This window comes from Lactuca virosa, chromosome 4 (assembly GCF_052849685.1).
Source record: "Lactuca virosa cultivar CGN04683 chromosome 4, Lactuca_virosa_CGN04683_v6, whole genome shotgun sequence".
Classification (NCBI taxonomy): Eukaryota; Viridiplantae; Streptophyta; class Magnoliopsida; order Asterales; family Asteraceae; genus Lactuca; species Lactuca virosa.
Genome location: NC_136429.1, coordinates 6,467,758 through 6,539,846, shown reverse-complemented (window position 1 = coordinate 6,539,846; position 72,089 = coordinate 6,467,758). Strand labels below are relative to the sequence as shown.

At 35.5% G+C, this 72,089-nt stretch overlaps 4 protein-coding genes, 1 long non-coding RNA gene and 2 other non-coding genes across 9 annotated transcripts; 2 read left to right on the top strand and 5 right to left on the bottom strand.

Moving 5' to 3' along the window:
* The first annotated feature begins 8,774 nt into the window (after positions 1 to 8,774).
* On the top strand, positions 8,775 to 8,846 carry TRNAW-CCA (transfer RNA tryptophan (anticodon CCA)). The gene has a single exon. It is a non-coding gene; the product is annotated as a tRNA-Trp (tRNA).
* A 3,272-nt stretch (positions 8,847 to 12,118) lies between these two features.
* Positions 12,119 to 17,379, bottom strand: LOC145109610 (structural maintenance of chromosomes protein 1-like). Its single transcript, XM_079046806.1, has 16 exons — positions 16,940 to 17,379; positions 16,577 to 16,813; positions 16,220 to 16,453; positions 15,901 to 16,145; positions 15,274 to 15,811; positions 15,069 to 15,193; positions 14,867 to 14,976; positions 14,677 to 14,775; positions 14,464 to 14,603; positions 14,294 to 14,383; positions 14,026 to 14,222; positions 13,770 to 13,939; positions 13,205 to 13,688; positions 12,890 to 13,141; positions 12,603 to 12,791; positions 12,119 to 12,479 (listed from the first exon to the last, which is right to left on the bottom strand). Exons 1-16 carry the CDS (start codon positions 17,375 to 17,377, stop codon positions 12,431 to 12,433), a joined length of 3,597 nt encoding a protein of 1,198 aa, XP_078902932.1. The 5' UTR covers positions 17,378 to 17,379; the 3' UTR covers positions 12,119 to 12,430.
* Positions 17,380 to 22,098: 4,719 nt separating this feature from the next.
* On the bottom strand, positions 22,099 to 23,964 carry LOC145109639 (myosin-1-like). Of its 2 annotated transcripts, XM_079046836.1 has the most exons (6): positions 23,497 to 23,964; positions 23,111 to 23,405; positions 22,875 to 22,999; positions 22,657 to 22,803; positions 22,508 to 22,575; positions 22,099 to 22,382 (listed from the first exon to the last, which is right to left on the bottom strand). In XM_079046836.1, exons 2-6 carry the CDS (start codon positions 23,221 to 23,223, stop codon positions 22,233 to 22,235), a joined length of 603 nt encoding a protein of 200 aa, XP_078902962.1. In that variant the 5' UTR covers positions 23,224 to 23,405; positions 23,497 to 23,964; the 3' UTR covers positions 22,099 to 22,232. The 2 variants fall into 2 exon arrangements, with proteins under 2 accessions (XP_078902962.1, XP_078902963.1); XM_079046837.1 differs by lacking the exon at positions 23,111 to 23,405.
* Positions 23,965 to 24,810: 846 nt separating this feature from the next.
* Positions 24,811 to 27,303, top strand: LOC145169244 (uncharacterized). Of its 2 annotated transcripts, XR_013742383.1 has the most exons (4): positions 24,811 to 25,674; positions 26,347 to 26,439; positions 26,642 to 26,736; positions 26,881 to 27,303. It is a non-coding gene; the product is annotated as an uncharacterized LOC145169244 (long non-coding RNA). The 2 variants fall into 2 exon arrangements; XR_013742382.1 differs by lacking the exon at positions 24,811 to 25,674 and having other exon boundaries at positions 25,695 to 26,439; positions 26,881 to 27,302.
* A 24,500-nt stretch (positions 27,304 to 51,803) lies between these two features.
* LOC145110326 (small nucleolar RNA R71) lies at positions 51,804 to 51,910 on the bottom strand. Its single transcript, XR_013709709.1, has one exon. It is a non-coding gene; the product is annotated as a small nucleolar RNA R71 (small nucleolar RNA).
* Positions 51,911 to 65,978: 14,068 nt separating this feature from the next.
* On the bottom strand, positions 65,979 to 67,537 carry LOC145169239 (Lojap-related protein). The gene is made up of 4 exons (XM_079087807.1): positions 67,152 to 67,537; positions 66,628 to 66,715; positions 66,436 to 66,545; positions 65,979 to 66,330 (listed from the first exon to the last, which is right to left on the bottom strand). Exons 1-4 carry the CDS (start codon positions 67,455 to 67,457, stop codon positions 66,259 to 66,261), a joined length of 576 nt encoding a protein of 191 aa, XP_078943933.1. The 5' UTR covers positions 67,458 to 67,537; the 3' UTR covers positions 65,979 to 66,258.
* A 2,019-nt stretch (positions 67,538 to 69,556) lies between these two features.
* LOC145104071 (uncharacterized) lies at positions 69,557 to 70,516 on the bottom strand. Its single transcript, XM_079041348.1, has one exon. The coding sequence runs from the start codon at positions 70,514 to 70,516 to the stop codon at positions 69,557 to 69,559; it is 960 nt and encodes a 319-aa protein (XP_078897474.1).
* Positions 70,517 to 72,089: the final 1,573 nt, after the last annotated feature.

Genomic DNA, 72,089 nt, shown 5'->3' with positions numbered 1-72,089 from the left:
ATGCAACTTGATAGGATGACAAGAGGAGAGAGAGTAGAATTTATTATATGAATAATAAATTCGTACTCAAAATGGTTTTATTAATATATTACAAGATTAATATATTATTTGGAAATTATATTATTTAATTAGTATTGATCAGAAATTAATTTGGAATTAATTTGGTGATCAAAAGAGACTGATTAAATAATTGGGGATTGATATTGCAAATCACTGATAGTTGCAATTCGGCTGATGGATCACTTTGGAATAAGGTTGGACGAATTCTATGGGAATCCCATAAGGAATTCGTCCAAGGGCTATTCTAGAAGGGGTCCATGGGCTGCTTAAGGCTTAAGCAGTCACATTAGGGTTTCCACCTAAAACCCTAGCAGCCACAAGTATAAATAGACCCCATTACAAGGGATTTTTGGTAAAGGCTTTATGAAACCCTAAGGTGGCCGAAAATCTCTTCTCTCCTACTTAATCCTTTGCATTGGGTGTTTGTGACTCCATTAGAGGTGCAACACTTGGGGCACTAAGCTTTAAAAGGTCAAGGAGTTCTTGTTATTACTACATAACAAGTGAGGTAATGTTCCAAACCCTTTTATACATGTAATTTTCGAAATTGGTATGCTAGATTAGGGTTTATGATTTGGATGATTATTTGCATGTATAACTTGAGAAAAACCTAGATCCAAAGCATTAGGGTTGCATGTACACCATAGGAATGTTGTAGTGCTCAAAACCCATCACATACACATCCTCATGTTTTGGCTTATGATTTTGGGAGACTCTGATGTTGAACATATTTTGAAAACAATGTTTGTAAACAATTTGTGAAATTGGTTGGTTTTTAAAAAAAAGTTTAAATTTATCATGATTTTCTATGAGTGTTACATTTTTCTAACAAAAAATCTTTTTCTAACATTGTCACCTTAAGCTTCTTGTCTTCTAGTCTTCCTCTCAAGTGATACAGCTCGTGGGTCGCTATGTTCTTTTCATCTAAGGCTTTGTTGTAGTCTGTAAGGACGGCAACACACGTTTCATTAAGTCTTTCTAAGTGAGATTCACAATCATGCATGCTATAATTATTAGATTGAATCATAAGTTTTACATGTTTAACGATGCTGAGGGTCCCTTCCCTTGCCATGTAGCAGTAGTTCTTCTTTAGGTTGGTTGGTCCATCTTCTTCACTTGCTGCCACCATGCATATCTTTCCTCTCTTCCTTTTGTTGTCAGGCTTCTCATCTTCATCACCCGAAGACCAAACCCGATGATCCATACGAACTTGAGCTACACATGCTTTCGCTTTTTCCTTCTCCTTATCTTCCATCTCCTGATAGAATGCTTTGTCTTTCACCACATTTTCTTTACAGTCTCTTGCAAAGTGATTTTCCTTGTGACATTTGTGACAGACAAGACCCATCTTTGTTGTCTTCGGTAGTAGTATCGGAGTCTGTTGATTTGTTAGTCTGCGGAATTTCCTTGTGATTGGAACTCATCTGAGGAGCATTCTGAGGCTGAGGTTGGTGATGGGGGTTTATGGGATATCGTTGATGATTGTTCTGCGGGTTAAAGTTTCGGTTGAAAGGTGGTTTGGTGAACGGTTGATTTTTCCGAAAAGTGGGTGGTGGGAGTCGATTGAACTGTTGAATGATGAGTGCTATGGCATTTTGGAACTCTTTCTCATCATCTAGTTCTACATCTGCCTCATATAACTGTAGTGAGTTGATATGATGACTCTCTGGGATAGGGATACTGTGGTGCTTTGATGGCATACTGAGGAGCTTGATCCATTAAAGCAAGTGATCCACCCATATATGCACATTCTTTTAACACCGTGGATTCTTGAGCCTGAAGTTCACAATAGAGTTTGAACAGTGAAAGAGTCTGGATCTTCCTGTCTCCTTGAACTATCATTTTTGCAGTCTTCCAATGTCTTCCTAACCCATTCAGAAACTGCTGATTGATTTCATGGTTGCTTCTAACGGTACCAGCATTTGAGAGTTTAGTGATTATGAGGGTGAATCTCTTAAAGGAGTCATCAAGACTTTCACCAGGTAGGGCTTTGAAGTTGGTGAACTCGTTGAGAGCAGTGGTGAGATTTTTGTCTTGTGCTTGTTCAAAACCTTGGTAGATATTTTTTAGTACATCCCATATCTCTTTTGCAGATTTACAGTTGATGATGATGTCAAAGTTGTTTGGAGCAACGCCACACGAAATTTCGTAGAAGGCAATTGCGTCTTTCATGGCCTAGTGAAAGTTGTTTGGAGCAACGCCATTTTATCGAGGTCATCGTTGGTAGGTCTTTTCATGGCCTACGGACCACCTCCAAGTCTTTCCTGAGCACCATCAACTGCAATGGGAGTGAAAATAGGGACATGAGGTCCTTCTTTTACATATCTCCAAACATCTCCTCCGAGTCTCTTTAAATATCTTTCTATTCTTTGGGACCAATGATGATATTCACTTGCAAAAAGTATCGGTGCTCTATTAGAACCTCCAACACTGTTTGAAATGTTTAAAGAATAAGCTTGTGACATTTTTCCTTGTTTTAATGAGCTTTTAGTGGTATAGAAGGCCTTTTAAATCATAGTTTTGTTGAGAAAAAGCTTCGATTTTCTAAAAGGAGTTAAAAGGAAACCACTCTAGCTCTGATACCAATTGTTGAGAGAAAAACTTAATAAAAGTTAATAACAAGATAATATATTTCAGAATTGTAAGTTAATCTCAATGATCTTTGTTAGCTCAAAAATAAAAGTTAGATTGCGGAAAAGTAAGGAATGTAAATAGCAACAAGTTATATCAATAAGCATAAACAAATAGACACTTAGTTGAATCGTAACATGGTTTGCACTCAAACCATGTTAGTAAATGATGAACAACATAAGTGAAGAGGGACTCAAATAAAATATCAATCAGATAACTTTAGATAGAATAGATATGAAGAAATATTATATTGATAAGTTCAGAATTGGTGCATAAACATGAAGTGGAACCCTCTATTTATAGAGGTCCAAAACTTACAGGAAAATGATAAAGAATTACAAAGTGACTGACTTCGGTGTCTCTGAAAGGTAAACCAAACAATACTATGTTTACACGCATAATCAATAAAGATACTTGTCACAGTCTTCATGTTCTCAGATGTCTTCGGGTCTTCTTCTCGTCTTTGGGTTCCAAAAGATGACAAACAGACTTCAGCATCCTCTTCGGTTCACAAGAGCATTGGGTCTTCGGGTCCATTCTTATCTATCGAGGGTCACTTTCTTGTGTCAATATTTTTAGTCCAAGATATTTGGATAATATTGTGGGGTTGTCTGATACCTTTCCGTGGATATAAAGATCGTCGAAAACGGAGTTGGAACGAAGAAGTTATGACCTTTAGAAGTTAGGAAGGTTTTGGGTTTAGTCTAGTACGTTGGGCGTACAGGTTGTACGCTGGGCATACTAAGCATGGCTGATCGCGGAAGTTCAACCTGGTACGTTGGGCATACCAGGAGTACGTTGGGCGTACACGATTAGAACCCAAACCCTAATTTCGGGGTTTTGAGCCCTATTTAAGCTCCTTAACTTCCTCAAACCCTTTCCATTCTCAGCCACTACCTCTCCAACGTCCTCCCTTGAAACCCTAACCCTAGTTTGAGCCTTGTGAAAAAAAGGAGTTTTAAGTGCTTTGGAGTGTTCTTGGTGCATCTTGGAGAAGAAGGAACTCATTGGAGAAGTGTTGGTTGCATTGGAGTTTGTAGATCTCGACCTTGTTCACATTGATCTGTCTTCTGGAGGTATAAAGCTTGAATCTTTATGATGCATTTGTTAGATCTAGTTAGTTTTGAGTATTTTGAGCTTTTGACCACTTTAGTGCATAAAGTTTATATTTGGAAAGTTTGTGACCTTGTTATGGATAAAGTTGGAAACTTTATCCATCTAAACATCATATTTGATTCAGATCTGAAGGTTGGAGACTTGAACTTAATGGATTAAGTTGAGAAAGATGGACTTTTGGTCCCTTTGAGACTTAAAGACTAGATCTTGGTTGTTTGGACCATCCTAATGGATAAATTTGGAAACTTTATTCATTATGGAGCTATTAGGAACCATAAAAATGTGATCTTGGTCCTCCTATCATTTCCATGCAAGAGTTTTGATGTCTTAATGGATTAATAAGTTAGGATTTTAGCTTTTGGACCTTTTCTAGCCATGGAAATTCATAAAGATGGGAACTTTATGACTTAAGTCGATATTTTGAGTCTAGATCTGAATCATGGACAAAAGAACTTACTGGATTAAGTGATTAATTAAGGAGTGGGATCAGGCCGCGTACGTTGGGCGTATATTGAGTACGCTGGGCATACTCAGCAGCCTTAGAATTTAATTTTTGTTGACTTCTGACCAAGTTTGAACTTGGGTCAAACTTAACGATTTTGGGCTATTAATTAAGATTCTACCTAGTTGTGATGATTAGCGGATTCGTGGGTGAAAGCAGTGCAGAGGGGAGCATATCGCAGTGTTTCAAGGTTCTTCGATTCATGTGAGTTTTGCCTCATTGTACCTGTGGGTCAATGGCACCAATGTTGGCCTACTAGTTTTGGTTATCTTTTAGTGGAGGGATGCCATTGTAACGTTCCAAAAATCATAGATAAAAATTTCCTTTTTAATTCAACCCAAATCATAAAATATTCATATCAAACCATCAAAAAGTATCTCATAATAAAATAGTTATCAGAGTACAATTCCCAAAATCATAAAGGTGCAGAAACATGGGTGGTTGCGTTGCGATCAATCCGGGCCCATCCCTGTAACACTCAGTTTCGAATTGCTTCATTATTCGGGATTGTGGCCCGATCATCAGTTATCATAAGGCTTAGGGTCTTGGGGAAGAAAGGTTAAGACCCATTTGGATGTGGGTGATGTTGGCTATGTGATGAAAGGGTTCGGTTTGTACTTTAGAGCCCAATGGTATCGGTGAAGGCGTTGGTTCGGGCCTTTTATGAATTTTTGATTTTAGTTCAGTTGGTTTTCAGACTATATAAAGTTTATAAAAGTGTAGGGCTTCTTGTTACCTTTCCGTGGATGTAAAGAACGTCGAAAACGGATAAGGGATGCAAAAGTTATGACTATTTGAAGTTAGAGGGGTTTGGGGCCAAAACGGGTACGCATGGCGTACTAGGTAGGAACGCCTGGCGTTCAAAAAGGAAATTGGATGCGTGCCAACTTGGGAATGTTGGGCGATCCTAGGGGAACGTTGGGCATTTGTTGGGCTGCTTCAAAACTTTGTTTTTAGGGTTTGGCCCCTTTATAAGCATCATTATGGACCTAAACCTCTTCCATTCTTCAGCCTCCATCTTCTCTAACCCTAAGAACAAAGCCCTAGCCTCCATTTGAGTGATTCTTGAGCTTCATAGTGGTTTAAGTGTGTTTTTGGTGCTTGAGGAGGAAGAAGGAGCTCCTTGAAGAATCATTGATTGGCTTGGAGCTTTTGGATCCAAGCTTTATTCAGATAGATCTAGCCTCTGGAGGTGTAAAGTCTCAACCTTGATGGTTTTCTCATATGGATCTACTTGGGTCATAGGTTGTTATGTTTTGTACCTTGAAGATGAAGAAACTTGGTAATCAAGCCTTGGTTGGAGTTGAACTTCTAGATCTAGATTCTTCATCACAATTGCAAGCAACTAAAGGTATAAAGTTCTCATCTTGATACTTCTACATGATAAGATCTAAGTTAGGGCTTAAATTATGCATGTTATGGTCTTTTGAGGCTCTTTGTGAGTTTGAGTCACTCCAAGAGCCTAGGATTATAGATCTTGCCTTTTCTGATTTGGATTTGACATAAAGTTGGAGTCTTGATGCATTAAGTTCTCCCATGCTTGAGTTATAGGTTACTTTAAATACAATGTTTGACATGCAAAAACACGAACGCTTTCACAACAATCGACAACCAAATTATTTCAAAAAAAATTAAACACAAACGACAGGCAAAATTCATTTCATTCACAAAAATATTCAACAAAATATCTAAAACAACAAACGACAATTTCTTAAATTCATATAATCAACATTTCTAACATGCATTAAACGTCGGTTACAAATACTGAACAAAAGTAGACGTAACGAAAAAGAAAAAACAAAAAAAAAATAGATATTGAATGCATTAGAACTAAACCACGTCAGGGTCCTGAAGAATTAAATATCCTCAAAGGCCCAGCACGAACCAGAAAAAAAGGTACTTATTGTTATTATAAGCTTTTATTTTTTAAACAAAATATATATTAAAAAACACTGGGCTCTGTGCAACTGCCCACTTCCCCCCCCCCCCCCCCCTCCTCAACGCCCCCATGAACCACACTAACTAAACCCAAATATCCTAATAACATCGATCACCGCCATAATAGCCAATGAAAAATAAATAAATAAATAAACAATCATTACATTAAGAGTAAAGAAAATAACACGTTGGTAAAACCACAATTAATAAATGCACAAATCTTAATAACATCAATCACCACGGTCACAACCAATAAAAATAACTAAGTAACAATTACAAGTTAGGGCTAGCCCATTTGGCTAACATGGAGGTTCTAATCTAACTACTAACAAGGAGATTATGGGTTCAATCTCAGGCAGAGAAGATTTATATTTAAAGAAATTAAATAGTCTCCTATTTTTTCTTCCTACTATTCTCATACCCATATGAAATTGAGATAAGTCGATGGAGGATATTTAATTTCTCTTATATTTATTTGTCGTTTAAAAAAAAAAAAACTAAGTAACAATAATCACCTCGAATACCAATCCGACTTAAATTAATGCATGTCGCCTCTTTAACTGCCTTCAACTTGGCATACTTAATAATCTCCTTCCCCCATTTACAGCTACACCATACTACCAACAAAAAGTTTTTAAACCCTACCTCCAATCACGGACAAAGAAATTCAAGATCCATTGAAGAAAACTATGACAACTTTAATTCAAAGTCTGGTCAAGCAACAACAAACTATCAAAAACAACCTCACAATCGACTACCAAAACCTACTTCGACAACTATAAATGAAGGAAGAAACTACACAAAACATAGAATGTGAAACACCATTTACCTATCAATCACTCTCACAACTACTTTTATCATAATCACAAAAACGTAGAGCTCGCTAACCTCAAGTGCTTACGTTTCTCCATCATACTCACCGAAAAACTCATCACAACCTATGAGGAAATGGTACTCATCATTAAAAAGGATCCATGAGAAGACAAATCTATGCGTATCAATGATTTTGGTAAATGTAGAAATGTTGTTCATGTTACAGTTTTAACATCGATGTACAATGTCAACGTAACAATATCATGAAAATTTATTTTGAATTATGATCATCTTAGTAATTTCGTGAATGTTACACTTTTAACATTTTCACTTTCACATCATTCCTTCGACTCAGTCTCGACGCACTTCATCAACCTAATTCAAACTTGTGTCGTAGTGCGAGACTTTTCACTAGTTTTTATAAAATCATGATCAAGATAAAATCACTTGTTCATAAAACCATAATTCAAAAAAAATCCAAGATCAGAGTATAAGTGAAATTATTCTGGAAGTCTCAAGAACATAAAAGTTGTTGATGTGTGTATGTGTACAATCACGTCTTCGCTTTTCCATGATCAAAAGAAGTACGTGAAAAACATTTAATCCACAACTGTAAGCCAAAGCTTAACGAGTTCCCCAAAATACCATATACCACAATACACATACAATGCATACAAATAAAGACTCGAATCTCGTGTCGATCCACACACTGACCAATCTCTCAGCTCTCGTTCTGATCTGACTGACTACAACTAACAACTAACGACTCTAGCACACGTCTAGTCATGGCTAACAGCTCTAGTGCATGTCTAGTCATCCCAACGGTCAACGGATCTCATGTACGTCTAACCCTAAACATGAGTAATTTGGGCTCTTAGCTCTCGTGCCGGTCCACCGTAAACTCCCTACACATAACATACCAACATATCATACATGCAAAGGACTATACCAGCCTACTTTCCTAATCAACATACTACAACATAACAACATCCTAACATACATAGGACACATACTATAATATACAATATAATGAGAAAACTCACCTGAGTTCAAGAGCCGAAAGACCAAACACTAGAAGTCCTGCATAGCCAACTACTCGCACCACCTAATCCAAACAGTGGTCAATCTACAACTCAAAGCCCACAATTTGACCAAAAATCAAACCGATCAAAAGTCAACCGTCAACGGTCACGCCAAGACCAAGGATCAGTCGCGATGTTATCATGGTATATAAAAGTAGTATATAGAATCATTAAAAAGATGACAATGATGAATATTAGAAGAATTAACTTGTATTTATTTTTTTCTTTTATAAATTTGAATTATGTTTTATATCTAATAACTAATACGTTAAACATGTTAAGAATTTATCTAGAATGTATTATTATTCGATACAATTATCGTAATTATTTTATTCAAAAAAATTATTATTATTCTAATACTGTAGTGTTAGGAATTTATCTAAAATGTACTATCACTCGACAAAACAATCGTAACTATTTTATTTAAAAATATTTTTATTCTAATAATATAGTTTTCTAATTATATATAAATGACCAAAAATGTAATTTGGTTGTTATTTTAGATAAATTATGTCACAAATTATAATAATATAGTTTTGTGATTATATATAAATCATAATATTTGATAATAAATACAAAAATTAATAATCGTGAAATGGATATATTAATTGTCGCTAATAAATTAAGCAATAGGATCCGTGGCGCAATGGTAGCGCGTCTGACTCCAGATCAGAAGGTTGCGTGTTCGATTCACGTCGGGTTCAAATCCCTCAAACATCCTAAATCTTTTTCAACTGTTTCTGTCAACCAACAGGTTCTGTGCTAAAATTATTAATCGAATTATGCTTTTGCTTATTAGCCTTAGTTACGAAGATAGATAAGCATTTATAGTAATGGGTATTCATAACAAATATTCTTATATCATATATGGGCTAATTTACAAATACTTTTTGAACTCTAAATATATCAAATTCATTGTCTACAACATTATATGAGCATGTATGGCAATAAGCGTTGGAGAACTTTTAGCTCTACAATAATTTGACTACCACTTGTTAGAAATCAAATGGATCAAATTTAAGCTTTCTTAGGGCTGAAATTAGTGTACAAAGTATGGCGTTTTGCTGTCAAAACAGAGGAAAACAGGGACAGAAAGGAGCTAAACCAAATGGCCTTTTTTTTTTTTTTTTTTTTTGATAAAATGAAAAACAAGGTTACAAAGGTTAGAAGGAAAAATGAAGAGTTGTTGTCTTAATTCTTATGCTTCCATTCTACATATAGAAATACCAGTTACAACTACAACTTAAAGGCAATAGCTAGTCAAACAAGAAAATCTACACACATATCCTTAAAGCAAGGAAAGAATGGGTGTGGTGTGGTGATTGTTAGGAACCGGACCGGGTACACGCAGCGGAAACACACTATCACACACACACAAACTCACGAAAATAAAGCAAGAAAAACACAAGGATTTTACGTGGTTCGGATTCGGTGCAAATCCTACATCCACGGGCTGCAACTAGAGAATTTTATTAAAACTCACAAGATTACAATTGGCTTGACACTCTACACTTGATGTTCTCTCAAGTTTTTGCACACAAAATATGCAAAACATACATGCATATATATAGGTATATTTGTGAGCCGCAATATGCACAACATTGCCGCAAAGATTGAAAAATGCGTAGATTTTTCTTTAGCCGTCCATTGATTATTCCACCGAAAGTTCGCGTCCAATTCAAATGTTCAATTGTTGCGTTCACATTAGAGATAGTGACAATAAATATTAAACAATTGATTCCACCGTCCATTCAACAATTCAATTGTTTTAATTTCCAAGTTTCATTTATGGCCCTTGAACTCTTAGGAACTTGTCAATTTGTTCATGACTCCATAAATCTTAACAATCTCCCACTTGGAGACTTGAACAAATTAGTCTTTCTCCGCCATCCAACTCTCAATTACTCCAGTAATCTTAAAAAACAACCAAGTCCTTCAAGCTTCCAGTTCCAAAGAACAAGCTAAAACTTAGTTTGATTTCTCTAGTTGCAGCCGCCCCTCATCATCAATTACTAGAAAGAGCCAGTTGAAGCTCCCACTAGCTCCAACTCAGCCATGGCTAATCTCGCCACCGACTCATCCTCTGTCTCAACTGATTTGGACACTCCACCGGATCCAGAGATACACCGAGGACCACTAACACTCTCCAAACATAGCAAACATCCAACAGGAGAGAAATTTTCAGTCTTAGTCTTCAAAACCCAACGGCTCTTTGTAACTGTACCCGGAACACACCCCGTGCTCCCACTGTCACAGAATCCCCTGAATGGTTTAGAATTTCCGACTCGTCCAGCTAACATCCCCTTGGCTCCAGAATTCATGTTTGCAAAATGAACTCTCTTAGCAGTAGATTTAGCGAACCAGATTTTGTTTTGCTTAATCGGGATGGTCATACTTCCCTCAGCAGGTACCTCAACCATATACAATGACCCACGCTTCATACCTTGAGCAATCACCGAATTACCATTGACCACCATCCATTTACCACCACCAAACCTTACTTCCAGTCCTTGTTTATCTAGCTGACCAACAGAAATCAATTTTTTCTTCAGCTCCGGAATAACCCTGACATTCTTCAGGCTCCATGTAGTTCCCAATGAAGTAACTAGATCAATATCTTCTATGCCCGTTACTTGAAGCATCTCGTCATTTGCTAACCGTACCTTTCCAAAATCTCCTTTTTTTAGATTCACCATCGTTTCCCCGTTGTCCATGGCGTGAAACGAAGCCCCTGAATCCATGACCCAAGAGTCCACAGAACTTTCCATATTGAGTATCAGTGCATCATCCTCAGACACACTCTCAGCACCAGCAATGTTTAATTCTTTCTTTGGACATTGACTCTTAACATGTCCCACCTCTTGGCAGTTCCAGCATTTCACATTCTTCAAAGTTCTAGAAGAACTTTTTCCCCGACTCCCACTGCTCCTGTTATTCCCTCTACCTCTTCCGACATTTAATAAATCAGAAGAAGAAGATCCACCTTGATTCTTGCGTCTGATATCTTCGCCAAGAACCAAATCTCTAACCCCTTCAAAAGTCATACCACTGGTCCCCACGGAACTCGTAACAGCAGTAACTGTTCCGGACCAGCTATCAGGTAGAGAAGCTAGTAGCAGTGATGCTTGAGTCTCGTTATCAAATTTAATTCCCACAGATGATAATCTGGACAGAATTGAATTTAGATTGTTAATGTGAACCGTAACTGAGCCTTCGTCATTCATCCTTGTAGTGAACAACTCCTTCATCAAGAACACCTTGTTAGCCGCCGATGGTTTCTCATACATATTTGACAGAGCCTCCATCATACCACGCGCCGTGGTTTCATTCATGATGTTGAAAGCAACGCTCTTCGTCAACGACAATGTAATAACCGCCTTGGCTTTCTTGTCCTTTGAGTTCCACGCATCTTCAAAAGCTTTTTCCATTTTCTCCGGTTTGTCTCCGAGTACCATGTCCAAGTCTTTCTGACATAGCAATGCTTCTAATTGCATTTTCCACCAGCTAAAATCAGAACCGTTGAACTTTTCGATTACAACCTTGTCTTCAGCCATTACGACAAACAAGATACAAATCAGGTACACTCGTGCGTGAAAAAAAAATGATTGTACCCTCCAAAACCTCGCTAACCTGGCTCTGATACAAGTTGTTAGGAATTGGACCGGGTACACGCAGCGGAAACACACTTTCACACACACACAAACTCACGAAAATAAAGCAAGAAGAACACAAGGATTTTACGTGGTTCGGATTCGGTGCAAATCCTACATCCACGGGCTGCAACTAGAGAATTTTATTAAAACTCACAAGATTACAATTGGCTTGACACTCTACACTTGATGTTCTCTCAAGTTTTTGCACACAAAATATGCAAAACATACATGCATATATATAAGTATATTTGTGAGCCGCAATATGCACAAGATTGCCGCAAAGATTGAAAAATACGTAGATTTTTCTTTAGCCGTCCATTGATTATTCCACCGAAAGTTCGCGTCCAATTCAAATGTTCAATTGTTGCGTTCACATTAGAGATAGTGACAATAAATATTAAACAATTGATTCCACCGTCCATTCAACAATTCAATTGTTTTAATTTCCAAGTTTCATTTATGGCCCTTGAACTCTTAGGAACTTGTCAATTTGTTCATGACTCCATAAATCTTAACAGTGATGTGGTCTAAAAGGTTGAACCATGTCAACAAAAAAAAAACATGGGCCATCTTTTTTTTTTTTTAAAAAAAAAAAATTGACATTTATGTTCAATATTAACTTCTCTTCCAACTTGTCACGAGTCGGGGAATTTTGTGAGGTTGAATGTCAAAGTTCTTGAACAGCTGCATTGGAAAGAAATAGGAAACATTCATATTAATTCTTTTACATGTTTATGTGGAACCCATTATTGTATAATAAAAAAAATGATATATATAGAGAGAGTATGTATGAAGAGAAAAACTTACCCTGTTTCAAAATCCTTGTAAACCCCAACCATGGCTTCAGCCTTGTGATAAAAGGTATCCTTGAGTGAGATCACAATACTCTGCAAACCATACGATTTTGATCTAATGAATCCAGCAACCTTAGCAACATTCAAATTATCAAGTGCTGCATCCACCTCATCCAGTATAAAGAATGGCGATGGCTTGTAACTGGAACAAATTAACAAAACTAAAATGACATGCATATATACCCTTAAAAGTTCAAACACGCATGAAATGAAATATTTTTTAGAGGGGTAGGTACGTACCTGTGGATGGAGAAAAGTAAAGCAAGGGCTGCAACCGTCTTTTCCCCACCTGATAGTTGCTCCATATCACGGAAACGCTTTGTAGGTGGCATAGCACTGTACTTTATTCCATGCAAAAATGCTTCTTCCTCGTTTTCCAAGTTTAAATATGCACTGCCACCTAACGGATGTGTGCTGCTCTTTGTCAATTGCTTATAGATTTTGTCAATGTTACCAGATATATGCTCGAAAGCTTCCATAAAACGCGTAAGCCTGTAAAAAAACAATTTAAGAAAAAACAAAAGAAATGTTCATTTTGTTAACTTATAAATTTACCTTCTGGTCCTCACAGCTTCAAACTCCTTGCCTATCTTTTTTGCTTCATCTCTGGCCAATTCAAACTCTTTGATGGCTGTTTTCTCTTTCTCCTGCAATGCAGCGTATTGATCTAGGGCTTTCAAGTTAGGGGTAGTTTGGTCAATTTCTGATATTATGCTTCCAATTTTCTGTTTAAACTCTGCTTCCACCTTCTCCCTTTCAGCAGGTGTCGTGTTATGCTGATGTGACCTACCAAGTTGACTGAAATCATACACCGGTGCTGACTCATCAACATCCATTGGATCAGCCACAGTTGGAAGGGTAATTTGGTCTAAATCACACTTGTCCAAAATATCCTGTTTCTTGGAGTTTAATTGTGTGATTAGAGTCTCCTTAGCATCTATCCTGTTTTTAAGTTTTGTTATATTGGTTGTACAAGTAGACATCTTTATTTTCCATTGTTTCATCTCTTTCTCACACACCTCTGATTGTGACTTCCACTCTACAAATCAAAGAAACAAAATCATCACAAATTATTTTTTTTATCAACAATCTACAAGAACATGCATTAATTATTACATACCCTGTATTTCTTCCTTTAATGTAGCAAACTCTTTGGTGACTTTCTCTATACTCGATTTAACTTCTTTCTCTCTCTCATCAACCTCAAGCAAACCTTTTTTTAATTCATTCTTTGATAATGTCAGCTTAGCAATTCGATCTCCCATGTCTCGCTTTTTCTCATACTCCAGCCTGAAAATAAACACAAATATCATAGAGATTAATTTAATTAATAAATCTTTTTAATTTTGAAACAAGCTGCAAATTCATAAACATACTGGTATTTGATTTTGGACTGCTGATTATGCAAACGAAGCCTTTCATCAGCCAATTCATGGTGGCTTTTTTCATACTCGTGGATATTTTCCACCCCAACAGACTCGCTGAATCTTTTGTAAATTTTGTCAACAATCTCATTAATCCTCTTCTCGAGTGATAAAATCTTGTGTTGTCTTGAGGAAATCTTATTTCTTATCTGCAATAAAACCCTCGAATCAGATCCTGTATATAGTCAACCAAATCGCTGACTTATTGTCGTAACACCACCTCAAGAAGACGAGGTTCGATATCACCAATTTTACTTTTTATATTATTGTATTCCGAAATCAACTTTGATAGTTTCTCGTTTGTATATACCTGCAACAGAAAAATGATCAAAAAAAAAACGTGATATCATATCAGAGGATCAGGAAGTTTGATAAGAAAAGTTCAACAACCTTCTCAATCTCTGCATACTGAATTTTCTTTTGAACTCCATTGATCTTCACAGATGCTTCAGACTCCTTTAACTGCATTTCTCTTATAGACCCCACCTCTTGCAACTCAGCTTCAAACCCTTCTTTTTCTTTTTTAAGATCTGAAAAATACTTCCATGTGTAAACAGGAAGATTAAGAGAACTTATAGGTAAGTTAATGCAAAAATAACAAACCTTGTATTTTCTTTTTTTGTGACCTTGCATTCATTTCACCACTTGTGCCAACAGTCATGGTGCCAGCCTTTGTTAATAAAATTCCATCAATGGTTACAACTACAAAGACATCAAAACTTTAAAATTTAAAAGATGATCACCATTCTTCCTGTAGAAGAAAATCAAAATATGTAGTACGTGTTTAATTTACCTCTAAATCTCTCTCCTGTCCAACTCAGATGCTTAGCTTCATCAAGATCATCACAGACTAAAGTATTCCCCACAGCAAACATGATGGCCTTATTCACTACTTGATCATTTGTTTGATTGTTAAGTAAACAAGCTTATAACTGATTGCATGTGGTGTGGGGTCCCAAATTGAATTAAAATCTATATGAGAGTTAAAAGGATATTGGATCACATCAATGATAAGCCTTGCAGTTCCACCTAAGGCACGCAGCTTCTCAATAATTGGCTCAACTCGGATTGAGTTAAGAGGTATAAAAGTCATTCGAGGAAGCCTTTGGTCATTCAAATACTGCACAAAAAGAAAAAGTGAAATACAGAAATGCATCACAGCTTATATGTAATTAACAACCATAGTTTATATAATCATACCTTGATGCATTCTTTTCCTGTATCCTCATTATCAACAACTACAGCATCCATAAATCTGCCCATAGCAGCAGTAACAGCAAGGTTATATTTATCCTGTGTTGACTTGAAAAGGTCAGTCATACGACCATGAACACCAGGAAATAAACGCATGAGAGCCTCAACTGTTTCTGACAACTTTGTATCCCTTTTATTTGAATTTTTGTCAGCCTTCGACTCACGTAACTTATTCTCCAAATCACTTATATCACCCCTCAACTTCTCATATTTTACTTTGGAATCTCCAACCTTCTTGATGATGTCATTTTGTTCCTTTTTGAGTCGTTTGAGGTCTTCATTATGTTCGTCAATGGCTTCTAGAATCTTCTTTAGTCTACTTTGTATTTGTTTCTGTTGTGACTCAAGCTCTTGTTTCCTACTCTCTAACTGTTGAAGATTCTCTTCCAGATTCTTTTCAGCTTCCACGTCAGCATGTTGTTCCCTATCTTGGACATCTTTTTCGTCCCTTAACTTGATAGTCTTCATACCAGCTTCCTCTTTACTACACCAAATTAAACCACCTTTTATAACTAATTTGTAATTTTTTTCAATTATTAATTATACCATAAAAATAAGTACTTAACTACTTACATGCGATTATACGCCTCCAACTGATGATCAGTTAAGTGAAGTTGCTGCTTCCCTTTTTCAGATTGAGCTTTTATTTGTAAGTTATTGAGTTGGTTTGTAAGGTCCTCCAAGTCATCCTGAAGCTTCTGTATTTCAAGCATGTGTTTCTTCTTCTCTTCTTTCCTTTTCTCAAGCTCTTTCTCAGTGTTTTCAAGTTTTGCAATCAACCGAAACTTCTCCTCCTTTGGCTTCAGAAGCTCCTGTTGCTGATGAACCAGAATATCTATCATCTATAGTAAGCAACTGATAAGGATGCAGAGCAAATAGAAAAAGAACTAACATATTTATCAATTTTATTTTTCTTCTCTGCAAGCTTCTTTTCTTGTTTATCAATTTCTTTTCTATATTTAGCTTGTTCCTTTTCTTTTTTGCATGATTCATTCTCATAACCACCCAATTCATTCTCAACTTCTTCAAGTCTACTACTTTCAGCTTGAATCTCCTGATTGGCCTTCTCAACATCGTTTTCTATGTTAAATAACTGCCACAACAAGTGATCCTTCTTTAAAGATCTCTGCAAAAAAACAGGTAATTAAACATATGAGCAATACTCATTTCAAATCTAACATGCAAAACACACACTGCAGATACATGCATGCATGGGGATAGTGAAACCCTAGGATGCATAATGGCATACCAACTCTTGTTGCAGACGCATATGTTTCTGGGCCTCTTTCTTGTGCTCCTTCTTCTGCTTTCTCTCAATGACAATTGTCCTTTTCTTCTGATAAGCAAGTGTAGACTTTTCCTCAGCTGCACCTTTCTTTTCTTCCAGATCTTCATACAATCTCTTATCTTCATCAGACCCACATATTTGCTCAAGAAGCACCGTAAGTTCTTTAGGATTTTTAGATGCGATAGACTCCACATCACCCTGCATTTGAAGTACCTTAACTTAAAGCCTATTAACACAATACATTGTTCACTTTAACCATGAAACAGTCGTGTATCATAATTAATTAACGTATAAGCAAGGAATTTAAACTTAAAACCAAATAACCTGAAAAACCAGAAAATTCCTGGCCTTCACGAGAATTCCAAGAGATTTCAACCTGGCATTATAATCATCCCAATTCACAACCCTATCATCGATCATGTACTCACTTCCCCCGGCACTAGTAATAATACGAGTAAACAAGAGTTCAGTACCGTTTTCAAGTCGATAAACCAACTTAACAGAAGCCCTACGACCTCCTTGCTCCTTTTCCCGGTCGTCAAAAGCGTAAATCAAGTCCTTCAACTGCCCGCCTCTGAGTTGACTGGTTCGAACACCGAGCACGAAGCTTATAGCATCCATGAGGTTAGACTTTCCAGAACCGTTGGGACCAATAATCGCGGTGAAATCAAAGAAAGGACCGATGACTTGGTGACCTTTGTAAGATTTGAAGTTCTCGAGTTCGATCCGATCAATTTTGCCTTGCGAAGCCATTGCTGGCATGATTTTTGAAACCTGGCGTCGACAAATAGGTGGTTTATGGGAATAGGAAATTGGTGCGGTTTTGGCGGTATGATAGGATTTGTGGACGAAGACATGAAGGTTAATACCCGTGTTCGACCGGGCCGGGAAAAGCCGATGAATCGGTTTTTATGTGCACCCATACACTTTAGACCACGGGTTCGAGTTTTTAATTTTTAAATCTATTTGAACACGTCGAATAAAGATTTTTTTTATAAAGGTAAATTACAAGGATGGTACATGTGGTTTATAGTAATCTTCGAGTTTGGTCTCTAATGATTTTTTTTTTAAATTCGGATCATCTTTATTTTATATTTTTGTTGTAAGTTTGGTCCATGTTCGTTTTAAAAAGACTAGTTTACTCTCATCCATTTCTTTTTTTAATTAATTTTTATTTATTTATTAATTTATTATTTTATTAACAAAGAATTGATATAAATAATACATGTGGGTCCCTCCGTCATTGCCCCCTTGAGCCTTGTTCTTCCCTCGACCTTTCTCCTGTCTTCAATTCCTTCATCCCAACTTCGACAAATTCACTAAATCTCCGGCAAACGCAAACCAATCAAACCCCCTCTTCACCGGAGAAACAATTTTCACCTGAAAAAACAAATGGCAACGAAAATCAACAAGATTTTGGTCATCGGAGGAACGGGCAATGTGTGATATCTACATCATATCTCGTCGCCGCCGCTGCTCTGGGTATTTCCGGCGAACAGAAATCATAAACCAAAAACCTTCTCCTCTCCCTCTCTCAACTCCGGTGAACTAACCCTAACCTCTGAAGTCGGAACACCGTCGATGCCGCTAGCATCTCCGCCATCATCGTCAGCATCTTCGATTTACTCTGTCGGAAAAAACCACACGCTATCTCCAACATTTTATATGTACTCTATCATGTTTTTTCTTGTTTAATCCAGTTCGATTTTGATTTACGGATTATGGTTTGATTTTTTTTTTCTCAAGTTCAATTTTGCTTTCATTTGATGTTTGTATGATTCTGCATCAGTTTGATTTAGGCTGGTGGGTGTGAGCAACATGTTAAGACATGTTATCATACCCAAAATTTGTCAACTCATATGCCATGTCATCTTTAACACCATTTGATTTATGTAGGAAATGGTGTGCAAATGTTATAACATGTTATAACATGTTAAGAGATACAAAGAGAGTTAGAGAGAGAGTGAGATAATGACTTTTGATTGGTTGATTCTCACGTTACTTCCCGTGGCCATGGTAACATTTCTTAACATAACACCAAATAACATGAGAGGGGGGCGGTGTTCCGGTGTTATGGCACCGTTATGGGAGCTGCCAAATCAGCATAACGCCTTATGGCGTTGCTCATACCGAGTGGACTTAGTGTTTCTTCTGATTTTGATTTAGTGTTTTTTCTTATTTGGATTGGGGATTTTTGGTTTCAGTTTTTCAGGTTCGATTGTTTCAAGGAAGTTCATAGCAACAAAAAAAAATGCAGATCAGTGGTGGTTGTTTCAGGGACGACGATGGTGGTAGTTTCATGGGCTAAAGTGGTGGTTGTTTTACAGGCGATTGTGGGGATGGATCCGGAGTAGGTCATTAAAGGTCATTCCAGAAAATCGGCAGGGATGGGTTCGCCAGAAATCGGTCTCTTTCTGGGGACAAGAGAATTCGTCAGAGATTTAGGAGGGTATAGGTGTGTAGATGATATGAAAGAGAAGAACTCTCGTTTCAAACAGGTAGGGGTGGAGGTGGAAGCATGGGGTTGGGGTGGATGGTGGGACCCAATGGTTTTATTTATGTTTTAAATAATTATTTAATGAATTAAAATTATAAAAAAAATGGTGAGGGCAATGTAGTCAATTTAGGTATGACATGGATCAAGCGTTCAACAAACATATAAAGTAATGACGGTCCGAGTTAAAAAAATTTGTTAGGGACCAAACACACATATTAACCTAAACCACAGGACCCATCCGTGTAATTTACCCTTTTATAAATTAACGGATGAAAGTTATTAAAAAAATTAGATTATATATATTACGAGGATAAATACAAAAGTTTAGAAAATAAAAAGGTCAAATTGATATTTTAATACTTATTTAATTCATCTAAAAGTGGGAGACAGAAATTGACAAGTAAGAATTAAAACAAAACAAAAAAAGTGGGTCGACGCCAATGTTTTAAAACCCGGGTTTTTAGTTGACCCAGTGTGATGACCGGTTCACGGGTCAACCGGTTCAACCGGTTGAACCGCCCGGTCAACCTGGTTTATGGTATTTTTCTATTTTTATATATTTTTACTTTCCTGCATAATGCATAAACATATAAAACCAATAATTTAATGTCCACAAAGTTTAAACATTGAGAAACATTGAAGAAACCACAAACGACTCGTTGTTTTGACGTTCGCTACTTGTATCCAACTATCTAAACCCTATTAAAACGGGTCAATCCGGTTTGAACCGGTTCAACATAAGCGGTCGAACCGCAGTTTAGGGGAAACCCGGCCGGTTCGATCCGGTCCGTATTTTTACAAAAAACCGTTCACAATTGACCCGCCTTCTACCCCGGGTCACGGTCCAACCGGTTGAACCGGCCGGGTCGACCCTGGTTTTAAAACATTGGTCGACGCGACGTGTAGGGTCATTGGTTGTTGACTTTGACTTTGACCGATTTAACTTTTGGTCAAACATGTAGGTTTTGAGCTATAGAATGAGGTTGGACCTCTATTTGGTTTTAGTTGTTCTGTATTAGTTGATTCGAGGAATCATGCTAGCATGACTGTGATTTCATTATCAAGTGAGTTTTCTCAACATACTATGTAGGACACTAGGTGTCACGACATGGTAGATTGTCTTTGTGACCTTTTGTATAAATGACTATTGTGTGGCATAACGCTTATATGAAAGACTATGATGGAGTCATAACACTTACATGAAAGACTATGGTGGAGTCATCACACACACATGTTTAAAGGATTTCCCAACCAATGCTCCTCTCGAAATCAGAAGTTTCAATTAATTACAAAATGAACTCCAAATTAACATTTAACATCTATTATTGTTGTAATGTATGTTTCTGTTTAATGATTTCGAAATATGGTCAATAAATATTAATGAACACTTATATAATAAAAGGCTAAATTTTTAGATTTGACACACACACACACACACACACATATATATATATATATATATATATATATATATATATATATACATAACTATTATACAGATGTGTGGATAGTGTTATTCTATGATAATTACTAAGATAATAAGTTGTTTAGTAATGCGAATACGTTCAACCTCACATAACTATCATCATTTTCATGCATCCTGACTAATTCTTATTCATTTTTTGTTCTTACACATCGTTTTTCACTCATATATTCTTACAGAACAAGACTCACTAAATATTCTGACAACATTATGACAAAATGAGAATAATAATAAAAAAGTCTTTAATAACCTTATAGACGATTTAATTAGTGAGAATGTGTGATAATGACAATAGTTATGTACAATTGAACGTATTCATATGTGTGATAATGACAATTGTTATGTAAGATTTAACGTATTCATATTATCAAACAATATATTTTCTTTGTCATTCTCATAAAATAACACTGTTCACACGTCCGCACAATAGATGTGAATTCACATTTGAACCTAGCTCTCTCTCTCTCTCTCTCTCTCTATATATATATATATATATATATATATATATATATATATATATATATATATATATATATATATATACTAGGTTAAAACCCGTGGAATCCACGGGTGTTAATTTTAAATAGAATTAAAAAATTGATTATGTAATAAAATAATATATCATTAATTTAGAAAAACTTATGAATTGTAATATTATATTTTTTAATAACTTTTTAATTTGTAAGTATTTAGTTACACATGTGAATCCTGCTATTTTATAAAAGTCATGAGTTTCTATAATGCAACATATTATCAGTTTTGGAGCTTTAATCTTATTAAATACATGGAAGTTGTGACGCACTCACAAGACAAGCGCGTGAGTTGTAAGAAAATATTTATTCTTATTAAACCCTTACTTTTGGTGCATGATTGTTGGGAAGAAAAAATGTTTTGTCGGTTAAAACGTCACTTTTCCCATTGTAACTTACCACCTCAATAAATCTTCAATTCCACTATCACAATCACTCCTCATTTTCATTCCACGGTAGAGAAAAAAAACATTCATTCATAATTCAAAATCGCAATGACTAATAAAATATTTGCAACAATTTTTTTTATTAAATTACAAATATACTATTGGTATAGGGCAACAAATGAGCATAGAGGAACAAATAGGATAAAATGTAAATAAGGTTGAAATAATAAAATACATGTAAGAAATATAAATGATGAATTTTGACAAATGAATCAAAGTGCATTGCTATTTATTGCATGATTTGACTTGGAATTATTTTATTCTTACTTTTTTTTACTGTTGGTATAGGGGTAACAATTGGCATAATTTGTAAATAAGGCTGAAAATAAGAAAATATATGTAGGAAGTATAAAATGATGATTTTGATAAACCAAAAAAAGTACATTACTATTTCGAGTTGGTACTTTTTTTATTCTTACTTTTTTTTCACTGTTGGCAGAGGAGCAACAAAATGGGATAAAAAGTAAACGGTTATAATGGGTAACATACAACTACACCTTCCAAACAAATAACATATTATAGCATCATATTGTACTACATTTAAAAAAAAACATATTATAGCATCATATTGTACTATATTTAAAAAAAAACATATTATAACATCATAACGTATTGTTGCAGACGTTGGTGTAGAATATTTGACTTGGAATTATTTTATCTGCTACCACCTGCTTTCGTATTGTTGCAGACGTTGGTATAGAATATCGTTTTCTTCTTCTTTTTCTCTTAATCCGGCTTCTGCTTTGAGGATTCTTCTTTGTAACTCAGCAAGATATGATGACTTCACCACCACTTCATCTGATTCGTTGCCCTGTTTCCAAAAATTAACCTCACTTTGTTATTTTCTCATGAAATTGAAATGTGAGTTGTGAGTTGTGAGTTGTGACATGATTATATATTTTTATATGTTATTAAACAGAATCTCATTAAGTGTACCTTTCCAGAACCAAATTGAAGTAGTGCAATATCCCCTGAGCTTCTTCTAACCAACCACCCTCGTATAACTAAAAAAATATAGATTTTAATAACATAAATTAACACCATAATTAAAATTATAATATCATGATATAGAAAAAATAATATACCAGCTTGTAACACAACAGTAGCGCCATGAATGTCTTCAAATCTTTTCTTGCTTACTTTTGATTTAATCTGTTTCTGTATAACAACAGCCGCCCTATGTCTTTGTAGCAATACCCCAAACTCCTTTCTGGTTTTTTCACCACGAACATCTGTAGAAAAATATTCTTGTTAATTAAATGATATCTCAATATTTAAAAAAAAAGATTGAAAAGGCATATACATGACTGAAGAGTGAAAATTCCTCGTTTAAGTTCCTTCAAATATTGACGAGCTTTGTGACCTCTAAAGCAGCTTTGAACATGCAATATGCCATTAAGAGTTCGGTTCCTTGTATCCTCAAGCTTTCTGATCTGACATATAAATATATATATATATATATATATAATATAATATAACATCAGTTTTTGTATAATTACTAAGATTTAATAAATTAACAAATAAAAATGTTCATCAGACCTATCCAGTTCTAAAGAACAACTTTGTATAACCAATTTGATACATTTCAGAAAGAATATCAAACTGGTGGAGAATGGCAACTGATACATTTGATGGATCTTGCAATGCAACATGCTCTAGCAAAAGAAACTCGTATCTAATAATAACAAAAAAAAGAAAGAAATGTTTGCAAAGCATAATATTCTTCTTTATTAAACATAATATTCTTCATTATGGCACTTTGTCGAGCATATGGTGTGCAAGTCAAAATAATCTAGTTTGCAAAGCATCCACCTTGCATTTTTGTTCTATTAAACTGTAAAAAAGAACATAATTTTACAACCATTGACACATAAGATCATAAATTGAGTATATAGATATTGTAACAATAAAAGAATAATACTTACCCGATTGATGCAGAAGCATTTTGATTGGAGGACATGTCAATTGGAGGATGTTGAATTGCTAATGGATTTGAGAAACAGAATGTACCCCAGATCGCTGCTCCCAATAGAAAATTGTCTAGTCATATCGATCAATGGGATGAAAATTTTGACCCACAAAAACTGAAATCGTTTCCTACAGAAGACGGTGAAGAAAATCGAAATCCATATAAGCAACATTGAATTATTTTAGAAAGGATATATGAGTAATCGTGCAACTAAATCAAATGGATGCGAGATATCAGTGATTTTGGCCTTAAATGTAGGAGATTAGAAACGTCGAAAGGAAAGAAACACAGTTGATTGAAACGCATTAAATCTGAAGATTAAAGCTGAAGGGCATTTGGGGAAATTCACTTTAGTATTTTAAGCGGGAAAAATTCGATTTGGGAGGCTTGAAGAATGTCACGTGGCAAAAATCTACTTATTTATTAGAATAGGGGATATATATATATATATATATATATATATATATATATATATATATATATATATATATATATATATGGGGTTAAGCTAATAATAATAATAATAAGGATAATATTGATAATAGTAATTAGGATATATAAGTCCATGGTTGAGTTGGTAATTTCTAAAACTAATTTTGTAGAGAGAATATGATAATTATAATAATAACTAGGGTTTGGGCCATCCGTGCAATGCTGCGGAAGCTCAGTATGTTGGAAAACATATCTCGACATGGATAAGGTTTCTGGGAAACAATTATGTATGGATGTCACCCCTTGCACTGCGGCGGTGAACTTCTTTGTAATTCGTATATATATTGTTATTTTTAAATCGTCAACTACATATTTTTATGAGGATTATATTATATCAAGTAAACTACAAAATTATAAAAAAAAAATCTCGACCAAACAATTATGTATGCAAGAGAAAGGCAAAAATATGATTTGTGACCACAAATGATAAATCACTAAGAAATTATAATAACAAAAAGTAGTATTAATAAAAAGAAAAACTATAGAAAAATTAATGAAGGGATAAAAACATAATTTTAAAATGTAATAAGGGACTAAAATTGTAATTTATAAAATACTAATTATTTAATTTTAAAATAACGAAGGAAAAAAATTGTTAGATTAAAATTAGTTAAAGGGAAAAAAATGTAAATATAACAATTTACTATGAGAAGAACAAAACCTCTATTTCTAAAAAAATGATTTTTGTATTATTGAAAAATTGTACTTTACTCTTGATTTTTTGGCGATTAACAAAACCTAATGAGTAAAATTCCCTCACACCATTCATATGGTTGAGTTGGTAATTTCAAAAACTAATTTTGTAGAGAGAATTGAACGAGGGAGTTCTTTGACCAAACCGCAGTGATCATTTTTGCCAAATTCGGAAAATGGGTTGTCTTCTTCCCTGTTAGAAACGCAGGTCCTGCTGCTTCATTTCCTCTGTTTATAACCTGCCAAACTCGAATGTTTTGAAAGTAATTTGATCCCTAGCCTCAAATAGCTTCCTCTTGACATTTTAAACCGATATTCACCCTCTTTGTGCTTTGAATCGGAGAGAGGAAGTAGAGTGAGTGAGATGTTGATGAGTGGTGATTTCTCGTCATTTTTATACATCCTGCATCCTGTTTCTTTGTATGCTCATGTCCCATTTTTTTTTCTCCTGAAATGAAGCCAAGTGTGCCGGTGTATGTGTGAGTTTTCATACTCCCTTGTTTTTTTTTTCCGATGACCTTTCCGGTAAGGGCCGAGGACAAAACTTCGGTGTCAACTCAGAAGTAGAGAGACGAGATCAGAGCAGCCGTCAAGGGGATGAGGTTGTCTTCTCCGGTCGACGGAAAACAAGAGTAAGGAAGAGATTTATAGGGAAGCACAGGTGGAGAGAAAGATGTAGAGGCCGACGGTAGTGTTCCCGGTTGTAACTCTTCACAACGATTTTTGCTGTCAGAGAGGTGTTGTGTCACCATACATCGATCAAGGAAGCAAGAGAAAGGAAGAGGGTTATTAATGCCTTTGGTGATGGTTAGAACGATGCGAGAATGTGAGATAAACTGAAATGGTCAAACCCGGTTGAACTGGGTGGTTTTAGGTGGCTTTCACGAAGAAGAAGTGACAGTGTAAAGAAAGGCGAAGAATGATAAAGTCAACACAAGAATTAATTGAGGTAGTTACTCTTAATTTTGAATTCATTTTAATATTTGTGATTGTCACAACTCACACGTACTTAAATGTGTATGTATGCAGTATGTGTTTTAGAGGATGAAAACAAGAAAAGAATAGTATGATATTTGTCATTTGTTAAATATAAGGCCCAATAGTTTATTAATGGCGAATAAACAATCAAAATAAGTAAGGTTTATTGATTTATTTTATTTTATGTGAATCACTAAATGTCTAAATGGCCAATCCTATTGTTGTTAAGGGCTTAGATGGTATGTTAGATTTATAAGTTTGATCAAGGGATCGAATGCTAATAAATGATAGACTTTTTCTAAATTTCGTAAATCAAGATAAATGTTTTGGACTAAATAAATACATTTCACAATTGGTCTAAACCGGAAACCGAACAATGCGAATTTGTTTGTCATTCAAATACGTTAATGGGTGGATTTTACGTATTCAATCATCGAATAATATATCCAAAAATTATAGATTTGTTTATCATTCTAAGTAGATAAGAAGGGTTGGGGAAACACACCAGATGTGTTGAAGTGATTGCTTACCTTATACACTCCTATGTCAAACTACAACTAGTATGTCAGAAACGGATCAATTGGCCATGTTTGATACTAATGTTTCGTTTTCCATTTTCTGTTTTCTTTTCATGCAAATTGAGTGACGTAGCACAACATGTTAAATGGAGTAAGAGTCAAACGCCAACCGATAAAGATAATTGATCCCTATGATACCCTCTTAGTGATACCAAAAGGTAATTTATTGATTTTCTATTTGGTACATACTGAAACTTTATCACATGCAATGGAAGTAATAATTTAAAATTTTATTGGTAATTAGTTCTACTCCATGCACATTACCATCTGGTAGAACTTGGAACCATTTGATATCAAGTGACTAATGTGTTTTTTTGATCAAGCGTTAATGTATCTTTTATGAAATTATTATGTTAATAGGTGTAGATGTTGCTCAAACCAAGAGATTTCGATAAATTTGTGGTGCTAAAGCTTAAAGGTGGCTTGGGGACTACAAGAAGATGTACTGGTCCAAAGTAAGTGATTACCTAGTTTACATAATAGTGCATTAAAACTAATAAGCTAAGTACTTTCTTCAACCTGTTATCGATTATATGTGTATTTCATTGTCACAATTCATAAACTATTGACTATTAATTCTAACGGTTATTGGTTTGGAGTCATTGAGCAAAAAAGGAAATGAAGACCATCAAACGTGAGAACGTGACATGGTGGGATTCATGAGGGGAGATCAAGACACCGAAATCTACGGTATTATGATGGGTAGCTAAGAAACACACACAAGGTTGACCGATGGGAGAATTTATGAGGCAGTGAGAGATGTGTGTAACAAATTCACCCGAAAACATGAAGGTGATCATAGTTAGGTGTTTTGAGGAAAAGTTTAGCGTATGGAATTTAATGTTCGATGGATATGGTGTAAGTTGAGGAGATAGTGGCCATATGTACAACCTTAACTCAATAGGTAGGTGGGATGTGAGCTTGAAACAATAAGGTGGGGATAATATTGTTTATGTTAAAGGTCATGCATTCAGACAATTCATTTTGTTGAGATATGTGAGGGCAAGTGCAACGAAAGATGATATCGTTGCTATCAAAGAAAGTATGAAAGTAATGGTTGTCAGATTTGCCCCCATAGTCACATCGAAAGGATTTAATTTCACGTTTAAATTGAGTCTTGACATAAGCATGAAAATAAGTGCATTTTTCAAAAACATTCAATTTAGATCGAAGTGGGTACACCCATAGAAAGTGGGAGTAGTGATCTAAAAATAAAATGTAGTATTCTTATGTTATTGTCTTTTGAGGATCAATCAATCCATTATCTAACATGGTATTAGAGCTCTAGATTAAAACTCTGCTGACCACAACTCACAACCACCGCCTTCCACCTCCGGCGACCTTCTCTAATAGTCGTCGGAGGTGCCTTCATTATGTTCCATATGTTTCCTTTTCTTCTCTTTTCCGCCTAAATAATAAAACAGCCATCGGCACCAAACCAGATCTCTTTCATCGGTTTCTTCGACTGCCTCGTCTACTTCTACCTACTCCTCAGATGACCCCTGCCTCTAAGCCTTCTGCCTCCTCCTCAGTTGGCCACTTCTTCGGATCTCTTTTCTGATTTAGCCCCTTCTGACGTTGTTGTTGCCTCCCTCCGATGGCACCTTCTCCGTCGGGCAGCCTCTGATGTGTAGTCGTTTCTTTCTCTATCACCATTGCAGCTGATGATCTTGCCGGAATTGGCTCCGTCCGCCGCAGCTCGAGCTCTCTTTCTTTATTGTTGCCTTTCTCCAGACTCCTCGGCCGCTGGTTACATGATCATCACCGTTGCCGACAGTCTTCTCTTTTTCTACAACGAAATCACCTATGGATGCCGCTTCTTCTCTCTTCTTCTCCGACGAGCAGTCGATGTTAGCCGCCATTGTTAAAGCTCTACCACCATCGATGCCGCTATCTTCAAATAGTTTTTATGTTTTCTTCTTTTGTTTGTTTTTCTAGTTTAATCGTCTATTCGTCTCCACCCTATCAAACTGTGTGTGTGTGTGTGGGGGGGGGGGGTGTTAGTGATTAGGGTTTAGGCCCAAGCCCTTTAGGGTTTATCCATTAGGCTTTAGGTATTTTCTATATATTCTTATGTAATTGTCTTTTGAGAATCAATCGATCCATTATCTAACAGTCGGAGTGTATAATGTCAAACAATTTGAAAACAACTTAATTAGAAGTAATAAACGGTATATTTGCCAATTTTGCATGATTCAAAAAATTTGAACTAAAACGTGTATTTCATGCAACAAATTTATTCGAAACTAAATTTATATCACATGAAAGTCGGGATGATCAAGTTCTTGATGCCACAAAGTCGGACTACGTGAAAGGAAAACAGCACGCGTATTAGGCTTCTAGAATGCATCGTTTATCACCCTCCCTATCCGATCTAACAAGTGTATTTGTTTAGGAAGTCCTTCACAAAAAAGCCAAACATATCAAACTCAATGAAAACTTTATTATATTTGGTTAGTTTACGAACAGAGATAAGGTTTTTTATGATATCGGGTTTAACAAGAATATGATGTAAATGTAAGGGACAACGTATTGAATAAATGGTGGTATGTCAAGTGTGTATGACCGGAATGGTGGAGCCATGGCCAACAAGTATAAAGTTAATATGCCTCTTATTTCTAAGGAATTGAGAATACCTAAGTCTGAAGCGAAGTGAGAAGTAGCTCCTGTATCTATGCACCAATTCATGTCTCTAGAGTTTCATTAACGAAGTAGGGATTCATTACATGTATGAGGTTGGTTGCTTGATCATTGGAGACTGAAGGGTACCATTTCCAAGGAATGGTCAAACCCGATGGAGGAGTGGGGACATGGTAGGTAACATGTGGCGAAGTGGAAACCGAAGAGGGGTTGGTGCCGAGAAGGTCCAACAATTGTCGAGAACATTGCCTCCACGAATAGTTTTGTTGGTCAGAAGGTCTAGTGATACCCTACGGTGACATAGGTCAGTCGTAGGTATTTCATGGCATGGGTTATGTATAAGTCTTCCACGACAACAAGTTGTGACCGACGACGACGAAGGGCTACTGATGACGGCGGTTGTCAAGATTATATGGCATGCGATTGTCTCCATGGTTATGATGGTGTGACTTGTTCCAGTTGTTAGAGGAGTGGTTGTTTGACTTATCTTGTGGCTGCGATGAGGACCCAATATGAAGCACCGTATAAGACGACGAGTGGTCGGAATGAATGACATGCATGGGGCGGTTCCGATTAAGGCGATTTTCTTCTAATGTAAGCATAAATCGAGATCTTAATAAGGATGGAAGGGGATTTTGGTGACGTATGACAGTGGCAATGTCGTCAAAACACGGAGTCAAGGAATTTAGGAGATGACTTATAAGCATTTTCTCGGGAATTGGAGACTCAATGTTTGCCAAAATGTTCGAAACTACCGGCATTTTATGATATATACCAGAAGTGGTCTGATCGCCAAGAGTCATGGAGCAAATTTTTGTTTCAATCTCAATTTTGCGTGCGTCTTTTGTGTCGCAAAAAAGATCTTCAAGTGGTTTTTATACCTTATTAGTCCCTAATCGATCCTTGAGCACCATAATTAGTAGTGATTGAGAGTGGTTTCTGTATATCGACATGGTAACCAATTAATCGAGTTTGGACCACTCAAGTTCATCGGTAGCGGTAGAGCTGGAGGAGCCATCAAGATGTCCCACAACACCATAAGCTTTGAAAATGTGTTTCAATAGGACCCACCAAGTGTCATTGTTTGATTTATAGAGATCAAGGATGAGTGGCATGTATGCCTTGATGTTGGCGATGCTATACGGATTGAGGTTGGAGTTTGATGTGTTGTTGTCATTCGTCGTAAATAAGATCAACGCAAGGATGTAGCCACCAGAACGGGTAGTCAAAATTAGGGTTAGAGGGGGAGTGTCTCTAATGCATAATGGAGTCACTATTTCTCCATAATTGGATAACGTGTGATGGGGTATGGTGGTGTATTATCGTAATCCACCCCGAAGGCCAAGATATTTCTAATTTTGCAGACATGACAACTTATAGAGATTCCAAAAGGAGGTTTATCTCTCACTCCTCATCGATAGCATAGGAGCTACGTAACATCAATGTGTATTGCAGTGACACAAATACCATGTACAAGATACAATTTGGTCTATCTATGTTATACTTAAGTAGGCTATAAAAAATAATAACACAAAGACTCGTATACACTAATAGGGTATAACACAAGTTCCATTTAGTTACAGACTGCTCAATTGCATTTCCAGCTATTACATATAAGTGGTCTACGCCGATACTTTTTTCATCTTTATGTTTATTTGTATCGGATGAGATATTTATCAAAATCATGACTTTCATAATAAGAAAATTGTAATTATTTTTATTGTAAGACGTCGGTGATAATTTTGTTAACGGATGTGTTTGGGAATTAGATGTATTCATTATTTTATTACATCTAATGGAATAAATGTGGATTGTAACACACAATTTAATTAATCAAGGTAACAATCAAGATTTTGTGTAGGTGATTTTCTTTTTTTCTTTGGTGAAAAAAATTGTTTTTGTCGTTGAATTCAAATATTTATAAATGCAATATTTGTGATTTAATAAAGCTGACACAGCAAACTCAATATCATTTGACCCCACACACAAAATGTATGATGTCGTGGGATTTTGCCACGTGATGGGTTTGTTATATAAAATAAAAGAATTATAAACATGTCCGTACACCCTACATAGGGTACATTAGTTATTTTAGGATAACATTAAATTGCATAATGAAAAAGATAAAAGAAACGCAATTATCAAAAATAGTCATGAAAATTAAGGTGTTTTTTTACTACACAACTTAATGATTTAACAACATTAAGGTGTTTTTCATTATGAAATTTTAATTAACACCACTACACCATGAACATGAACATAAAGGATGAACCTAAATAAACGCAATAAATTCAGGTGGTTGGTTATTGAAAGGCACACCATAATCTATATCACAAACCTCAATTAGCCCCCAACCATTTTTCGAGAACTCCAGCTGCATAGTTCCAAATTCTTCTTATATATCTATGTTGTTGCTGAAAGCTCGCATAAGGCACGGTCCACCGAAAATAGAGCACACAGGAGCTAAATGCAATGTTAAAGCTCCATCGAACTATATTGACTATCCAGTCCACTTTCTCCCCAGCATTTGCATTATTTAGTAAAATTGATCTCAGGAAAGTGAAATTGTGAGAAATATGACTTTTTAAAGCTTATCAAAGCTTTAGTGTGGAGTGTTCACAATTTCGCTTTGTTGGGATCAATTTTACTAACTAATGCGAATGTTGGGGAGAAAGAGGACTCGATAGTCACTATAGTTGGTGGAACTTCAACATTGCATCTGGCTCCGATGTACTCTATTTTTGGTGGACCGCGGCTTATGCGAGCTTTCAGCAGCAACATGCATATGCAATAAGAAATGAACTTCAACATTACATCTGGCTCCGAAAGTACTGTGGAAGTCCAGTTCACAACCATCAATAATCTGAATCGGAGAAATGAACATTTCTTTGCTCAACAAGGTGAGTTTTTAACCCAAACTTTTAATAGGTTTAACTGTTTGGTTAATGATATGTGCATGCTGAGAATCATCAAGCATTCCTCTTAATTGGTTTTAAAGTTTCCTGACTCTCTCAGAAAAATTTGGGAACATCACGTTGATGTCCTGAAGAATGGTGAAAAGATTAATGAGATGGATCTGAATTCCTTGTTTGGTAACTTACGAAACTACAAAGAGACCAAAGCTCTTTGAAAGGAAATCAAGAAAGACTCAAGCAAGGAGGATTATGTTGCCCTGGTATCTCGAAAGGAAGAAATAAAGCACATCAGCGACTCAGATAACTCATATAAGGGTGAAGAGAGTGATGAAGATCTCACTAATGAGCTTGTTGTCAGCGATGCACTTATCGTTAAGCGCTACGAAGAAAGCAGAGCAAACAGGGTTAGAAGAGCTCAGTTCAAGGGAAGTATTTCAACAAGGATATTCCACTACATTATACATTTTGTTTGTAGGGTCAAATGATATTGAGTTGGGTTCTGCCAGCCAGCTTTACTGAATCACAAATATTGCATTTATAAATATCTGAATTCAGCAAGAAAAACAATTTTTTTTCAAAGAGAAAAAGAAAATCACTTACATAAAATCTCGATTGTTAACTTGATTAATTAAGTTGTGTGTTACAATCCATATTTATTACATTATATGTAATAAAATAATGAATACATCTAATTCTCAAACACAATTGTTACAAGAACTATCACCTAAGTCTTATAAAGCGAATCATACCTTCGTGTTTTTCTCGGACTTATTAGGTCTATACAGTTGATCGAACTTGAGGACTTAACATAGAGTTCTTTTCTTGTGATTGTACCCAAGACGCAAAACACCAGCAGATATGAAACCAACTCGAGAACCGGCAGGAACTAGACTCGATTAACGAATCAGACAACGACCACGGTGTGACAAACAGTGGACCACGACGTGGTGATGAGCTCCAACTCTTTTAGGGTTTACGAACATTGGAGGTATAAGGCTATTTTCCATGCACCCAAAAACCAGTTTTTGACCCCTCTTTATATAGAGAGGTGATTTGAAACCCTAAAGATAATTATGAAATATATTTGTAATTATCTAGGCTTTTTAAATCATTCTAGATTATTCGAAATTCATTTGTTCTTTAAATAATTAATTAAACTATTAATCAATTAACAAAACAAGTCCCTAAAATAAATATATTTTTAGTTATGCTTTGTTTTGCTCTTGCGTGTAACCCAAAAGGGCATTGGTATTTATAATAATATTACCGGCTTGTTATGACAATTGGCATTATTCTCCATCAAAATATGCAAAACATCCATAATGTTAGTCCTAAACAATTGATTCAATCAAGTAAATACGAATATTATGAAGAGCAATAGAGAATACTTTGAAACTAAACTTTATTAAATAAGAATAGTTTTGTAAAATACTAAGAGATAATCAATAAGCATACTCTAATTATGAACACACTCTTAATCGATAATCCTTAACAAAGAGGGATCTCGATACATATAACAAAAAACCTAATAATCTAGCTTAATATGCAAGTTGGATAAATATGAAAACACAACCCTTACTAAAAAGGAGTCTTCTATACGATAACTCTTATCTTTGAAGTCAACCTTATAAGAATAAGGAATATATATTTTAGCCCTTGAGATTATCCGCTGCAATAGCTTGACTCATCAAATCTAAAGACCTAACAATCTCTTTATGTTTGATGTTTTCAATACTAACATAAATAAAATAATAACTCTTTATAGAATAGAGGTTTTACAAAAGACTATATCAACTTTTACAATAATAATAAAGTTTACATGAAGAGCTTGGCAATACCCTTATCATATTCCTTTGCTTCATCAATTATCTCTAGCTTGGTATACACAAAATTTGCAGCGTATCTCAACTCTCATATTCTTTTATTCATTTCAACTCTAGTTTTGACATATTTACTTTTTATTATTATAAACATTCTTTAATATTTATCATCTTAAAAGAATAAAATTAAAAAAAAAAAAAAATTTTCTTGTCTTTCTCGTATGTTAATGTTATAGTTTAGGGATGTTTTGCATAATTATCAAATGTTTTCCTCTTATAGTTTAAGGATGTTATGCATATTTATAAAATATTATAAAATGTTGAGTCAAACGGGTGGAACGTATTTGAACTTAAGTCGTCTCCTTGATTTATAAAAATTATAAAGTTCTTCGTATTAGCTTTGTATTGTTATAAACATTTTATAATATTTAACATCCTAAAAACAAAATAAAAAAGTTAATTTATTTTTATTTATCTTTCTCGTATGTTATAGTTTATGGATGTTATACGGTGCCGATGATTTTGTGCGGTTTGACAACAACTATAAATACTACATAATTTAATTCTATAAACGTTAGCTAAATTTAGTTACTTAATTTTTAAACCGTATGAGATTGTGCAATAGATCTTAAAAAGACATGTATAGATTAATTGCAAGAAATTAATCATTAGGATAAATAAAACCTATTTAATGTAATTATGATTAATTTCAATTGAATAAAAACTTAAGAAAGAGACAAAAATGGCCAAGTATTTTAAGTGTTTGCCAAGATTCAGGAAAACTAGTCGGATTCATTAAATTAAAAGGACCGTTATCATAAATAAGGTATATTCAGAATTTGATAATATTTCACATCCGTTTGCAAAATCCTAAATCCCAACTCGTTATAAAACCAACACATTGTCTCTTGAAATCTTAAATAAAATGATGAGCCATGTTTACTCTATATCCTTCTATCAATCGACTACAGTCGTGAATGATAGCGAAAAGGATGAAAGTAAGGGTAAAAGCGGTGACAATTATTACATGTTTAGGTGTTCTATTGATTCCAAATACACATTTTCTAGAGGAGGTATAATCTGAGACTTTGGATGTTTGTCTTTTGCTCTCTTCATATACAATAATAGAGTATAACGCTAATTCCTTTTAATTATTGGTTGCTCAATTGTATTTGCAATTATTACATATAATTGGTTTAGGCCGATACCTTCTTTCTCTTTATGTTTATTTGTATTCGATGATATATTTATCAAAAACATTACTTTCATAATAAGAAAACTATAATTGTTTTTATTGTAAGACTTCGGTGATAATTATTGTAACACTTGTGTTTGGGAATTAGATGTATTCATTATTTTATTACATATAATGTAATAAATATAGATTGTAACACACAAGTTAATTAATCAAGTTAACAATCGAGATTTTGTGTAAGTGATTTTCTTTTTCTCTTTGAAAAAAATTGTTTTTCTTGTTGAATTCAGATATTTATAAATGCAATATTTGTGATTCAGTAAAGCTGGCTGGCAGAAACCAACTCAATATTGTTTGACCCTACAGACAAAATGTATAATGTAGTGGAATATCCTTGCTGAAATACTTCCCTTGAACTGAGCTCTTCTAACCCTATTTGCTCTGCTTTCTTCGTAGCGCTTAACGATAAGTGCAGCGCTGGCAACAAGCTCATTGGTGAGATCTTCATCACTCTCTTCACCCTGATCTGAGTTATCTGAGTCGCTGATGTGCTTTATTTCTTCTTTTCGAGATACCAGGGCAACATAATTCTCCTTGCTTGAGTCTTTCATGATTTCTTTTCGAAGAGCTTTGGTCTCTTCGTAGTTTCGTGAGTTACCAAACAAGGAATTCAGATCCATCTCATTAATCTTTTCACCATTCTTGAGGACATCAGCATGATGTTCCCAGCTTTTTCCGAGAGAGTCAGGAAACTTTAAAATCAATTAAGAGGAATGCTTGATGATTCCCAGCATGTGCATACCATTAACCAAACAGTTAAACCTATTAAAGGTTTGGGTTAAAGACTCACCTTGTTGAGCAAAGAAAAGATCATTTCTCCGATTCAGATTATTGATGGTTGTGGACTGGACTTCCACAGTACCTTCGTTGGCCATAGTCAGCATTTCCATCATCTCTTGTGCTGAGTCACAATTCTGCACAAGATGGTACACATGATAGGGAAGAGAGTTTCTTATCTCAACATTGGCTTTAACATGAAGATGTATCTACCTCTTGTCATCGTCGTCATAGTTGGTCTCCAGATTTTGCTTCAAGGCACCAACTAGAGCATTTTTTGGCCATAGGTTGATACATGGGAACATGAGGACCTTTTTCAATGATTTTGCGCATCTCATAGTCCATGGTTTCAATAACCATCATGGCCTTGGTTTTCCACATGGCGAAGTTGTGTTCATAGAAGGGAGGAATTTTGTTGAGACCAAAGGATTTGAAATTTCTTGAAGACAACATGATTACTTGAGTGTATTAAATACCCGCTCTGATACACTTCAAGTATTAATAACAAACTTAAAACTAATCTAAGCAAAATAATAATCAGAAAGTAGAAAACACAGAAGTTCTCCAAATTGTTCTTTCACCAAGAAAGAGTTTTGTCTTCACCAAGAAAACGGGTTTTTTACAAAGACGATTGACACAAAGCCACGATCACAACATTAGGATTTGACCTAATGTTGTATATATACTAATCTATACATGTATCTCCCTTGACTGAAAGGATTGCGTCTAATCTATACTAAGAACCGATCTTATCAAAAAGATACTGAATATGTGATCTATTATGTACTTATCTATATCATTACCTAATATAGTAATATACAAAAGATTACAATCGGATAACTGAACTGTAAGCTAACGCTGATAAGCTTGATACGCTGGTACTATAGATGTAGTAGATGCTAACGCTGATCTATCAGCGTGTCATGTGTTTGACTCATCAGATTATAAGGTGTGACCTTACATGAAACTTGTAACAAAGTAAATGTAATTGACTTTTGGTGAATAAATAACAAAGAATTATTTATGAGTTTTTTACTACCTTTTGTCAATTGTTTATTCTTTTGTTTCATTTTGCATGTTTTACTTCCCGAATAATTCGATTATTCAAACTCCACAATCGATCATACTTTTGCAAGTAAGTAGCGAATTAAGACTATCATGAATTGAATTTTAGATTGTTTATAGAGTTTTAGACATAGCAATGTTATTGCTTCAATGTTCATGAGTACTTTGAAATGGAGATTTAAGTATTCGACTAACCCACGCTCAGAGAATTACTTCATGGAATTTATCACGAGTAATTTTGAGACGATAGTATCTTATAATCTCCAAACGAAGATATATGAGTTGTGGTTTACAAGTCGGTTGTGCATTGATGATACGTAAACGCATCAGTAACTTGATGTTATAAAATGTGTTGTTGTGCATGATTTTATGAGTAAATGATGCAAGCATAAGTCAAAGTTTATTCGTTCATTTTTCCCTAACAGGAAAAGCGATAACTTTGGGCCCCTAGGTGATTTGGTGTTGACTTATCGTGTCGGGTCTGGCCAGTACTAAATTAATGTGTTCAATTAGAAGTTCCATGTCATTACAAATCAGAAATCAGGAAACAAAGTATTGGACAATGAGATTGATTCTATTCCATGTCTCATGTTCGAATGATATCTTGCAGAACGAAAGATTATATGATCACTTATCTTAGGACACATAACTGATTGGGTCAGAGTTCAACAGCGGTTTTTGGAAGCTACAATTTGTTGATCAATTCGGAAGTTATACTGGCAATTATAGTTACATACTTATCTAAATGGGAGACTTTTGTATTAGTTGTCTAAGCCTATAACTATAATTGGTATAAACTTGAATTGATAGTAGCACAGTCCTTTCGGGTTGCCCTCAAACCTAGCAATTGGATAGGATGATTTTTGGAGAGAGAGGTTGATTTGTTACTTGATTAATAAATTGAAATAAATAATTTGTTAATATATTATGAGAATAATATATTAATTAGAAATATTAATATTTAATTAATAATTAATCAAAAATTAATTGGAATTAATTTTGGGATTAATGGGATTACTTAAAAGTGCAGGGTCTAAAGTACAATTGTACAATAGTTAAACGAAAGGCTTCATAACCTTCCATACATAGGGTGGACGGTTTCTAGAGGCCTTTAGGGTTTCTAGAATTATCCTTGGAGGATAATTAGGAAGCTAGATAATTATCAATTCAATATAATATTATTATATTGGTTTTAGGCTTATCTAGAATTTCCTAGTTGCACTATATAAGGACTCCTAGCCCTTCATATTTCAGCCATCACTTCTTCCCCAAGATTTGGCCAAAATTATACTCTCCCCTATCCTCTCTACATAATATCCTTCTTGCTAGCTTGGGTGTGATCCATTAAAGGCACGACAATTGTGGTGCTTGCTTCCAAAGGTTCTTCAAGTCAAGTATAATTGTTATTTGCTATAATGTAACACCCAAAAAAAAAATTCAAACTTTAAAATGCTATGGTTTTTAAAACATTCGGGTATTAACCCACATTTAACAGAAATCGGTCCCACAAAAACCTTTATAAATTAAAACATTGGGTGATATCATTAAGCATCAATAAATCCATAGCAAGCAAATAAGAATTATATCACTACAAAATAATAAGGAACTTATCAAGTTCCACTCCATTCTCTATAACTTGACTTCTAACTTCCATCTATCATCCTCTCTCCTTAAAGGTAACCTGAGATACATGGAATTAAAAGGGAAACGTAAGACAATAATGTAGCTACTTGGTTTTATGACCCAAAACATTTACCACACTTTTGCCAAAAACATTTCATCTTTACAAAACATAGTTTTAGAACATAAAACATTTTCAAGCATTTTCAAGGAAAACTCATTTCATACAAGTCATAAATATCATTTCATATCTTATCATTTCATTTCCTTTCATTTCATTTCAAAAGCCATATTTCCATGTTTCATTTTCTTTTATCATTAAGGGCTAATTCCGGTATTAAACCGTTGCCATTTTTATACTTAGGGTCTACGTCCAATAAAGGAACCACTTCCAAGTCTAGACCAAGGTGGAAAGAACAAATCAATCCACCAAGGCATCATTTCCATCAGGACATCTATCTCGCGAAGGGGAGGCGCCACCCCGATAGATTCCTCTAGTGCCTCTTACGAGGTATCATGGCCCGGGCAGTTTTCATTTCATTACTTTCCAATTCTTTTCATTACTTTCCATTCTTTTTCATTACTTTACATTTCTTTTCATTACTTTCCATGCTTTACACATTTCATACATTAGTATCATAAAATTATTTCAAAAGTAAAGCATCTATATGTCAAAACATTTCAAACATATTTTCAAAACATTCGATCTTCCAAAACGTTCTTTTCTTTCAAAAAAATCCTTGCCTTTAAGGCACTCTTTCAAAATACCATTTCCAAAAAACATTTGACGCTTTCGTTTCAAAACATTTCATATATCAAATCATTGCATTTCATTATCATAAAATCATTTTTCCATGTACCCTAAAGTGGGAAAGATGCCAACACGTACTCACCTCAATCACACATAGGTTAGCTAGTGCTCTTCTAGTTCATTTCCATAAAGCAATCCTCTTGAAACACTACCTACACCATATATGGACATAAGTCATTAAAATGACCAAAATACCCCTCAAAGGTTCAAATACTAAATTTTATTGCTTCATACTATTCCTCGTATAAAAATATGAATGTAGGCGAAAACCGTGCGTAAATCCGAGTCCGTATGCAAAAGTTATGAAGGAAACAAGAAAATCTCCAAATCAGAGATTTATGCGGGTCGTGTAAAATAAAGCTTGCATTTACACAGGCCGTGTTTTCATGTCTGGACACACCCAAAACTCTACTTTTCTCATAATAACACCCTACTTTGCATAGTTCTTGAAGACCCTTTTCCCATTCACTTTGTACCATTTATTTAGGTTCTCACACATGTTTAGGAGGTGTTTTGTCATCTTAAAACACTCCACTTAATCCGTTAAGTGTTCATTGAAACCTTTAGATCATGATGATCCTAAAGTGTTTAAAAGAAGGGTAAACTAGTTCATTTTTCAGTTGAACATTCCAAAGCTCACAAGACTTGTTCCCAACTTATTGAACACTCAAATAAATGTTGTCAAACACATAAAACCTTAATTAATCTCATTGTAAGTACATAAACTAACCATGGAATCCTCAATTCTATTCCATGTTTCCCAAATTGCCCTTTAGGCTAAAACAATCACTAGAACCACTTATAGCTCAAGAGATCCTTCATGTTTATATTCTACTTCCATCTCTAAAGTGTAAATTCATGTTCATGAATGTCATTCACTTGCAATATGTCAATCATCATATAGTTATCCCTAGATTTCCCAAAATACCCTTATGACAAATTATTCCATATATCAATCTGGGAATCAAGCAACACCTCATGTTTTGAATTCAAATCATTCCAATAACATCCATTCATGGTTATGAACTTCATTTGTTTAACAATTATACCAAATTACATAAAATCCATTGGTGTCCTCATATATTTCCCTAAGTCATCTAAAATTCATGTTTGTGCTTGATTCTACCATCATGGATGAATTTGAGCATTCCAATTGGTTTTATTGCTATCAAATATCATCTAGGTCATAGAATCCAATCTCATTTCACCATCACTTGCAATATCCCCAATTTGGGTTTTCTAGGGTTCATGGAGCTTTTTACCCAAATCACCAAATCCATCAATAGGATGATTGGATTGAGATTAGAACCATGGAAACCACTCAAGGGAGGTTATAAAACCAAACCCTAATCATTAAACCCAATTAAATCTGACATTGGGGTTCATCCCCTTCATCAATTCGGATTTTAAGCTAAATGGGGAGGAGATTTTTACCTTGCAAGTCTTCAATCCTTCTCTCCTTTGCTTGGTTGCTTAATTCACCACTTGAATCACACCCTAGATGGAAGGTAGAAGAAGAATCACCATTAGAAGCTCTCTATAATGCTTCATACGTATCTGGAAGAGAAGTGAGGAGAGTGTTCATCTTATTTCTCTCTTTTTCACATTTAGTCCCTCTAATTTTCCATTTTTTGTCAAAAATGGTCCATTCTTCCAATATATGTGACTTTTATTTGAGAGTAGACATCCTAAGTCCCTCTCCATCCATTACATAACTTTTGTAGTCACTTCCTTTAGTTGAGTCAACCCTTGGTCAAACATAATTTTCCAATTTGGCGCTTTTGGTCCCTTAACTCTGAAATGTTAACATTTTAACCTTTAACTTTCTAAGATTTATATCAACTAATGATATTGTTATCATTTTAATGACTTAATTATGTAAATCATCCTTTATTCAATTACTTAATTAATTTAAGAATCTTATCTTAAATTTTAGGATGTTACATATAATAACAATAAGGTATGTGATCCTAAACCCTTTCTTGTGTTTTTCGAAAATTACCTAGGGCTTCTAGGGTTCTTATTTTGATTTTCTTAGTTATAGATTCAATAGTGAAAACATAGATCTTATTTTAGATTGCATGCACACTTAAGAGTTTTTAAGTTTGTTTTGTTACGCCTAAAACCCATCACTATTCACCATTGGACGTGAACACAAAAGCAACTGTGCCTGAGGTGTTTTGGGCAAAATTAGAACATATGTCAGACACGTTAATCGGTTCAGTTTCTCCATAGAATGGTGATAAGAGTCAGGGAAAATCTGAGAAGTAAAAGGATCAGGGGTAGGCAATCTGTTTGAAGGGGAATGAGAGGGTGATCTAATTGGTTGTGCATTAATGTAATTTTCCCCAACAGCTGGTTGAGAGTGAAAGCAATGAGTTGGAGAGGATGGTTGCATGAAAGTAGCAATAAGAATGAATTGGATGGGCTGAATGGGGTTTTGTTGGATTAGGTGTCTAATCCCATAACTATAATTGGTATGTACTTGACCCGATAGTAGCATGGTCCTTTTGGGTTGCCTTCACGATAGCAATTTGATAGGATGAATTATGGAGAAAGAGGATTAAGTGTGATTTATTAATATATTATGAGAATAATATATTAATTGAGAAATCATATTATTTAATTAGTATTGATCAGCAATTAGTTTGGAATTAATTTAGTGATCAAATGAGACTAATTAAAATAATGGGGACTGATTATGTAAATTAGTGATAGTTGTAGTTTGGGCTAATGGACCATGTTGATAAGTAGTGGACGAAAACTCTATGAGAGTCCATAAAGATTTCATCCAAATCTTTTTATGTGAAGGTCTATATGTTGCTTAGGGCCTAAGCAAGGGAATTAGGGTTTCCAAATTGATAACCCTAGAAGCCTCAACTATAAAAGGAACCCATTAGCTCCCAAAATCGGCACTTGTGTACTCATAGAGAACCCTAGCCGAATTTTGAGCCTAACCCTCTCTCTCATATTCATCCAATTGCTACTTGGTGTTTGTGACTCCATTAGAGGTGCAACAGTTTGGGCATTAAGCTCTTGAAGGTCAAGATCAACTAGCTACATGAAAAGGTATTCGTCTAACTTGGTTTTAGTTGTAAATTTCGAAATTGTGTGCTAGAAGTAGGGTTTATGCTTTGGAGTTTGTATTTGCATGTTCAGTAGAGGAAAACTTATATCCAAAGCATTAGGGTTGCATGTACACCATAGGAATGTTGTAGTTCTTAAAACCCATCAGTGGTATCAGAGCCTAGGATGTTTTTCAATTGAATTGGTGCAAGAGTAGACTGCCAAAAGAACAAGAAATTAGAAGTTTTTGTTGTCTGACAGGCAGACTCGACGAGTTCAGTTAGCAATTCGACGATTTGACTCGTCTGGTGCCGGGTTTTTAGATTTTTTTGGTCAGATTTTGATTTGGTTAATTACCATAACTCGTTTTTAATGCCTCAAATCGATTTTTCTGATATGGTAATGAATATCCTCATCAAATAGAAGGATAATTGTCAAATTTTAAGATAATTACAAGATTATGTGATAAGTTAGTTATTTGTAAAAATTTGATTTGAAATTATCTTACAAAATAAATTTGATTAGGTCCAATCTTGATAATAATAAAATTATTTGATTAATTTAATTGTTTTAAATTTGATCTAGAAGTTTTGAAAAGTTTCAAATTTTACCCTCAAGTTTTGGAATTTAAATTTAATTAAAAGTTTAATTTTGAAATATTAAATTCTTAAACCATAGAATTTTGAAAAGGTTCAAAAGTGCACCTCATGGTTTTGTAATTTAAAATTTGATTACAAAGCTTTAATTTTGAAATCTTAAATTTAGAACCTTGATATTTTGAATAGTTCAAATTGCACCCTTATGGATTTTATTAGATTAATTAAGTGTTTAATTAAAAGAGAGAATTAATAAATCCATAATTATATGGTTAAATTTTAATTAAATTAAAAGTTTAATTTATTAATAGATTAAACCACCTAGTATTTTAAATGTGTAAAATACACCCTTATACTATATAAAATTAAAAGTCTAATATATTATATATGTATAAGTAAAAGGACAGTCTTACTGTTAGTAGGTCTCATTCATGAAGCTGGTCTATAAGGGGGGTATAAGGAAATTTCATATAATATGGCCATTGAATGGGTGTCCACTCTCACCCACCACTTCCTTGGCTAGTGGAGGGTCGTTAGCCGAACGGGTAGGATTGGACACAAACTTCCATTAAAAGTATAATGAAAATACAAAGTAACTAAACGCTTTTATAAATTCCCAAAATCTTAGTTACTTTAGGAAAATGTGAATTTGATGCTAATCCATGAAATTGCACATTACACCTTGTTGGTCGTTAGTGGAGCGTGTGTGGTTAACCGACACACTAATATGGGACTAATGAAGGATGGAAATTGGTAGCTTGTAGGTTATCATAGATCGATGGAGCATGTGTGGTTAACTGGCACATTGATTAGGTGATATATGACTTCGAGAGTACCAAGCTAATTTGCATGGTTATTCACACCTTGTTTGTCATCCTCGGCATCCCAGTCACAAACTTGAAGGGCATAATCGAGATTAAACATGTCATTGAAAAGTTCAATGAATCTCAAAAGATCTAGGAGTTTCATTTAAAAACCTAATTCGTTTAAATTTCGTTCGTGGTGGAATTGGTAAATCATCATTTACCTACCGAAAATTAGTTTACAGTTGGATTATGGCATCCTTCTTCCGAATTGTGAATTATTGTGTTGGGTCGTAGCCTTAATATTTCATTTGGGTGTTATATTAAGGATTGAATCAACTAACTTGAATTTCTCCCTTGTAGATGTCTAGTTCTGACAACTATGGTCTTCCTGAATCTTTTGGAAAAACCTTTCCTCGTGAAGATGATGTTCTACGATTCGATCGTGGAAATGGAAATCATACTTCACTTCCTCCACCTCCTCCAATTATTCTCACTGGCCCACATTTTCGTCGACTTGAAAAGTTCAAGGTCATTCAAGCCCTATTGGCAAACAAACACCAAGATGGAAGGTTTGTATGTGCACACGTCTTGAATATGAAGTCGCACATTGAAAGACTGGGAATGTTGGGTGTCGTTTTCCCAAGGAAGCTAGCTATTGACTTGGTTCTTCAATCGCTTCTTGAGTCGTATAGTCAGTTTGCTAAAGACTACTATATGACAGATCACGACGTGACCCTCATTGATCTGACATACTTGCTAATTGTTGCTGAAGCTGCAATGCTTTGGCGCACTGGTCAGGAAAATTTGATTGGAAGATCTGCCTCCCAAATTTCCATGGACGCAGGCAATGACATCGATGATAGTCCAGAAATGATTTCTTCTCCTAAGAGAGAGAAATTGGCCAATGTCAAAAAGTTTGCCTGTAAGCGAAAGGCCGAATCTGAGATAGTTCCACATGTCACTCCTAAAGAGTCTATCTGTTTCAACTGCCAATTGAATGGGAATTGGATGTAAAGCTGCCATATTTACCTGAAAGATCGCAAGGATGGTAAAGTCAAAATGTATGACTCTACTTCAGGTAAGTCCACTATCTAACTCTATTAAGTTCCTATTTATAGATTATTATTACATGATGTGTTGATCACATTTTGATGTTTTGTAGGATCGAAGAAAAGGAAGGAAGCTTAAAAGAAAAGTAAGTTGAATCTGATCGTGAAGAAGTAGATTTCTATCGTATGGTGCGATGATCGGATTTTTGAGCTGTTGATTAAGAGTTATGATAGATTGCTTAGGAATATTTAGTAACATAGTTTTCATTTGTAATTGAATTGTAAGGACAAGTTTTCCGCATTTTTATAAATAAAAAAAATTTTGATTCTATCTTATTTTATATTTCCTTGCAATGGCATTTATGAAAATTGGTGTTTATATATTGTTAGCAATGTTGTAAATGGATTTGATTCTTAGTTTGTGGTAATGTCAAAATTTACTAAATAAGGAAAGATTATCATCGCCCAAGTTTCAATTGGACAGAAACTTGGAATCATGCGACTTGTATTGTGTGATGAATGAGAACCTTCATCTTTGGGAAATTAAGACTAATTCCTTGTTCACATGTATATGTGAGTCAAGTGAAGGACTAAAGGATCTAGTACGCATTGATGTGCACTGGTCAGGTCCACCACAAAGAACAACAAGACTATTCGTCATGATTTACTAAAAGTTTAGTAAATATGGTTATACTTACAAGATTAAGTGTAATTCTAAATCATTGAAAGGGTTTCAATGTATAGCAGAACGAATAAGAAGAATCAATTAGGCAGAAAGATAAAATTTTATCCAATCTGAAAGGAAAGGAGAGTACTTTAGTATCATGTTTTATGATCATCTTAATGGTTATAAAACCATATCACAATTGATCCTCTAAGGACACCTTAGTGCATTTGTATGGCTAAGAAGAGGAATCGGGAATTGTTGAAATGGTTAAGATGAGTCGTACTCCGTTCCAAAATCAAGTCTTAGAGTCATACTCCAAGATTATGCATTGAGTGACATGTCTTAAGTAGGTTTATAACACCTCATGTAATGTGGCGTAGAAATGTTTCTTACTCTTGCACATTTGAAATTGAAAGTTGTTTTGGATAAAACAAAGAACAACTAAGACCAATTGTATGAAGTGTTTTCTTGATAAGAATCCGCACTAACTCTTGAATATTTGGTTGTCAATAAATGTTCCTTGACAGAGAATCTTATATGTCAAAAAGTCAGTGGGAGTCTTGAGTGGTCTTGAATAGTTTCAAGTACTAATCAAGAATAAACCTATTGTTTATCACTAGCACATGACTTGAGGTTTGTTGCCTATCGTGTTGACATATTCTTGTTTTTGTTCCCATCCTAGTTAAGTTGACCATGCGTGTGAGATCTATGAGTTCTCATTTGATTGCATAAAGGCAAAACACCTTGATCAATGAAAGTACATTAGCCGGTGTAGGTGAGCTGCTAAACAACTTGGAAGACATGGTAGGCCCTTGTGCTACTAGACGGCAAGAAATTAAGATTGAACAAGTTCAGTCCATATGAGTTTGAATTTTTCATAGACCTTACCTTATGATGGTGGTTGGAAATGACAAATTTACATGGATAGAAACACATACACCGTAAAATCTAAGTGGAAAAGGTTTCTCTCCACTTCATGAAAATGATTGTGAGGAAACGCTTTCACTAAGTGGATTTTAAGGAGTTAGCAGTTGTGTTAATTGCGTTCTCAAATTCGAGTATGATTACGGCATCCCTCTTCATAGTTTGAATTGTGAGAAATGGAAAATAGTTTGAACATTCGGGACTTATTGTTGTAAGTTATGAAATAGTTTAGACACACATATGAGCTTTCTAAAAGGTGTATGAGCTTAGATAAAGACTTATCGAAGCATCTCATGTCAGAAATCTGAACTTTGGTAAGAAAGTCAATAAGTATTGATTTCTAGAAGTCCAACTGATTTATGGATACATGTCAAAGCTAGTGGGAGCATAAATGTTATGCTAGTAAGGATATAATTAATTTTCTAGTGGGAGCATAATTATTACGATAAGTGTTGCGAGTTAGCAATGTTGTTTATAGGAAACAAAGTTTTAATTTGCAAAGTTGCAGAGTTTGAAAAGTTGTTTCGCTATAGTAAGGGAGAGGATACTTATACTTTATTTCGAATCTAAAAGTTTAGATTGAAGTATTAATCTAACTTAGTCATGGACATATATGAATATCATGTTAAAATGATTCAACATGGGAAATTCTATATATGGAAATGTTATAGCAAGAGACTGGCAAAATATCATGTTTTTATGTAAGACATTATGAATCGTGTCCCATACGCTTCGGGTAAAGGATCGATTGCATATGTTATAATGTTCACGTATTCTGATTTTTCCAAATGCCTAGGGCATTAAGACGGAAAAAGGACCAGAACCAGATATGACTAAAGTAATTAAACAATTGTCAAGGACAATCTGAGGTTCGCTGAAGATTAGTCGTTATGGACAATTGGAAGTATAGTAATGGATGGACCATGTTGACGTGATTCTGAATAGATAGGATTCTATTAAGAATGGATTGTCATATGGCGATTTGTACTGTAACGAATCTCCAGTGGAATGTTTTGTAATATCATTGGCAAAGTCCTTGTAACTTTGATGCTTTAACATTACAAAAGGATCATTGCATGATAGTTTAGAATCTAACGCATTCTAATAGTGGCAAGAATTTGGTATTCTTACACTTATGATAAGGATTTGGAATTGTGAAATGAGCATCATTGAAAATATATTAAATTGATCTATTTCACAAACAAAGGACCATAGGTAAACATAGTGTTCATGCTTGGAGCATGGGATAGCTATTGTTTTAATTTAAGTATTAAGTTGATTAGTCGAAACATTATACAATGAATAATGTGTAATCAATATGGTGATTAAATAATAAGTGTTTTATTTATACTCAAAAGTTTTGAGACCATATTGGATTGGATTATTCTTGTGTTTCATTTCGCATGTTTTACTTCCCGAATAATAAGAATTATTCAAACATCCACAGTCAATCATACTTTGGAAGTAAGTAATGAGGTAAGACTGTCATGAATCCACTGTAGATTGTCTAAGTGTTTAGACATAGCACAAGTTTGCTGCGGTGTTCATGAGTACTCCTGAAATGGGATTTGAGTATTGGATTAAACCCACGCTCATCTGAATCACTTCATGGATTTTATCACGAGTGGTTGTGAGACGATAATATCTTATATTCTTGAAACAGAGAGATATGAGTTGTTGTTTACAAGTCGGTTGCACATTGATAATATGTAAACGCATCAGTAACTTGATGTTATAAAATGTATTGTTGTGTGTGATTTGATAAGTAAATAGTACAAGCATATGAGTCAAAGTTTATCTGTTCCTTTTACCCTAAGAGGATAAAAGCGATATCTCTGGGCCCCTCGATGATTTAGTGATGACACCCTAAGCACTTGGCCAAGCCTGGACTAAGTTGATGTGTTCAATTGTAGTCTGTTGTCAGTCGTCATAAATTGGGAATCGGGAAACAACACATGGACAGAGAGAATGATTATAATCCATGTCTCATGTTCATATGATATCTTGTAGAATGGAGGAGTATATGATCCCTTATCTAAAGGACGCGTTACTGATAAGATCACAGTTTGACAGCAACTTTTGAGAGCTACGATTGCTAATCGGATTCTGAAGTTGTACTTGCAATAATAGTTACTAGACTTATCCAAGTGGAAGACTATTGGATTAGGTGTCTAAGCTCATAACTATAATTGGTATGTACTTGACCCGATAGTAGCATGGTCCTTTTGGGTTGCCTTCACCATAACAATTTGATAGGATGAATTATGGAGAAAGAGGATTAATTGTGATTTATTAATATATTATGAGAATAACATATTGATATGTGCATAATTAATGTTTAACATATATTTCTATTAATATATTATGAGAATAACATATTAGGGATCATGCTACTATTATATTTGATGATTCCATGAGGACCCAAATGTTTAGTTGAGCCTATATACGTTATAGTGCATTTGTGGCTCCCTTATTCTAGTGAAATCATGGGACAAAAACACAACCTCGCTTAGCCCGAAGGATGCAATATGTTTAGCATCGTGTACTTGAAATGTATCCAGGAAAATTGTTATCATTAATCAATAAAGGTTGAAGTTGAGTGCCCCTGCTTAAGCATGTAGGTATTGAGTGAAGAAAAAAGTGAGTTACATGAAAAAAAGAGAGAATTACAAAAGAAAAGTTGTAAGAATTTTTGGAGCATCAAAGTCAAATATGAAATTAGAAGATCAAAAATTCCAAGAAATTCAAAAAGTTGAAGATACCAAAAACCAAACAACAAAGTGGTGAATTCAAAGAGATCAAAGATCAAATGCCAAAGAAATGAAGAATTCCAAAGAGCTCCAATGTGGTATCATACATTGTAATTATCTAGATTATGTATGCTTGGGTTACTCAACCAAAAACACCTTGAGGTTAAGAGGTTTTCTGAGGATGGATTCGGAGGGATGCATAAAATGAGCATAGTTCGGGGTGAGTGGGCGAATGTTTATGAGGATTGTGAGTATTTAGAGTATGGGGGGTTATTAGGAAAATTTTAGACATAAATGTGCGCGTTGCGGTCTTGGCATAATGGCTGGGTTCGACGTAAGTTGTCCTATGTGATTCTAATGTGTTAAAATTCAGTTTTGCTTGGGGGCAAGCAAAAGTCAAGTGTGGGGTATTTTGATATGTGCATAATTAATCATATGTTTAACATATATTTCTATTCATTTTTGGCTAATTATATGCATAATATGGACAAAAGGTACTTAATAATGCTTATATTGTGTTTTCAGTCCAAAAGACATGCTTGGAAGCAGAAAGGAAAAAGGAGAAGCAATTAGAGACCAAAGAATGAAGGAAAAGGGAAAACTACACACTTACTCGGCGAGCCCACGCATGTACTCGGCGAGTTCATTAGAATGTTCCCGAAAGAAAAGTCAAGATTCCTTGCCGAACACGAGTCCACGCATGTACTCGGTGAGTCCACGACCTACTCGCCGAGTAGCCCCTGTTTTGTGATAATTATAAATAGCGGGTCTTAATCTGATGGAAGGACGGCTGGAACCTTTGGGGAGAAGCAAGCTGCGATTGAAGAGCCAGAAGAACCCTAGAGAACGAAGATACAACCTAGAATCCAATTCCGAAGAAGATTTAAGGCACATTCTCATCATTCTACTTAATCTATTGTTTCTCAATTATGGTTAGACAATTAGAATTCGTTTTATTGCTGTTAATTACCTCAATCATGAGCTAAAACTCTTAAACTTCTGTTTGGGGATACAAAATTGATATTATTGTTTGATTTTATGGTAGGATTAATTTAATATTGGTGATTTTGTTGATTCTAGCTTGTTAAAGAACCTTATGTGTGAATGATAACTGTTTTTCTGTTAGTAGGAAGATAATTAAGAAGCATGAACATCTCTTAATTGCTACCTCATATAATTTATGTGACCACTTTATCATATGTCTAGGACTAACGAACGTGAAACTAGAATTAATAAGAAAAATTAGGTAAATTCATGTGTGAGCTTGTTTGATGACCATCAGCAAGAGGTTAACTAAAGGACCAATTTAGTTAGCTGTTACAAGTCTAAATTAACCCGAATAAATAATCTAGTGAATTAAATTAAATTAGACAACTGATCACTGTTTGAGTTAGTTTGTTTTCTAAGGATTATCGTAGCGAACGCAAGGCTAATCACTTGAATCGGTAGCCAATAGAAGAATTAATCCATTGCACTATTACCATAATATCAACCATAGGATCAATTGAGTTGAACTAAACAGAAGTCCATTTTATTATTAAATTCAGTTAAATCTTTGTTTTTCTAGTTCTTAGCCCAAGTAGTATTAGTAAGTTTCTAGTCTTGTGAAACTAGAGAAAACTCATATTTACTATTTAATTTAGATAAAATTAGTCTTTAGTTTTAATTTACCATTCCCTGAGTTCGACACTCTACTTACCCAACTATACCACTAAAAGACAGGTTCACTGCCTTTGTGTGCTTAATTTATAACTCAAAAGTAGGATTAAAATCAGTGCATTTTACACACATCAAGTTTTTGGCGCCGTTGTCGGGGACCGGTTCTAAATTAGCACTAATTTCTATTTTTATCGATCATTTGTGTGGGATTTATCTTACACAAAGTTAATTCTGAGGTAATTTAGTAGTTAGTATAGGTTTTGATCAATCCCTGTTTTAATAAATTAAGTAGAAAATTTTTCAGTTTTTACCTTGAACTCGCCGAGTGCACTCGACGAAACTCGGCGAGTCCATCACTGTTCACAGTTTTAGCTTTTATTTCATTTTTGTTCTTTTTACGCGTTTTTCTTGTTTTATTTGCAGTTGTTTCATGACCCGAGGATCTGATACACCTTTGATCCCTCCTCTAGACGACCCGGAATCCGCTCTAAGGAAGAATAAAGGAAAATCCGTTGGAGAATCCGCTTCTTCAAGGAATTCGCCACTAAAGAACCTAAAGTCCGTTTTCAGCAAGAAGAAGAGCAGCAAATCAGGAGCATCCAACGCCTCTTTGACAATCGAAGACCCTACTAAAGAAGACGCCGAGTACGAGACCGAGGAAGAAGAAGACCCTACATTCGGTCACGTTTCCGATTCCGACGACGAATTAGCTATTCTCATGGCTAACATTTATGAAGTCCCCATGGGGGAATGGAAGAAGAGGATACGCGATGATACCGGACCGGGACTTGTGCAACCCGCAATCCCCGCTACTGCTACTTTTGAGCTCAAGGGTCACATCCTGGCTCTACTTAAGGAGATCCCCTTCACAGGCAAAGACCACGAAGACGCTTACAAACACTTGGACGAAGTCAATGATGTAGCTGATTATTTCAATGTTCCAAATGTGCCTCGGGAAACTCAGCTACTTCGCATGCTTCCGGTTACTTTGAAGGGTGCTGCCAAGGATTGGCTCAAGTCATTGCCCCCAGGATCTATCACTACATGGGCCCAAATGAAAGAAGAGTTCATTGATCAATTCTGCCCGCCATCCAAGATATCCAAGCTAAAGAAAGCCATAGCTAACTTTGAACAACAAGCTGGAGAATCACTATATGAAGTGTGGGAGAGGTACAAGAGCCTGCTAAGGAATTGCCCACATCATGACCTCAATAGTCAACAAGAAGTCTCCATCTTCTATGATGGAGTAAATGTTACCACTAGGCAATTACTTGACTCGCAAGGTCCACTCACGAAAAAGGCACCTCCAGTGATAAAGCAACTAATTGAAGAATTCTCTAAGCATTCTAGAGAATACCACAATCCAAGAAATGATGTGACGAGGGGGGCCGCCTATGCAACTTCAGAAGACTTGTCAGCAGTTATGGCTATGCTAAAAACCATGGATAGGAGGATGGATAAAATGGACCAAACGATACATGCTATTCGGGTGGGTTGCGAAAATTGCAATGGGCCTCACCTTACTAGAGACTGCGATTTGGATGAGAATGGCAACAAAAAGGTGCAAGTTTGTTACTCAAGTGGGGACCGATATGATGAAGATTGGCGTAGACCAAAGAAAGAGTGGCTCCCTTATGACGAGTACAAGAAGGCTAAGGAGGATAAGTTCAAGCAAAAGGGAAGGGGTTTTTACCAAAAGGAGGAGCCATCACAAGAAAGAAAACCAAGTTTGGAAGAAATGCTTACCAAATTTGTAGCTGCTTCAGAAAAAAGACATAGTGATCATGATGCTGCAATTCAAGAAACAAGGACCATGCTTAGAAACCAGCAAGCATCTATCCACAACATAGAAACGCAGCTAGGGCAACTTGCTCAACAAATAAACCAAAGATCACCGGGCGAACTTCCTAGCAAAACCGAAGACAACCCACGAGGCGCGCACATAAACATAGTCACAACAAGAAGTGGGAAAATAATCACTCCTCTGGCCCCTATTCAGAATGAAGCACCCAAAGAATCACAGAAGGAGGAAGCAGAAAATCAAAATCTTCAATCTGACAGCTCTACTCGCCGAGTACAGAATATGGACTCAGCGAGTCCACTGCCATACCCAGCCCGAGCTAAGAAAGTGAAGCAGGAAGAGGAGTACCAGAAGTTTCTAGATCATATAAAGGCTCTTCAAATCAACATACCCTTCATCGAAGCTGTCGCACAAATGCCCAAATATGCTAAGTTCCTTAAGGAACTTCTCACTAATAGAAGGAAGATGGAGGAAGTGAAGAAGGTAGTCCTCAATGAGAATTGCTCAGCCGCCATGCTCAACAAACTACCAAAGAAGAAGGGTGACCCGGGGAGCTTAACTTTACCTTGCCAATTTGGCAATTTAGCTACCACTCATGCCTTGGCTGATTCAGGAGCAAGTGTGAATTTAATGCCTTATTCATTCTTCAAGAAGCTGGATCTCCCGGAACCAAGACCAATTCGTATGGCGATTCATTTAGCTAACAAGACAATCACTTTTCCAAGAGGAATATGTGAAGACTTAGTGGTCAAAGTGGACAAGTTTGTATTTCCCGCTGATTTCATAATTCTAGACATGGAGGCGGATCCTCAAGTCCCAATCATCCTTGGAAGACCCTTCCTCAACACGGCAAGTGCTATAGTAGACATGAGGGACTCGAAGCTCACTTTGCGGGTAGGAGAAGATTCAGTCACATTTGGGGTTGATCAAGCTATGAAGTATGCACGGAATAGTGATGACACGGCATTCTCAATTGACATGCTTGATGAATTATTGGAGGAATGCATAAGTGAAGATTCCAGCAAGTTCACAATTTTTGATGAAGAATTTGATGCAGAAAAAGACTTAATGGACATCGAGAGGCTGCTGGAAGAAGCTGAGTTTGAAGAGTTGATGAGGCAATCTGACACTTCAACTCACCGAGTAGGGCCGATCTACTCGCCGAGTCCAAGCGAAAAAAAAAACAGAATTCGTAAAGTCAGCTACCAACTCGCCGAGTCCCTTACCTACACTCGGCGAGTACAACAAACAGAACCCAAAAACTGAGCTCAAAAAGTTACAAGAACATTTGGAGTATGCCTTCCTTGAAGATGGCCATCAAAAGCCAGTCATTATAGCCTCTGACCTTTCCAACTCTGAAAAGGAAGAACTAGTGCAAGTTTTGAAGAAGCGAAAACGGGCCATAGCATGGAGCATTACCGAGATCAAGGGAATAAGTCCCTCTTATTGTTCACACAAGATTAACCTGGAAGAAGGAGCAAAGCCGGTTGTGCAGCACCAAAGAAGACTAAACCCAAATATGCAAGAGGTGGTCAAGAAAGAAGTGGTCAAGCTTTTAGATGCGGGGATTATATATTCCATTTCCGACAGCCCGTGGGTGAGTCCGGTTCAAGTGGTGCCTAAGAAAGGAGGGATGACAGTCATAACCAACGAAAAGAATGAGCTTATTCCGACACGAACGGTAACCGGTTGGAGAGTGTGCATTGATTATCGAAAACTAAACAATGCCACTCGTAAAGACCATTTTCCCTTGCCCTTTATTGATCAAATGTTAGAAAGATTATCGGGTCATAGTTATTATTGCTTCCTAGACGGATTTTCGGGTTATTTCCAAATACCCATAGACCCATTGGACCAAGAAAAGACCACATTCACTTGCCCAAGTAGGACTTTTGCTTATCGACGCATGCCCTTTGGGCTATGCAATGCACCCGCGACATTTCAAAGGTGCATGACAGCCATATTCCACGACATGGTGGAAAAATTCATGGAAGTCTTTATGGACGATTTTTCTGTTTTTGGATCTTCCTTCCATGATTGTCTCACAAATCTTGACCTAATGCTTGCTAGGTGTGAAAAGACCGACTTAGTCCTTAATTAGGAAAAATGTCACTTTATGGTTAAGGAGGGTATAGTTTTGGGCCACAAGGTTTCCAAATCGGGAATTGAAGTGGATCGGGCAAAGATTGACACCATTGCCAAATTACCTCCACCAACTAATGTGAAGGGTATTAGAAGTTTTCTAGGACACGCGGGTTTTTACCGGCGTTTTATCAAAGATTTTTCTAAAATAACTAGACCTCTAACACAATTACTCCTAAAAGATGCACCATTTAATTTTACTAAAGAGTGTTTAGAGGCATTTGAATTTTTAAAGGAAAAATTGACTAATGCCCCGATCATTGTTGCACCAAATTGGAATTTACCATTTGAAATAATGTGTGATGCTAGTGATTTTGCATTAGGAGTTGTCCTTGGTCAAAGGGTTGATAAGCACTTCCAACCCATATATTATGCTAGCAAGACTTTAAATCCAGCCCAAGAAAACTACACCACCACGGAAAAGGAATTATTAGCTGTGGTGTACGCTTTTGATAAATTCCACCCTTATTTAGTTTTATCTAAAACAACTGTTTTTACTGACCACTCTGCTATCAAGTATTTGTTTGCCAAACAGGATGCCAAGCCAAGATTGATACGATGGGTTCTACTTCTTCAAGAGTTTGACATAGAGATACGCGACAAAAATGGAATGGAGAATGTAGCAGCTGACCACTTGTCAAGGCTTGAAAACCCGCGATTGCAAGAAGATAGAGTTGGAGATGATTTTCCGGACGAGTATATTATGGTGACTGTGGGAGAAGAACCATGGTTTGCAAATATAGCTAATTACTTAGCTAGCAATTACCTCCCAAAAGATCTCACAAGTCAACAAAAGAAGAAATTCTTTTCCGAGATAAAGTATTACTTTTGGGATGAACCATATCTTTTCCGAAGCTGTGCGGATGGAATCATACGAAGATGCGTGTTCGGGAATGAAAGCTGGAAAATATTGGAGCAATGTCATAGCGGGCCCACGGGTGGACATCATGGAGCACATTACACTGCTAAGAAGATCTTTGACATTGGGTTTTACTGGCCCACGATTTTTAAAGATGCAACCCAATTTGTCAAAGAATATGATGCATGTCAAAGAGAGGGAAACATTTCATCTCGAAATGAAATGCCACAACATAGTATCCAAGTGTGCGAAGTATTTGATGTGTGGGGGATCGATTTCATGGGACCATTTCCCATATCCAAAGGCAACAAATACATATTGGTGGCGGTGGATTATGTATCCAAGTGGGCGGAGGCACAAGCCTTGCCAACTAATGACGGTCGGGTAGTGGTGAGGTTTTTAAAGAAGTTATTTTCAAGATTTGGGGTCCCGAAAGCTCTCATAAGTGACCGAGGCACTCATTTTGCCAATGATCAACTAGAGAAGGTGCTAAGTAAATATGGGGTAACCCATAAATTTTCAACATCCTACCATCCACAAACTAGTGGACAAACCGAAGTAACAAATCGAGCTTTAAAGAGAATCTTGGAGAAATCGGTGGGGAGCAATCGAAAAGAATGGTCGGATAAGCTAGACGATGCACTTTGGGCCTTCCGTACAGCTTTCAAAACCCCTATTGGTACTACACCATATAGGTTAGTTTATGGAAAGCAATGTCATTTACCAGTGGAGATAGAGCATAAAGCTTTTTGGGCTTTAAAGATGTGCAACTTCAACATGGAGGAGCTCAAGAACAACCGGTTAATGCAAATGAATGCTCTTGAGGAACTTAGAAATGATGCATACACTAGTTCTTTGATCTATAAAGAGAAAACTAAGAATTGGCATGACAGGAGGATCAAGGAAAATAAAGAATTTCATGAAGGGCAAAAGGTGTTGCTCTTTAATTCAAGGTTAAAACTCTTCTCGGGCAAACTCAAGTCAAGATGGGATGGTCCTTTTCTGGTGAAGAAGGTGTTTCCACATGGTGCTATAGAGCTATTGTCAAAAGATGGCACCCCGTTCAAGGTCAATGGACATAGAGTCAAAAAGTATGAAGAAAGAGTTCCAAGGAATGAAGGCATGGAAGAGTTGATGTTGCTGGAAGGGATTGCAGCCACGTAGAATGGGAGGAGTCCAGCTAATGACTCCTTAAAAAGAAGCGCTTCTGGGAGGCAACCCGAGTTTAGAGTTTGCATTTCTTTTTCCTTTTCTTTCTTTTTAATTCCTTAGGATCTTTTTCATTCATATTCTTCTGGAAATATGTTCTAAATGATTGCTTGAGGGCAAGCAATGCCTAGAGTGTGGGGTGGTGGGTTAAAAACATTAAATTCAATTTTTGTCAAACTGCAAGCTTTACTCTCCGAGTAGGTACGAGTACTCGGCGAGTGCTTGCCTAAATAACCAAAAAAAAAAAAAAACCGCGTAAAAGCATTTGTACTCGGCGAGTAGCCCGTTTCTACTCGGCGAGTAGCCAACTTACACAGACGGTATAAAAATCTAAGAAATAAGGGTTTTTACCCATTTTACCCACACACTCGCCGTGCACAGCCTCCTTCAAGCGATTTCTGTGATTTTTGGCTTAATCCTCGACTTTCAAGGAAAAGGGTATGATCTTTACACTTAAAAACTCATCAAAGGTTCAAGCTTTATCACTGATTTGCCCCTATTTAGTCTAAATTCGGATTTGGGGGTTTCCTCAAATTCTAGGGTTTTAATTTTACCATAAATTAGGAGTTGTTAGGAGAATTTTCTTTTGGTTTAGTGGTTAATGGACTTAGTACAGCAAACCCCTGTGCAAAATTGGGTGTTTTAAGTGACCCATATGTGTTCGACAGATTCTGGTCCCGATGTTCATCCTACTCGCCGAGTAGGACATGAACTCGGCGAGTAGGAGGCTATACAGATCTGTTTTATTCAATTTTAATTACTGGGTGTTGTTTGTTTGTGCTTTCTTAATGTTGTCATGCAGGTACCATGTCCAGACGAGGTCAGTCTTCAAGAGGGGGAAGCCAAGGGGACATCCCGTGGCTCTCGTTCTGCCAAATCACATCCAAATCGTCTCAAGCCCGTGCCAAAAACAAGTTAGAGGCTTTAAAACAGAAAGAGATTCATTTTCCCAATGCAGTGGATTGGGATTGGATGGGGAAAGTTGGTTTGGAAGAAGAGCTAACACCATATTTGGTGAAAGAATGTAATTTGGGGGATTCAACCATCATATGTGATGGTTGGTTACAGCTTTTCAAAATTCAAGAACCAGTCTACGCTGAATTATGTTGGGAGTTTTTTGCTACCATCTCATTCCGAGGTGGTAGTGAGTACTACAATCCCAATGTAGTTTCCTTTTCTCTTGGTGGGGAGCTGCGACAATGTAGCATGGTTGAATTTTCATGGAGGCTTGGAATCTATGAGCAAAGCACTATGTTGAATGAAGATTTTGAAGTTTTTTTAGAGAATTGCCACAAAGATCTCCCCGAGGGAGTGGTTGCTTCTACCTGGTGGAATACTATTGCTAACCGGGTGTACATCCCATCTACCGCACAGGAGGGTCACATACGCTCACCGATCCACCGTCTCATTCATCGGTTCATTGCCAGCACGATTAATATGCGAAAGGACTGGGACAAGGTCCCGACCCTTGACATCTTTTATCTTTGGAGTATTATTACTCCCGATGTTTTCTGCAATCTCCCCTATCGCGTAGCCAAGTATCTTGCTGAAGGGGCTGTTAAGGAGAAGATGAACTCCAAGATTAATGGAGGGATGTTTGTGACGAGGCTTGCAAGGTCATTTGGAGTATTAGATTTGCAAGAGTCAAGGGCGCTGACAGTCATTTATCCCCCTCCGTTCAACACCGCATTATATAGGAGGGCAAGGATTGTGGAAAAGTTTGGTGATTCTTTTTCTATTCCTCATGCGGATGAGCCGGCTATCCCCGAGGAGCCGGGAAGGCGAGTGAGGCAAAGAAGCGAGCGGGTACGGGAAGACCCACCGGTTATTCCGGTGGAAGAAGAGAACGATGGATGGAATCAACTTGAGTACCGGCGCTACTTGGATGATATTGGAAGAGGAGTTAACTATAACAATCAATCATTTGGCTATCTCTTCAAACAAATGAACATCGCACCGAGACCTGGACCCGGCTACCCCCACATCATGAGTTGGGAAGAAAGGATGAGGAAAGGCAATGAAGGAGGAGGAAGTGGAGCTGGAGGAGCCGACATGGATGATGAAGAATGAAGAATGTTTCTTTTGTGTTTTAATTTATTTTCGTGATGTTTTATTTGGACAACTTGTTAAACTTGGATGATTTTATTTCTTGTTAGGACTTTTGGTTGCTTTCACTCTTGTCTGCATTTTTTTTTCAGGATTGGAAGGTTAGGATACATTTAGAAGTCTTATGGGTCAAGGTTCAAGTAAGGAATGTTCAATTGAGAGTGCGAAGTCTTTTCCATTAAGTTCGAGTCCGTTAGAGTTGGGAGTGTAGAGTGCTTTATTACTGAAGTAATTAGAAAAAGAGTCACTGAATTACCCCGATTCAGCACTTCAGTCGAAAGGAAAACTCAGCGCCTACAAGCCGAGTTCACATATCCTACTCGGCGAGTGCATGGACAAATTCACGACTTCTCTGCAAGTTAGCAACATACTCGCTGAGTACACGACTTACTCGCCGAGTCCATCATCATTTTTTCGGATTCCAGAGTTGTTTTGGGCACGTTCGTTGCAGTTTTATCCAACTCTTTCATAAAGGATCATTGCTGGAGGTTTCTAGGAGCTGTATCCTACATATTTGAGTCATTTGCAAGTCTACCACACGCGACATGACACCCAAGACATGGATGAGCTGTTCCCATGTTTAAAGTCATTCAAAGATGGAGCTAAATTGAAGATGATCAGCCTCGCCACTACTATCCCAGGGGAGTTTGTTCCAATTCCCTCTTTATTTTTATGTTTTCTTATTCATGCATAATATGCAATGGGGGCATTGCATGAAATAAGTGTGGGGTAGGGGGTTGGTTACATTTAGTTAAAATTTAGATTAATTTTAAAATTTTGCATAAAATTGCTAGGGCTAATTTAGATATTTTGGTAAAAACAATTAGAGATCATGCTACTATTATATTTGATGATTCCATGAGGACCCAAATGTTTAGTTGAGCCTATATACGTTATAGTGCATTTGTGGCTCCCTTATTCTAGTGAAATCATGGGACAAAAACACAACCTCGCTTAGCCCGAAGGATGCAATATGTTTAGCATCGTGTACTTGAAATGTATCCAGGAAAATTGTTATCATTAATCAATAAAGGTTGAAGTTGAGTGCCCCTGCTTAAGCATGTAGGTATTGAGTGAAGAAAAAAGTGAGTTACATGAAAAAAAAGAGAGAATTACAAAAGAAAAGTTGTAAGAATTTTTGGAGCATCAAAGTCAAATATGAAATTAGAAGATCAAAAATTCCAAGAAATTCAAAAAGTTGAAGATACCAAAAACCAAACAACAAAGTGGTGAATTCAAAGAGATCAAAGATCAAATGCCAAAGAAATGAAGAATTCCAAAGAGCTCCAATGTGGTATCATACATTGTAATTATCTAGATTATGTATGCTTGGGTTACTCAACCAAAAACACCTTGAGGTTAAGAGGTTTTCTGAGGATGGATTCGGAGGGATGCATAAAATGAGCATAGTTCGGGGTGAGTGGGCGAATGTTTATGAGGATTGTGAGTATTTAGAGTATGGGGGTTATTAGGAAAATTTTAGACACAAATGTGCGCGTTGCGGTCTTGGCATAATGGCTGGGTTCGACGTAAGTTGTCCTATGTGATTCTAATGTGTTAAAATTCAGTTTTGCTTGGGGGCAAGCAAAAGTCAAGTGTGGGGTATTTTGATATGTGCATAATTAATCATATGTTTAACATATATTTCTATTCATTTTTGGCTAATTATATGCATAATATGGACAAAAGGTACTTAATAATGCTTATATTGTGTTTTCAGTCCAAAAGACATGCTTGGAAGCAGAAAGGAAAAAGGAGAAGCAATTAGAGACCAAAGAATGAAGGAAAAGGGAAAACTACACACTTACTCGGCGAGCCCACGCATGTACTCGGCGAGTTCATTAGAATGTTCCCGAAAGAAAAGTCAAGATTCCTTGCCGAACACGAGTCCACGCATGTACTCGGCGAGTCCACGACCTACTCGCCGAGTAGCCCCTGTTTTGTGATAATTATAAATAGCGGGTCTTAATCTGATGGAAGGACGGCTGGAACCTTTGGGGAGAAGCAAGCTGCGATTGAAGAGCCAGAAGAACCCTAGAGAACGAAGATACAACCTAGAATCCAATTCCGAAGAAGATTTAAGGCACATTCTCATCATTCTACTTAATCTATTGTTTCTCAATTATGGTTAGACAATTAGAATTCGTTTTATTGCTGTTAATTACCTCAATCATGAGCTAAAACTCTTAAACTTCTGTTTGGGGATACAAAATTGATATTATTGTTTGATTTTATGGTAGGATTAATTTAATATTGATGATTTTGTTGATTCTAGCTTGTTAAAGAACCTTATGTGTGAATGATAACTGTTTTTCTGTTAGTAGGAAGATAATTAAGAAGCATGAACATCTCTTAATTGCTACCTCATATAATTTATGTGACCACTTTATCATATGTCTAGGACTAACGAACGTGAAACTAGAATTAATAAGAAAAATTAGGTAAATTCATGTGTGAGCTTGTTTGATGACCATCAGCAAGAGGTTAACTAAAGGACCAATTTAGTTAGCTGTTACAAGTCTAAATTAACCCGAATAAATAATCTAGTGAATTAAATTAAATTAGACAACTGATCACTGTTTGAGTTAGTTTGTTTTCTAAGGATTATCGTAGCGAACGCAAGGCTAATCACTTGAATCGGTAGCCAATAGAAGAATTAATCCATTGCACTATTACCATAATATCAACCATAGGATCAATTGAGTTGAACTAAACATAAGTCCCTTTTATTATTAAATTCAGTTAAATCTTTGTTTTTCTAGTTCTTAGCCCAAGTAGTATTAGTAAGTTTCTAGTCTTGTGAAACTAGAGAAAACCCATATTTACTATTTAATTTAGATAAAATTAGTCTTTAGTTTTAATTTACCGTTCCCTGAGTTCGACACTCTACTTACCCAACTATACCACTAAAAGACAGGTTCACTGCCTTTGTGTGCTTAATTTATAACTCAAAAGTAGGATTAAAACCAGTGCATTTTACACACATCACATATTAATTGAGAAATCATATTATTTAATTAGTATTGATCAGAAATTAGTTTGGAATTAATTTAGTGATCAAAAGAGACTAATTAAAATAATGGGGGACTGATTATGTAAATCAGTGATAGTTGTAGTTTGGGCTAATGGACCATGTTGATAAGTGGTGGACGAAAACTCTATGAGAGTCCATAAAGATTTCTTCCAAAGCCTTTCATGTGAAGGTCTGTATGTTGCTTAGGGCCTAAGCAAGGGAATTAGGGTTTCCAAGTTGATAACCCTAGAAGCCTCAACTATAAAAGGAACCCATTAGCTCCCAAAATCGGCACCTGTGGACTCATAGAGAACCCTAGCCGAATTTTGAGCCTAACCATCTTTCTCATATTCATCCAATTTCTACTTGGTGTTTGTGACTCCATTAGAGGTGCAACAATTGGGGCACTAAGCTCTTGAAGGTCAAGATCAAGTAGCTACAAGAAAAGGTATTCATCTAATTTGGTTTTAGTTGTAAATTTCGAAATTGTATGCTAGAAGTAGGGTTTATGCTTTGGAGTTTGTATTTGCATGTTCAATAGAGGAAAACTTAGATCCAAAGCATTAGGGTTGCATGTACATCATAGGAATGTTGTAGTGCTTAAAACCATGGTTGTCAAAATCGCGATCCTGATCGTAGGATCGTACGATTCTACGATCCTAGGTATGAAAAAACGATCCGGATCGTAAAATGATCGTATTTGGGGGTAGGATCGCAGGTAGGATCGTAAGATCGTGGGTAGGATCGTAGGATCGAGATCCGATCCGATCCTACCTTCCCTTGATTTTTTTTTCAAATGAAATTTTTTTACCACTTTATGTCTTTTATCCTTTACCAATTTACCATTTATCATTTTGTATTGTGATTATGACTAATATTTTGAAGTTTTTATAACTTTTGAACGAAAAATTGAATGTTTGAAATATTTTTCATGATTAAAGATTATAAATTAAAATTATATTTTATTTTGTGGGATCTTAGGATCCCGATCTTGCAAACCCAAAAACGATCCTAGGTATGATCCCGATCTTGACAACCTTGCTTAAAACCCATCAGGTTTAATCAGCCCTATTCACAGAATGAGAAGAATTATAGGAGTTTGATCGCATAGGATCAAAGAGGGAGGATCCATACCTTGCAAATCTGGCTTAGAAAGATGTTGAGACTGAGCATATGATTAATGATATGAGTGATCCTCAAACTGATGGTATGATTAAGTTGAGGAGTGATCACAATAAATGTGTTGATTTACAGGGGGGATTGAACACTAAGATTGGCATCTGCATCATTTTCCTCTTCTGTAATAACTTGGTTGTCAACTAGTTGGGCTGGTTGATATAGATATACAATATAGTGGTGCATATACAGAGTAATAGTAGAATCATTTGGTTGTGGAATATCTTGAAAAGTACTAACACCGAGTTGATTTGTCATTAGGAAATGACCAAGTAGGTGTACATATATAACTGGACCTAATGCTTCTTCCATTGCCATTGAGAGAAATCTTGGAAATGGCACATTCAATTGACGATTTGGAGACTTCTTGAGCGGCTTAACAAATGTGTTGAAGAATAGTTGGACTAAATCCATATTCTTCCTATATAACATAGCGTAAAGGATAGTCATTTTTCATAGAATTTAATTGATCCCAACTTCCAGTCACAAGACTCAGACGCTTGGTGATTATCCCAATAAAACATTTCCATATACGGGGGATTGACATTGATGTGTACATCATGATATCCATTGATAATTCTTCCAATCAGAGACAAAATGTCTTCATCAAACTCTGCCATGTACCAGAATTCATTAATTGCATCGGCGTCCATGCCAACAAACCGCCATGATAAGATAGGAGTGAGAGGGTTGGATTGTAGAACTCATTTAAAAATGTTTGATATTTTTTTAACGCGTGGACAATTGAAACGACACTCCATCAGTGCTTAATTATAATTGGATGAGCAACAATCTTTGATTGAAAGGAGTCAGTTGATCATCACTCGCAAATCTTCAGTTGAATTTGAGCTCTTTAGTGGCTGACTATCAATATACCATTAGTGACAAATCATCGGTGGATATTTGTTCTATGTTTATTTAGAACAAGAAGAGTTGAATAACGAACACCCATGTCAAAATAATATTTTAATAATAGACAAACATAGTTCTCTTAGCTGATAAACAAACTTGGTTGTTGAATCAGTGTTTGAGAAGGGTGGCCATAACAGTTTCAGCTAATAGAGATGGCTCATTGGGCTAGTCGTTTACGAATTGAACCCCCATTAAGCCATTGCAATTGAGTAACTATAGACTTTGACAAATGCAACAACACGCTTCGTTTGCGAATTGAAACCCCATTAAGCCATTGCAGTTGAGTAACTATAGACTTTGACAAATGCAACAACACGCTTCAATGGACGAGATATGTCATGAGTTACATCCTAGAATACATTGGTTCACTGTCAATTCATATAAAAATTCTCCAGTGATAGTACATCCCTTCGGTGGTTCTTGTCGTTGAGACAAAAGGCAGAGGTTAAAGCATTAAAGAACAATAAAAAAAAAAAGGCATATGTAACGTATTAATTTTTCAAATCAAAATTTCTTATCAAAAGCATAAGTGAAACAGTTATTTTTCATAAAAGTTGGAAGTACTGATAGTTTAATACCCTAAAAAACAAGACATGAAACAATATATCAAAAACATCATAAAATATGCGGACATTGATGCATACAAAAGTGTAAGGCATCAATTTAGAAACAATGTTGCATTACATGCAACAACATTTATATAAAAGTGATGCATCAGAAACCAAGCAACAATTTCTAAAGTGTTGCAACATAAAATTTGAATATCATTGTATTAGATCTGTCGCAACAACTTTATGTAGCACGTTCAAAATAGGTACATCATACTAGTCTATCCTCAGATATATGTAACTTTTTGAAAATGTGTAACATTATTTTTAAAATATTGAAAAATAACCTAACACAACCCGTTCTGAAGAGTTGCAATAACTTATTTAATCTATGGTGTGCAAAAACCTTACAAATTGCAATATTTTGATTAAGATTGTATTTAACATTTGACACATAAATACCTATATTTGTTTATATATTTTGATACCATAAAATCAAACTTAATGACATAAACCTATAAACACACTTAGGTAATTTTATTTGTATGGTTTTAATGCCAAAACCATCCAAACGAAACTATAAATCAAAATTTGGGAAATCATGATGCACATAAATTCGAACTCATTTTATATAAGAAATCAGTTTTCATTCTTTTGTTTTAAATCAATGAAACTCGATATGCATATATCATACACGCAATTTATCTTTTGTGTATACAAGAGACACCTCGTCGATTTCAAGCAAAAATGATTTCTTATTGTGCAAATAAAACATTAGGCTCACATACCTATGTTGGATTTTGATGATTGTTTAAAAACTTAAGCACAAGTCAAACTAAACATGCAACCCAAGCAATAAAAAACCATCGAGATATTTCATGGATATATGTTTCATTACAATCATCGCAACTAAGCTACGAGTGGTGTTTCCATGATTTACTTAATTTTATGATAAGAGGAAGATAAAGACTCAAACTATAATATCTCTATCACAGTCGTAGTAACCCAAGCAAGCACAAAAATTACCATAGAAGGGTTGTATGTCGATTTGCTCTCAAGACTCAAGAGAGAGGGTGTCGATGTGTGTCTCTCAGAAGGACCAATAGGAGCCTTTAAATACTTATCCCTTATTCTAATAATTGCCAAACATGACTTAGATTAAGATAATTATATAATTATCTTCTAAATTCAAACTTTTCCTAATTGCAAAAAGTCTCTCTCTCTCTCTCTCTCTCTCTCTCTCTCTCTCTCTCTCTCTCTCTCTCTCTCTCTCTCTCTCTCTCTCTCTCTCTCTCTCTCTCTCTCTTATATTGTTTTTAATTAAAACATCATGTTCTGATGAATAACAAACTATTCCTTTAATTATTTTTGTTGCTCTTAAGCTTTTGGATTGTACCTAGTAACCCAACAAACCAATTTATTATTCGCAGTGTCATCAAGTAGACATATATCCCCAACACACATGATCTATGAAACAATGAGAACACTTGATATATTTTTGCAAATAAACATTCCAAAAAGTTGAAAAGATGATAAATTGCTATCAAAATTCAAAAGATGGGTCACATCTAGGAACCAAATTGGAGCTTGTACAAGCTGGGAAAACTTTGAGATCTTGAGTTGAGTCCATATTCTCTTTTATTATCCCAAGACAAGATGGAATATGATCATTTTCTATAGTCTTGAAGTATTTACATGTACAACTCCTTTATAAAAAATAAAATAAAAAAAAAAAAAAAAAAAAAAACACATTTTAATCACTAGAAACGAAAGTCTGAAATGCATAGTTGATCAAGCACATTCCTTTTGTGGTTTCTTTGAGTTATTCTTGCGGCGTACCTTCACAAAAGCTTGATCCAAGTCCTGATAAGGAACATATTGTTACTCAGCGATGGAAAATGATACGTACAATTTATTATTTAACCCCTTGGCATTTATATTATATAGAATATAGATATAGACATTTACCTTGCTTTGACTTTGACTTTGTTCTTTAATCGACTCCTTAGAGGTCCATAGCTGCTCCAAGTTGTAATAAGCCCTGGCTTTCTCATCAAGTGCATGGACTATCAATGAACCTGACAAAACATATCATTTATTAATCAGATCAACTCCTTAATTTCTTAACATCATAATATACAACAAAGACAGACTGCATACCTGAGTCAATCACAATCCAATTCCCACCTTCTTGCCCTTCAACGCTTGGTAACAACATTCTTTTGGCTCCCGTTTGTTTTTGCTTCACCTGCTCCACAAATCAAATTACTACATGTCAACATCTGAAGCTTGTGTTAAATATTCAGAAGCAATGTAATACATATATATATAGAGTTAATGTGAGTTCTAAGCCTCTGTTTAATTTTGACAGCTATTTTTTTCTTTGAATCTGCAGTTCCTGTTCCTGCATATTGGATTTCATATGTAAAAATGTCTTTGAACTGAAATGTATCACATTAAACACTATGCATTCACAGAGGATCACCTAGTAATGAATCATTATCATCTTCTCCTTCTAACCCATCTACCATTCTACCATACATTAACCGCCACTTGAAAGCAGAAATAAACATAAATATTGCTCCAAATATTTCATGAGACCAAGTATGATGCATTTACAAAAGATCACAAAGTTACGTGTGTAATCGATTGAAAAAAATAAAACTCGGATGAAAAGAACATGCCTTGTAAATTAGGGCTTGAGCGATATTACGAACATGCCATTGAGACCGGCCGGTGGCAACAACAACGAAATTTGTGAACTCCGATTGCTTTCTAACAGGTATGACTCGCACATCATCTGCTCGAACATCTTTCAGAATCTTCTCGACCTCTTCTAAGTTCAGTAATTCGACAACATTTCCACTCTTTCCGTTGGTGTTTGTAGCATTGATTACCGAAGAACAAAACGAGCGATTAAGACCTGGCATCCATTGATGAATAGCTTCTGATGAGAGGGAAAGAGTCCGGTGCCTTAGAGACGGCCACATGAAATCTCCTGCGACGGCGCCACCAAAATTGGTCGTCGTTTCTGACAGTGTTTTAGGTGGTGACAGGTATTGTAATTGGATTTGGGGATCGAGAATTTAGACCAAAAGGACTTCGATTTTGGGCCATATTAGACCAAATGGGCCACGCGAACAAACTACGAATATGGAAAGATTAATTTGGATTTTCTACTGACGTATTTTTCTTATTTTCTCAATCATGAAAGTATGTATTGAACTATTGAAACTTAATGTTTATATGAGGGTCAAAATGGCATTAAATTTTTATTTGTACACATAACTTCAAAATAAAACTTGTTTGTCTATACCTTCATCATAGTTAGCTTCATCTATCAAGGAATTTATTACTCATTCTGGTTCATTTGCTAGTCTTGAACTAAACTGTTTTAAAAAGTTTATTCGTAGAAAATTTCCTCGCATATAACACTCTCATTTGGATAACCAAATTCTTCGGTCGATTGTATGCTAGAACTTGTTTTACGATGGTTTTTGTATTATTTTACTTTAGTTATTTACAATAACATATGAGCTTATGCAAGTATCAAGTTTGTATCATACTTATTGTCATTCTTACAGAGTTACAGTTTACACTAAATTTTAAGTTTGCATATTTTTTTGAGAAAAAAGAAAAGACAAATATGGCAAATCATATTAAACATTTTTCAAAAACAATCAAAAAGTTGTATTTTTTTTAACGGCTTAGATTTCAAATATTAAAAGGTTAGCAAAAAGCTAACAAATATTTAATAGTGCTTTTGTATTTGTTCCAGTTTTTTGTTGGGATTTTGATCGGTAATGACTAATGACTAACAAAACATTACAAAGGAATATAAAGTAAACCGTTTAATGACTTAATCACCACGCTCCCCGCCTAGAACAATGTTGTATTAATATGAATAATTGGTGTAGAAAAAGTGTCGATGGGCTGCGAAATTGGCCGAGACAGGGCCGGCCTTACTGTACAAAAAAAAAAAAAAAAAAAAAAGCCCTTGCTTAGGACCCCCAATTCTAAGGGGCCCCTTAACCCAAAATTAAATTAGGGGATTGTTTATTCGGATTCTTCATTCACGCACATCAGCAGAAACCATTCAGCAGAAACGGCGACTCGGCAATTGTTCTTCACTTCTTCTTCTTTCTTTGTCCTCTGAATCTAATTAACTTATTAGTGATTTCATTCTTGATTCTATCCAGAACCGCACAAAACCATTACCTCTGTGATTTTCTATTCTTCTAATCTTCTTTCTGGAGATTTTTTATAAGTTGATTGATTCTTTTTTTTTTTTTAAAAGGATGTCAAGTGTCAAGATTAATTCAACCGATTTGGTGATTGCTTTCCTGAATCCTGAAACTTGAAAGGTTGAAAAGATATGTTCTATTGTTCTTCTTCGGTTCTTCCTCTGATTCTCTATTTCACCGTAACTCAGTCCATTCTTCATTGTTGATTATCTATGATTGTGAATTTGTGATAATTTGATAATCTATTATCTATGATAATCGATAAATTTTGTTATTTTGATGAAGTTTTGTTTGATGTAGTCATGTAGAAATCTGTTTTTTTATTTTCTGCACAAAATGAGAAAATCTGTTTTTTAAACTTTTATGTAGATTATAGAATAGTCTTGACTGATTCTTTTTTTTCGATTAGACTATCTATTAGGGTTAATATGGCTTAATTTTTTTTAAGCCATATTCGTTAGAAGGATTTTGGAAAGGATGAGGGTTTAACTTATAACATTAAGTATAGTAATGACAAAGGGCCCCAAATTTTTGGTTCGCTTAGAGCCCCTAAACTGGTTGAGCCGCCCCTGGGCCGAGAAATGGGTCTCATATGGTCCCATGTATATGGTTTATATATATATATATATATATATATATATATATATATATATATATATATATATATTGGGCCGGTCCCGAGAACTCAAATGCCCAGGATGAGCCGGAAAAAAAGGCCCTTAGGCCTTAAAGTGTAACGAATTAAAATTACATAAACTAATATTTTTTTAAAACGACAATAAACTTTATAGCAATAAACATAGCAAAATCATAGTATTTTAATGAATAATTACATATTGTAACCGTTAACCGACGATCCGTGAAGCTCTCCTCGTGTTCTTGATAGCAAATTGGTTGAGCAACTCTTCGTAGTCTATACTCTCTAAGATTTCGTTCTCAATAGATATCATCGCCAAACCACTAAGTCTTTCTTGGGACATTGTGGAGCGTAAGTAAGACTTCAATAACTTCAACTTAGAAAAACTTCTTTCTGCAGATGTCACCGTTACTGGAATAGTCAACAATATTCTATATGCAATGCTTGCATTTGGGAAATAATCAAGTTCTTTCAAAAACTTCAAAACATCTATAGGGTTGCTAAATTCATTGGTTTCCAATGTCTCAAATAATTTCAACTCCGTATAAAGTTCATCGGCATCAATATCCGATCTTTCTTCAAACTTGAGTGCTTTTTCAAGACGATGACAAGACGACTTAAGATCTTTATCTTCAATTCCCTTCAAATTATGTGGAAATAAAAAAACCAAATACTTTGTCATACTCTTTGAATTGTTCAAATTTGTCTCAATAGAAGAAATAGTTTGACCAACAATGTATAAGAAATAATTAACTCTGAAATTCTCTTTAGGTGTAAATGAAACTTCTTCTCTACTTGAACTCTCATCAAACCTTTTTTTCCTTTCAATCAAACGCTTTTGTGGAAATATTGGATCAATACCCATTTCAATAGCAATGTCCTTAGCTTCATCTATCGTTTTTAAAAAACCAGTTTCTCTATAATCCTTGAAGTACCTAATCAATTTGTTTATTTCTGTAATAGCATTATCAAGATGCATATCATTTGACTGTAACTTTTTACTCACAATATTCATATGGTTTAACACTTCATGCCAGATAACAGTTGATACCAAAAATTCAAAGTCACCAAGTTCTTTTGATGCTAGTGAAGTTTCACTTGCAATTGCAGCATCATTATCTTTTTCTCCAACTTGAAGTAAAGCTAATCGTACGTCAACAAGTTGCATTTTAATAGCCTTTACACTCTCAGCTCGGCTTTCCCAATGAGTTTGACACAATGACTTAAGACTCCAATCTTTTACATTATCTTTTAGGATTTCCCACCTCTTAGTAGAATTTGCAAATATAGTATAAATGCGTTAGATGAATCCAAAAAAGTTCTTTCCTTTAACACACTTGTTAGCCATATCACATAATGTTAGATTAAGAGAATGGCAACCACAAGGAGTGTAAAATGCTCTAGAATTTATTTCTAAAAATCTCTTTTGCACTCCTTGGTGTTTTCCTTTCATGTTTGCTCCATTATCATAGCCTTGACCACGCATATCATCAATTTCAAGACCAAAAGACTTTAACTCCTCAAGTGTAATATCAAATAGTCCTTTTCCGGAGGTATCATCAACATTCAAAAAACCTAAAAAGGACTCCTCGACAGTAACAGAATTATATGTTAACTTTAAATACCTCACTATTATAGTCATCTGTTCTTAGTGACTTGAATCAGGAGTACAATCAAGTATGATTGAGTAGTACTTTGCTTCCTTTATCGTCTTCATAAGTTATTTTTTAATTTCTTGAGCTATCAAAAGTATTAGTTCGTTTTGGATCGTGTGCCCACGATAATGCACATGAAGCTCGTCATTTGTGATCTGCCGCACATGCTCTTTGATAACTGGGTCAAACTCTTCCAATATTTCAGTGACACCCAAAAAATTTCCGTTACCTGTTAAATCCTCCCTAATAAATCAAAATCTTTTTGCCACATGTCCTCTTCTCCTTCATTTGGACACATGACATTTTCTAGAATTTTTGAATTTTCTATTTTTCACTTGTCATTTTATTGTATTTTTCATTTTATTAAATTAAAATTGCACATTTAATATGTAAGGTAATATATATGTAAGGTATTTATTAGAAAATGTTTATATAAGTAATGTATTCAATGTATTAAAGCCTCGTTAATTTTAATAATTCACAATTTTTCTAATTTTTCTTATAAATTCAAACTTTTCAAACTGTTGAAATTTCATATTTATTTTTTATTTTTTAAATAAACTCATGTAATACATGAGTCTCACACCTAGTATATTTAACAAATAAGAAGTGGAATCAATCATAATAATTAACAAAAAGGTATTTGTTGGAATTGGAAAAAAAAATATACAATCTATAGTTACCTTTTTGATACAACTTTTCATTTTATCCACGAAATGCTAAATTATGTTTAGCAAGAAACTTCACTACTGCAATGATTCGCAAAATGACTTGTTTCCAGTAATATCTTTCTTTCTTGAATTGCTAGTATTGAACTTTATCAATTGTTTCATTCAAGTTCAATCTTTTACGCATATCAAACCACTTATTCCTATTTGTGATATGATCCAAGGAAATTTCGTGTTCTTTAACTCTACTGGTAACATGGTGCCAATCTGAATAACCTTCATCACCTAATTTACCTTTAGAAATCCTTTTTCTAAACATTTTACAACAAAAACAAAATACATTGTCGAGCTCTTTCGAATATACTAGCCATTCTATATCACACTTCTCCAAATTTGGTAAAGTTCTTGTATATAAAGC

What these genes read in the sequence shown, in the direction of transcription:
- LOC145109610 (XM_079046806.1), bottom strand. Translation starts at nt 17,377, where the DNA reads ATGCCAGCAATGGCTTCGCAAGGCAAAATTGATCGGATCGAACTCGAG. An exon ending in GACAGGAGAGAGATTTAGAG is followed by an intron (nt 14,776 to 14,866) that starts GTAAATTAAACA and finishes ATGTCTTTGTAG; the next exon opens with TTGTAACCATTGATGGAATT. An exon ending in ATTAAAGGAAGAAATACAGG is followed by an intron (nt 13,689 to 13,769) that starts GTATGTAATAAT and finishes TTTGATTTGTAG; the next exon opens with AGTGGAAGTCACAATCAGAG.
- LOC145109639 (XM_079046836.1), bottom strand. Translation starts at nt 23,223, where the DNA reads ATGTTGCATTGCAAGATCCATCAAATGTATCAGTTGCCATTCTCCACC. An exon ending in TGTTCTTTAGAACTGGATAG is followed by an intron (nt 23,000 to 23,110) that starts GTCTGATGAACA and finishes ATGTCAGATCAG; the next exon opens with AAAGCTTGAGGATACAAGGA. An exon ending in TACTGTTGTGTTACAAGCTG is followed by an intron (nt 22,576 to 22,656) that starts GTATATTATTTT and finishes ATATTTTTTTAG; the next exon opens with TTATACGAGGGTGGTTGGTT.
- LOC145169239 (XM_079087807.1), bottom strand. Translation starts at nt 67,457, where the DNA reads ATGTGGCCGTCTCTAAGGCACCGGACTCTTTCCCTCTCATCAGAAGCT. An exon ending in CTCAAGCCCTAATTTACAAG is followed by an intron (nt 66,716 to 67,151) that starts GCATGTTCTTTT and finishes TTTGTGGAGCAG; the next exon opens with GTGAAGCAAAAACAAACGGG. An exon ending in AAAGTCAAAGTCAAAGCAAG is followed by an intron (nt 66,331 to 66,435) that starts GTAAATGTCTAT and finishes GTTCCTTATCAG; the next exon opens with GACTTGGATCAAGCTTTTGT.
- LOC145104071 (XM_079041348.1), bottom strand. Translation starts at nt 70,516, where the DNA reads ATGCAACTTGTTGACGTACGATTAGCTTTACTTCAAGTTGGAGAAAAA.